This window comes from Protopterus annectens, chromosome 2.part1 (genome assembly GCF_019279795.1).
Source record: "Protopterus annectens isolate FY-2018-M chromosome 2.part1, PAN1.0, whole genome shotgun sequence".
NCBI lineage: Eukaryota > Metazoa > Chordata > Ceratodontiformes > Protopteridae > Protopterus > Protopterus annectens.
The window spans coordinates 333975285-334047373 of record NC_056729.1 but is presented as its reverse complement, the minus strand read 5'-3'; positions in this window follow the sequence as shown (position 1 = coordinate 334047373).

The window sequence follows — 72089 nt, the reverse complement described above, 5'->3', positions numbered from 1 at the left end:
AGGTTTCAGGACTTCTTCAAGGATTATTATTAACATTTTATGACAGTTCTTTAATTTACTTTGTAGAGAGCTGATATAAAAAGCTCAGTTTTCAACCACTGGCTTTTTCCTCTTGACAGTTGCCATCTGGCTGTTGTTATTTAGTCATTTATTCAAATCTAACTTTTTGTGACCTCAAGGACTTTAATACACCAGGCCTATCTGTCATCAAGTACTACTTTAAGCTCTTGCAGAGTCATATTCATTACTGCAGTGATATTGTTGTTCCATTTTAATCTGTTCCACTCATCTTCTTTTGCCTTTGACATTTCCCACCATCAGTGTCTTCCCCAATGACTCTTGTTTTCACATTATATGCTCAAAATACCTGTGTTTTAGTTTTATTATCAGACATTCCACTGAAGAGTTTGGTCCATGGTTTGCAATATCTAGGCTAAACTCACCTATGCCAAAGGTCATTTCACAATTGTCAGCAGTTCATCCAGGCATTCTACTAGTGTCATACAAAACAAGAAGGTCTGCTGGGTCTAAGTGTATAACACCAGCTATAACTCCCCCACCCTCCATGATCATCAGCCTTTCTCTAGAGTACCTGCAGGCCCCTTAACTTACTTTGACTTAAAATATGCTGCCCGGTAATGAACTAGAAGATCATACTGAATGTCTAACTAAAGAGACAAGCTACCTCCTGACATTTTAAAAAGTATAAGAAATCTTCAGAATGGAGAGCTGTACAGTGTAACATCAAAATCACTGAAACTGAAAACTGTTCCTGAAAAATTATATTGTGCTTACTGGATCCAAAGTCTTCTTAAGATACACAGTCTGGCTGTGCTGTTTACTGCTGAATCAGAGACACGTAGCTCTGCATGACTCCATCTGTAGTCTGTTTAAAGCACCAAGCCTTTCAAATTGCACACTGATAAAGAAATATATTTTGCAGCTATAAGCACAGTTACAGATAACTTATTTTATAACAAACCACATGTAGTCTGTCAGATTTGTAGCATATATTTACAAAGTTTTCCTTCATTACAGATATGAATGATGACTTCTACAAAATACCTCTCTCTGTCCTTCTCTCACATAATTGAATTACTACAATAGCTATATACAGAGCTAGTCATGCACACAAGAGATTGTCATTTCCTCTTGGTATATTTTTCTGGCCTTCTATGGGAAGTCACATAATGTCTGTTTTTAGACTTTTCTATTGTCCTTTTGTGATTTAAGCACTTTTGCTGATGTGAGGATGCCATTCTGAAAGGAAACATCTGTGTAAGCTGTTCCTACTGGAAAAACATCACGTATTGCTGAATTTATAAAAAAGATATCTGTTAATTGATATTTGTTCTACAAACATGAGAAAATCATGTAATGCTTGTTTTCCAGTATTGCTTTCTTAGGCATTTTCTGATGCTGTGAAGAGAAGCCTGTCTGTTATTTTATTTTATTTTATTTTATTTTACATTTGTTGACCGGGCTAGTCTGGCTGGATACATGTCCATTTTCAGCAGAGGCCCGAGGAGAAAAGCTCCACTATATACTGGTACATTACATAAAATCAATTACTATAAGATACAGCTTATAAGGATCTAAGAACTAATTGAATGCAGGATATTAACAATACAGAAGCATTTTTACAGAAGTGTGCAGTTCATAAATTACATAATTTTTACAGAAAATGTATAATACTTAAAATACTAAATACTGTGTAGAATTCCTAATCCCATATTGTTACGAAAAGCAGGAGTAGTAATTTAGAAAGGACAGAAAAGGTAGCACATACAAAGGTCTATAACAGAGAGGATAGTGGGAGGAGAGGGAAAAGGAAGAAAGTAGTAGATATGGGGATAGAAGGAGTCCAAGGGCAGAGGCTAGTCTAGGTAGGAGCTGAAGAGATAGGTTAAAAATCAGAGTAGATGAGATGATAGGGTAGAGTGAAGAAATAAATATAGTATGAATGCACATTGTAAACTCTATACATATATTCAAGCAAACTTTTTCTTTCAGCATATTTACAACAGAATTAATTTCAGCCTTATATTCATAATATCTAACAATTCCCTCTGTTTTTAAACATACTCAAAACATTCTATATAAAAAAAAACACATTATTTTTATATAAAACCTTTAGTCTTTTTTGATACAAGTCAAAATGCAATTTTACATAGTTAATACAATGAAAACATGTATTACTACCAAACCTGAATGTATTTAACAACTTTTTCTTTTGCAGACCATTCTGTGAAAATATTTTATCGGTTATGAGCTGTGTCTGTTTTAATTTTACTTGATTAATTTATTCTTTTGCAATCACAGAATTTAATTTATGACTTAGAACTGTTTCATTAACTCTTTGCAACTGTTGAATTAACTATAAGAGACAATAACTATGTGCTACTGCAAGCATTTATGCACTGCTGAAAATATACAGTTTTAATGTCATTTTAACCATAAGATTGTGGTCATGTCTCTGAACTGCTCATTAACATCTTGGTAAAATCCTGAACTGGGTTTAAAGAATGCTATGTACATATTAGTCCATTAGCTGTGTATGAGTACAATATTTTAATATAATTTTCTTCTAACTGGGGTAAAACCAGTGATATTACAACTTGACAAATTAGTTTTGAACTTATTACAATGTATCCTGTACAGTATGTATTTACACAGACTGTTTGCTATTTATACATTTCAATCTAGTACGTACCCTGGACCCATTTTTTCTTTAAATATGTTTTTTTCACACATATTCATTACTAGACATTAATCTCATTTGTACTGAATTCTTCTGCATTTGTACATACAAAGATTATCATTTGTACTGAATTCTTCTGCATTTGTACATACAATGACTATAAAGTACATTTAGTCTAATCTTACAAATTTAATAACATTAATATTGAGCAAAATCTTGGAAATTTTTTGTCTCTTTAGAAATATCTAGTGGAACTGATACTGATATGTCCTGTTATTTTAAACTACATACTCAGCAATTAAAAATATTCATGCTTTTTTATACCAACATTGTTTTGCCAAAAACATATTAAAATAGTGACCAATCTTGTTCAGTTTTTTACATGTCTTTACTTTCTCTTGTATAGCTGTAATCAATTTTAAGCCATCTCTTGTTTTTTAAACCATTTCTTGTATAGCTTTACAATTTAACAGGTTGTAAATACAATTTAATTCTAAACAATACAATAATAACCATTATGATAGCTATTAACAACTTGTATATCTTATCCTGTCAGGTTTAATCCAGTTTACCAGTATTTCTAATACACTAATACCTGTTTTTCCCCCCATAAAAGAGTATTGTCAAGAAGGAATTAGATATTTTTCCTGTAGCTTTATTTTAGACCCTTGTTGTTTATTTTTTCTGTAGCTTTATTTCAGACCCTTGTTGTTTATTTTTGGCTGTAGCTTTATTTCAGACCCTTGTTGTTTATTTTTTCTGTAGCTTTATTTCAGACCCTTGTTGTTTATTTTTTCTGTAGCTTTATTTCAGACCCTTGTTGTTTATTTTTTCTGTAGCTTTATTTCAGACCCTTGTTGTTTATTTTTTCTGTAGCTTTATTTCAGGCCCTTGTGCAGTACTGCTTATACAGTCAGTGTAAAACTGAGAAAGTACCCCTCCCCCTGTAGTACTATTTACCTGCTTTATGCTGTGAGAATAGAATGTATGTCAGCCCAACACTTTGGTTATAAATTAATTTTATTAGGTTACTAAATAAAGCTTTCACTGTATATTACCTCTAGTAGGTATTTACAACCTCCTGCACAATTGATTTGAACTGTATATATACTATAGCCCATTTGCTAGCTGTACTTGATGCAACTGAGGTTTTTTTTTTGTCCTTTTAACATTTACTTGCAAACAGATTATAAGTGACATCTATGCACAATTGTGACATTTTATTACAATTACCAAATAGTGTTGCCTGTAAACATTTTAACAATTATGTTTTAATAACAATGATGCTTTAGAAAAACTCAAGCTACTTGTCTGGCAATCAGTCTTGTTGTTTATCTGATCTTTCCAACATTTCCTGTAACTATTCATTCAGTCTAGGAAGGTCTGACCTCACATTTTATACTCTATAAACTATAATTAATTCTTTTGGCATTTTTCCTTTAATTTGATTCTGATTTGCATGACTATGCATTTATACTACATAAACAGACATTATTTTACAATTAGCTTAAATGGATTTCAGTATTTTTTTATTTATTTAACTGTTTAACTGTCCTGCCATTAATTTTACAAAAACCGTTTGACTAATACCATCTGTGATTTTATTTCTTTTTAAAATTTAGAACTTTAACTGTTTGGTGTTACTATATATACAATTATATAAAAATTGTAAAAAACAAATAGATATTAGCTTAACTAACATATGTTTATTTATATTTGCTGTCTGCCTTTTGCTTTTGTGCATTGTAAACAAATGTACTCTAGATGAAAAGAACACATATGCATGTCTGTCTTGTATATGTATATCTTTATACAAGCATGTCATGTCCCTACCATCCTAGCATGCATGCTTAACCATTTTCAAAACATAAACATATTATAAAATATATTTATTTTGCACAGATTAACTGTGTATGCAGGAAATTCCCAGTTTTTGTCAGTTGAGCTAATTTATTTCCTTTATCCTGCAACTGCTGCTGAATTTCCTGTGATGTTGCATGGTCTTTCTGACATTCTTTAGTAAGCTGTTCTGCTGAATTTGAAACTCCTATGCACTTTTGAAAAGATGTGTGTATAACTTGTCTAAGCTTCCTGAACTCATTGTGTCTGTCTTTTAGAAGTTTATTACATTTCTTTGTAAAAAAATGTACTAGAGTTTCTATCAGTAACTGATTTGACTGTTGTTGCAACTCTGAAATAAACCTTTTACATCTGGTGACAGAACATAACTGTCTAATATTTGAATATAATGTCAACATATTAACTTTTCTTGGTTCTTTACCTTTACAATTTTTGTCTGTACAGTCTAACCTTTGGATAATGTCATGCACTGTATTTTATGACATTGTACACACAATAAACATTTTTATACCACACATGATTTTATTTCAGATACCAGTCAAATATTATAATCCATTTGCATAATGCCTTACTATCAAATTGCAATCCATTTGCATAATGCCTTACTATTAATGTGCCCTAATAAGGTTTTACATTTGCTAATATGCTGTATATACATTTATTCTGTTATTATTATTACCTCTATGGCATTCATACTGTATGTAACACAGAATAATTTTCTTACCAGTCAACAGGCAGATGGCCAAGCTGCTTTACTGTAGATGGTTGAAAAGTTTCTGTAGTCACTTGTGAAGTTGGTACAGCAAAACTGGCAGATTCAGTCTTACAACTTCGTCTTGTACCTTTTCTGTAGAATTTATGGAACTGCTCCATATTCCTGCAATGCAGTCCCACCGGATTTAGACGTCTATTAAACTGTATTGCTACAAACTGTTGAAAACTGTAGAAATCTGAAGTACTTCACATAAACATTACTGTACTTTTACAGGAGTGACATTACCCATTCACTCCCCCTGTTTTTAGATACAGGCTAGGAACATTGTCAAAGGATCACCATTGAAAAATTATATTGAGCTCTTACTGGAGCTTACTTGCTTCTTGCTTGCTGTGGGATTTGAGGTCTTCTTAAGACACACAGTCTGGCTGTGCTGTTTACTGCTGAATCAGAGACACGTAGCTCTGCATGACTCCATCTGTAGTCTGTTTAAAGCATCAAGCCTTTCAAATTGCACACTGATAAAGAAATATATTTTGCAGCTATAAGCACAGTTACAGATAACTTATTTTATAACAAACCACACGTAGTCTGTCAGATTTGTAGCATATATTTACAAAGTTTTCCTTCATTACAGATATGAATGATGACTTCTACAAAATACCTCTCTCTGTCCTTCTCTCTCATAACTGAATTACTACAATAGCTATATACAGAGCTAGTCACGCACACAAGAGATTGTCATTTCCTCTTGGTATATTTTTCTGGCCTTCTATGGGAAGTCACATAATGTCTGTTTTTAGACTTTTCTATTGTCCTTTTGTGATTTAAGCACTTTTGCTGATGTGAGGATGCCATTCTGAAAGGAAACATCTGTATAAGCTGTTCCTACTGGAAAAACATCACGTATTGCTGAATTTATAAAAAAGGATGTCTGTTAATTGATATTTGTTCTACAAACATGAGAAAATCATGTAATACTTGTTTTCCAGTATTGCTTTCTTAGGCATTTTCTGATGCTGTGAAGAGAAGCCTGTCTGTTATACATATAGTATGAATGCACATTGTAAACTCTATACATATATTCAAGCAAACTTTTTCTTTCAGCATGTTTACAACAGAATTAATTTCAGCCTTATATTCATAATATCTAACAATTCCCATTAACAAAAACTTCCCCCATAAACAATAGTCCTTCTGTACTACATAAAAAGTAGAGGAAGACCATGCCTCCTGTAAAATTGTACTTTTGTCCAGGTAATGAAACAATCATCAAATAATCCCCCATTTTGAAGTTAGTAATGGTTGTAAGAAGCAGTAGAAAGGGTGGGGTCTCTCAGATTAGGGTGAGAACCCAGCTCTGTGGCATAGGGAGATGAAGCCATGACCACAGCTCAGTTCACTGGAGAATGATTATGGGTTCGAGACCTGGAGGAGCTGGGGGGGGGGAGTGGCTGATGTTGGCTTACCCATTATGTGGAGTGTAATGCAATCCAGCTCGTTATAGTGCCAGCATCTGTTGTAGAAATGGTTCATGGCATATATTATGTAAGTTGTGGAGGTGTGTTTGACTCTGCCAAGCCATGCTCCCATGGTAACTTTCAAGGGGAGTGTATGAACATTCAAGCCCACAGAAGAAGGCATAGGAGGCCTTACATATGTGACTACTCATGTTAGCCACACATATGGATTAACATCATGGAGAAATAACCTGATTGTTGCCTTAAAGACAGCTTGCTATGATCATCTCTCAGTCCACTGGGGAATAAAAGTTGATTGACTGCAGATGTGTTGGTCAGCAGGTAATAGTGGGGGATGTAAATAACACTTGGGTCGCAGATATTTTTTTAACAATCTCTTTATTGATATTTATTAAATAACATTTCCATTGAGTTCAATACCAAGAACAAACATATCCGACCAGAAAACAAAAACAGTTAGATAACAGTGTTAAGTACAATAAAATGTAACAGAGTGACAGGATGGTGTTATCACGTATGTTTAGCAAAAAAGTTGAGAAAAATATTAAATCATTCAATAAACTATATGCATATGTACTGCTTGCCAGTAAAACACAACCAATATGATAACATTGTAGGTGTACTTGGTATATAATTATTTCTATTGTGGAAGAATAAAATTAGGCTGGATTATAACAAGTATCCCAAAAGTGTATTGATTATAAGTACATGATGGAGGGGAGAGGTGTTGCAGACAGAGTGTATAGAAAAATACAGTTTTATTCCTCAATAACTGAACATCGGTAGGAGTCAGTGGGTGTTATATCAGTATATGATCTATTAGCGAGTTCCAAAATTCATCAAAATGTTTATTTCATTTTTGGGTATGCATTAAAAATGTGTGTGCTGTTATGTATGTAAATTCATTCGAAGACACCTGAGTTCTGTCTTTCCAGTTAACTGTGAATAGTGTAATTAGTATTCTTTCTTGTTTGGGTTGCAGATATTTTTAACACATTTGGTAATCACCTCACTAAGAATAATGCCATATTCTGCCAATCAGTCTTCTCAAGTGCTCGGAAAATGTGTATGCTGTAACTGCACTAGTCTTTAAACTTTTGCAGAAATGAGTTGCTGTGATTCACGACAGTCCAAATGATGTTCCAGTTTATTTACTTGGCCTTGTAGCCCTGTCAGTGATGTTTCTGGCAAGTTATCTGGCCTACAAATTAGCTAACAGCATGTTTTAAAGTAAAATATTCTCCGAGGAGACAGTTGCTACTTGCAGTTCCGTCCCTGCACTTACCAAAGCCTGTGAATCAGTCAGTGCTACTTCTTTTGGTGCAAGTTCCCCATGGACTTCCCATATGGGATTACTTGTGCTAGCCAGTGACCTACACTGTTCAGCTATTTTGTGTCTCTTACTGTGAGGCAGTTTCACAAATAATTTAATATTATGAAAAGTGACCCATTGTGAGCACTCGGTGAACAACATAGGGAATTACAATTTCAGTGTTGGAGACTGGAGAAACCACTAACTATGTTTGGGGAAGGGGGATGGGCTGACATAAACTGCAAACACCTTTCTGTTAGCTTGTGCTCCTGCATCCCTAAGTGTTAATGCCAGTTTGACATCCCTTTCTGTCTTTGTTTTTTCCAAGCATTCAGATGTGGGCGCAGCAACATCTAAGGTTGCAGTTTAGTGGGCTACATGGTTGACAAGATGATCATTGACCTGCAGCCCTGGATCTGTACAAAGATAGCAACTGCCAATTTGGGGAAAACAAAGTTTGGGTTGGAATTATGTGAGGACAACACAGCTATCCTTAAAGAAGAACATATACAGTGTCCAACACGGACACTTTCTACACACACTCACACATACAGACACACGTGCAAGCACCCGCATGCATGCACACAATCTGTCTCACACACACATATAGAAGCATACACACATGCATGCACTTGTTCACGCACAAACACACACACACAACAAACACATACAAAATTTTCCTCTGATATTATTGATTTCAATTGTCATCTGATGGAATATGAGTACTTGCTTTCACCAATCAGGTTTCAAATTTTGCAACAAAGTTTCTCTTTTATACCACTGTGAATTACAACACTTGTTTGAAAAACCATGTTTGTGTTAGTGGGCCAGTAACCAGTGAAACCTTGGATTATAGCTTTTTAAAATTTTGAATATGATTAGGGTTGCCAAACCTTCATTCTACACTAAGTCGTAGCAGGAATACAGCATCTGTGAGTAAATTTCCATTGGATGTAGGCATTGTGAATAACATGAATGCCAGCCATAAGGGTTGAATATAGCTGAGTGGATAGAAAAACTGCCATAGAGGATATAGCACACTTCACAGATTCTCTTCTAAACCAGGCATTTTAAGTGCAAAGCAAATGTTACAATGGTTAGCAAATATGTGAAAAATGTGTATATGTTGCACTTAAAGATACTGGACTCACTACACATAATAACCTTTTGAAATATGTTCCCAAAGCGCAACTACAGTCTTAGAAGGACCTGCAATAATTACAGGAAGTACATAGTCTAGGAGAGTCTCAAGGAGAATACACTTATCTAATGTAAAAATCACCCATTGTTAAAAATTTCAAGCTCTGCTTCAAACCTCTTGTGCATACCTAAAAACAGAGACACTTGAATGCCAAAACAGATACAGAAGTTAGTGTGGTAATCAGGGTAATAATAATTACAGTGTGAAATGGACTTGTAATAATAATTATAGCATGAAATGGACTGTGCTGCTGACAGATGATAATTAGGTATTGGTAGTAATTAAAAGTAGGAGCTCATCCAGTAGTAAGATTAGGGAGTGGGAATATAATCACAGCACTATAGCTTTATATGAGTGGCCTTGTATTTCACAGTGATGAAGAACATCCAGGGTTTCATAAACATGAAAGGAAAACACATCAAACTACGTCCTCTGAAAAGCTTTTTTTACAAACCCTCTGTGATAGCAGCAGTTTGTAGCAGTACCCAAAATGGAGATACAGCAAATGTGAATAAAAGATAAGATTCTACATTTAATGACTGTGGTGTATGCATAATTCTCTACATACTCAGGGAGCAGCTGAGCCTCTGGCAGATTGAAGAGCTGAATTAGGCCAGTTAAAGCTGCAGTTCATCTATGTGTTACACTTTGCTAAATTCCTGCTCCCTTAAGGTTGGAGCCTTATATTACACAGTTACAATATTCTGTTCTTAATGGATATATACATGTAGCTTCAGACTGTAGCTGACCACATTATTCCCGGCTGAGAATACAATTCTAGAATTTTTAGCTAAGTTACAGGTGTCCATTATAGCAGTGTTCAGAAAGCTGTTCATGAGACTTCAAAGCATTACCATCACATACTCATGCTCTTGGCTCATTGGCAATGTCCACAGCCTTAGGCACATCCACGAGTACATACAAAACTCATCTGGTGCTGTTAATATTAGGTCTCACATTGGAGTGTGCTTACCTTAGTTGTTTTTTTTTTTTTCTCTATATTGGAGCGTAGTCATTATATAGTTATGAACCTACCTTACAGCAAAACAAAGTGACTTCCTCTTTTTTTATTTAATTATTTATTGGGTTCGTAGGTGAATACTAGGCTTACTGCCCTGAAGAAACATTTTAAATCTAGCCAGTAACCAGAAGTCCGAATCAAACATTGTACAGCGTGTCTATGAAGTAAAGACCTTAACCATTACGCTAAACCCATCCTTATAATAATAACACTCATTTGCTACCAGGTAAACAGAGCAGTCCCTTTTCAGAGACAAATATGAGAGCTGAGGGAATCAAACTCTGTACCACAGGAAATACTGCTCACAGTTTTAAATCTGTCTGCCAACTGCCAGTACATTAACATTTGTTTACTGGGATTGTCCTTTGGCCATAAGTTGTTCCTTTTCATTTGAAGCCTGGGGAGAAACAGCTGAATGTACAAAAGGTAGATACGAAACATGACAGTTACTCTAGAACGATGCAGTAAAAACACAGAGTCTTACAAAAGGCAACAGCTCATATGAACAGATACAAATGTTTGTAGGTCATGAATAAATCCTAATGAAATAATACAGTGATGGTTCAAAACAAAGAAAGTGGAAGTATAGGCAACTGGAAATTATTTGTGAGAGCTTGCTTTTAAAAAGTGAAGTGTGAGGAAAACAGTTGAAGTGATAGTTAAACAGCAGTGTACTAGAGGATGAAGGTAGACACATGCGAGAGAACAATTGGACAGATCATGCAGTGTGTGTGTGTGTGTGTGTGTGTGTGTAAGGCATTGATACAGATGTAAGCATAGAAACTGGACAGATCATGCACTGGGTGTGCAAGGTGTTGAAACAGATGTAAGCATAGAAACTGGACAGATCATGCACTGGGTGTGCAAGGCATTGATACAGATGTAAGCATAGAAACTGGACAGATCATGCACTGGGTGTGCAATGAGTTGAAACAGATGTAAGCATAGAAACTGGACAGATCATGCACTGGGTGTGCAAGGAGTTGAAACAGATGTAAGCATAGAAACTGGACAGATCATGCACTGGGTGTGCAAGGAGTTGAAACAGATGTAAGCATAGAAACTGGACAGATCATGCACTGGGTGTGCAAGGCATTGAAACAGATGTAAGCATAGAAACTGGACAGATCATGCACTGGGTGTGCAAGACGTTGTCTAAAAACACCTTGGAATGCCTGTTATTTTCAGATTTTTTTCTTGCATATGTCAAGGTTGTAGACATAAAACAGATATGTTTTACAGATTTATCTTGTGTTTTATCTGCAGCATCACAATATGTAGATGCATTATATGAAAATAACAGTGGTCTGTTGCCTTCATAATGTCCAAATCGCCTAAAGATTAGGACATTTGTTTGGAGATTTAGGCAGCTCTGTCTCGATTTGCTACCAGTTCACATCCTTATGTAGCAGCATACGTAATGAGGCTGATGCAGATGGCAGTCTTGACAGAAATGTTATAATACTTTAATAGTTCCACCAATGGCTGTTAGTTCTGTCACATTCTGTTTTGGTGCTTGACGAATAGCCTGTTCTTTGACCAAGAGTAAGCCTGTGGAATCTTCGTTAAGAACAACATATGTATTGTAGTTCTTTTAAATCATAAGCCAACATTTTTTATCACATTATAACAATACACAATCTAGAGAAATGCTCTGTTTTCTGTTCTTTCAGTTACCAAGCAGGTAGAAGTCACCATATATATATATATATATATATATATATATATATATATATATATATATATATGCATATCTATATCTATACGTATATATAAGTAAGTGAAACATTTTGAATATTTATGACCTTCAGCTAATGCAATATGTTGGTATGCATGGCTCATGTCCTGCACTGAAAACTGCTTATCACCCTCTAACACAGAAGGATAACTCTTCAATCTTGCTGATGTGATACTCTTCAAAGCATGATAGTTTGTTCGGTGTTAGCTTGCAGTGTCCACATATTCTGCTTCTGTGTCTGTATCCAAAAGATATGGGACTAACATTGGTTTGAAAAAATGTTGGGACCATATTGCTGTTCTGATTACATCTTTCTTATAGTTCTTTTCAATATATTAAGCTAATCTTAAACCCTTTTTTTTTTTTTTTTTTTTTTTGCAAATCATCACTTAATCTTTGTATAGTTTTACAGTGATTTACAGAATTACAGTCTCTATACAATATATCAAGAAATCTGGACAAAGCCAAAAATAATGGGGGGGGGGCAAAGGCAAAAAATTTAGGGACGGATTTTAAATATTGTTTGTATCATCTTAAACAATTGCTTTAATAAAATGTTTTGTTTTACCATGAATTTTCTGACAGATATGAAGTCTGAAACTTAAAATGTCTGTTATTATTAAATTAATTCAGTCCTCACTGATTTGCCAGAAAACCACAGGTTTTATGAGGAACAGACCAAAAATATGAGGTAAAAATCTGTACATTCTGTGAACATTTGGATGGTTGATAGCTGTGCTCCAATAAATTTGGATAATATATAACAGCAATGCTCAAAAGTACTTTTTTTTTAATTTGTCTTTGAATGTAGTTATAACCTGGGCAGGTGCTGGAACAGATCTATGTCAAATGATCGAGTTTTCAGAAACTCGAAATTCATACTGAAGAGACCATATGATCGAGTTTCTGAAAACTCGAACATCAAAAAACAAAAAACCCATAAAAATCTATTTTTTTTATGTTTATGCAGGGAGACAAGCCCTCTGCACCCCCACACCCCCTTCAAATTATATATACCAACTCATAGATCTCACTATAGTGAAGAAAACGGAAAATTTCCAGATCCATTAAAAAGTTTTTAGTTTTCAAAAACTTTATCATATGATCTCGACCATATGAATTTGACTTTCTGAAAACTCGATCAGCTGATAGTCATCCACTATATGTGCCAATGATTTCTACTATGGCTGGGATACAGAAAGCAAATTGCCATCAATGCTATACGTGCACTGTGGCAGTAGTCACTAGCACAACAGCAATTTAATATGATTCAGAGGCATAAGGAAGCCACATAAAGCATTGCCTTATTTGTGGTTCATTATCCTATTTATTTATTCAGTTTAATTACTGGGGTAGTGCACTGATCACAACAGACCATTTGCAGGCACAGCCCAAGTGAAGAAATTCACAAAAAAATAAAACAGAATAATCACAGAAGGTAATCTCATAGACAATTGATTCAGTATGTAAATATTAACAGAGTAAAAAACTGAATGTGAATTCATTTTAGTAGTAAATATGACAGGGAAGCAGGAGGTGAGAACAGAGGGTCAAAGTAGGAGTGATGCGAGAGAGGAGGAACTTAAGTTATTTTGTCCAGTGGAGAAGCACTTGCAGTCAGATTTTTGATGGCGGTGTCTTTTGAGTAGAACTCCAAATGTGGGGAAGAGAAGATTTGTTTTAGGCAAGGGGGGAGGGTTTGCCAGAGTTTGGGTACAAGAATGGAGAAAGAATAGTTGGTACAATGCAGTTTGGTTTGGGGTGTGTGGAGTGATGGAGTTATTGGGAGAGGTTGCAGAGGTTGTAAGGGGAGGTTTTTGTTATGGAGTTTGGCTGCAAGAGGTGAAAGGTACTTGGCTGAAGTAGTTTGAAAAGCAGAGACCCTAGGAGTAGCTCAACTCTGTAGGAGACTGGTAGCCATTTGGTCTTGGACAGAGTGATACAGTGGAGTTCCTGAGGGGGGGGGGGGATTGAAAATGAATCAGCAGATTTTGTTTTGAATGGACTATACAGTGGATATATTTTTTTAGAGGTTGTGGCTATGCTGGGGAGCCCGTATTCAAGTAAAGAAAGGAAGACTCCTTTGCCTATTGCAACTCTAGCTGGTTTGGAGAGAAAAGGAGATATCTTCCAAGGCCAGAATAGAAGACAACTGGTCTTTTCCTGCTGTTTTCAATGTGGCTTTGGAAGTTAAGTGACTTGACCTATCTATAAACATAAGTACTTAAAAGACATGGTTGTTTTTATTGGGGAAACACTGAGATCTGCAATGCTGAGATTTTTTTCAGATTTTGTGAAATCTCAAATATCATACTTTTTGATTTGGAGGGGATTAGGAGTACCCTATTGTTGTTTAGCCAAGAATAAAGGAAGTGTAGGTCAGACTGAAGCTGGGTTTGACTAGCTGAATTTGAGTGACTGGATCAAAGAATAACCATGCCATCTGCATAATGATTGATAGGAAGGCTAGGGAGATCAGGGGGTAGTTTGTTGATAAAGTTTGAAAACAACAGTGGGGTGAGTATAGATCCCTACAATATTCCTCTAGTAAGGGATGCTAGAGGTGATAGGGATAAGCCTGTTTTGAATCTGAAATAAGAAATATTGGATCCAGGTAACAATATTGGACCTAACCCTGATTTCTTGGAGAGAGTGAAAGATCAGGAAGTTGTCAATAAGTTCAAAAGCTTTGTTAAGATAAATGAAGAGAGCTTCCAAAAAGTTTCCTTTATCCATGTTGAGAATGATCTCATCTGTAAGTGACCATAGTGCTGTCATTGTGCTTTGGCCAATCCAGAATTCATACTGTTTAAGAGTAAGGAAGTGGTACTGTTGGATGTAAGTGGACAGTGTAGGAAGGCTAGAGATAGGGAGGAAGTGGGATGTACTTTCTGGCTGAGGCTATTTGGAAAGGGGTTTAACAGGGGCAGTTTTCCATATGTCTGACATTGTATTTTGAGTTAAGCAGAAGTTATAAATATGGAGAACAGGTGTGGTAAGAAAGTCTTTGCAGAGTGATATAAACCAAGGGGGTAGGTTGTCTGCACCATGGGATGCATCAAGGGGTATGTTTTCCAGTACAGGGTCAAGACCTTTGTGTGTAATTTTCTTAAAATAGAAGCACAGGATAAAAGGAGGGGAGCTGGGTGAATCTGGAGGAGAGGTAGAGGCTGGGGTATTAGATAGTTGACTGAATTCCTTGAAAATGTTAGAGGTTTAGTGTTGGCATTGAGAAGTCTGTGAATATCTGTGAATCAAACACTGTACAGTTACAGGTAACCACTCTAGTGTTTCGTCTTACAATCCACACATAGCAGTTGCACACACACCTACAAACACAAGCATGTACACACATACATGTACCCACACGGACACATACCAGCCCGTACATATATCATCATGCATGCATCCATATGCTACATAATACTATCACCCCTCCCACATTCACAACCAATCTTTGACAATTTTACTCACTTAAGCCCCAAACACAACCATGAAATAGGCGCACCACAACCCCCAGCTTATACAACAACTCATAAAACTACCTTTTTAGAAACAAATACTAGTGGTTAAACACCACACACCATAAGATGTGATCATATGAACTATAAACCTTAGAAGCATGTGTAATAAAATACCAGAATTTCATGCCTGGTTAACATTTCATTCTCCAGATATAATAACTGTTGAAAAATTTATATGGTGCTGCTTACTGTGATGGATTTGAAGTCTTCTTAAGACACTCAGTCTTGCTGGCTGGTACACTGATGAGAAAATATACTTTGCAGCACCTGTCTTTAAGAGCAGTAACCAATAACTTTTATAATAAACCGAACGGACTAATGTTGCAGCTTAAAGTACTGTTCCACTTTACTTCTCATATAGTACAGATGATGTGAGAGATATAATATTTACCTCGAGACAAATGTGTCTTTACCAATACCCCTAACACAACTGGATTGATACAGATCTTTATATACAATTTTAGTCATGCACATACATATACATTTCCTCTTGGTATTCTATTTTGGAGAATTGCTCATCCTGTAGAAACAATACTGATTGTTGCAGATGCTGACGCAAACTGCTGACTTAATAATATTATTTTTCAGCTTTTCTGACAGTGTGAACATCCTGTTTTTTGTCTTTTGTATAAGAACATCTGTTCTTGTGCCAAGGAAACAGATTGTTCATTATTTTATATGCATAAACATTTCCTGTTGTTTAAGGAAACATTGTATCCATTATTTTTTATGCAGAAAAACATGTTTTTAAGGAAACAGATTGTCACAGTGTTCTTTAAAAGCAGATTTTGCATTTTTGCTCTTGCACACATCCTGTTTATAAGGAAATAATGTCCATTCAGCAGATTCCTTATTTTCCAAGCCACGGTCATTTAGTATGGATGCTGATCACATATTACTAAACTCTGTTTCTGCATTTAAGCAAGCTTTATTTTATACCTTATTTATGTTACATATTTGTAACAAAATTACTTTCAACCTTAAAACCCTGTTGAGCATAATCGTACAACTGTAATTAAGATATGGGTAGAACAATACATCAAAGATGAGGAAATCACACCCCCAGGATACAACATCCTCAGATCAGATAGGAAAAAGAATAAACCAGGTCGTATAGTAATAGTGTTCAAAGTTAACCTAACAGTTCATTCATTCACTCATTTTTCCAATGTGACAGGATTAGTTCCGCAAGGCTAGTAGCCTCTTTCAGGGGTGATCTGAGGTTTCCTTCCTTACCCCCCCCCTCCAAATTAACAGTGCTGAACTTCTGATCTACTTTCTTAAGCTCAATAATCACAGATCGGTATGTGTTATTGCAACTTATATCCCTCCTGGCAGCAGTGTCAGTACTGCTGAAGCATTCTTCTGTTGGGTATCTGTGAATATCACTCAAGAATCAGTAATACTTGGTGACCTTAATATCAACCGACTTTCTTTAAAATATGACTGTTGTCCCACAAAAAAATAAACATATTTGGCCTCGCGTGACTGATCTATATACCTACTCACCATAACAAAACCAGTACTAGGCAATCTGTTATTGACTGCATCCTTACCACCTCTTACAACAATATAATTTCCTCAAGCATGCAATCAGATTCACTTAGAAATTATTTCCCTACATTCACTATAAGAAACTATAGTAACTTATGCAAACAACACCACTACAGCTAGGTTAGAAATCTTAAATCCTTCCAAAAAGTCACATTTAATACTGCAGTGAAGCCATGTGAGTGGGATCTGTTAAAAGCACCCCTATGATGAAGCATTATTTTAATTCCACACAGCATTTTAACTACTACAAGTGAACATGCATATCTCAGAACAAAATAGTCAAACCTAATCCAGCACCATGACTGACCAAGAAACAAAACAACTCATGAACCAAAGAGACAAAATGGAAAAATGTTTTACAAAATAAAGCCCAGGCTAATCTTCGGTACTATAGGCACCTCAGAAGTAAAGTAAACACTGATAAAGTCTGGATCACTATGAATGAAAGTACTCAGTTTTTTTGTTTTATTTTTATTGTTTAAATAGTTTATGGTTATTTTTATCAGAGGAGACATTTTTTTATTCAACTGTTATTTAGTTTGGAAGTTTGTTTCCCTAAAGGTTTTTCTTCCATTTGGCTTGCAGAAGCTACAGCAAGTTTCTGCTTGTGTGGTTACATATTTTTGGTGGCCTGGCTGGATTCCTGATCAGTTACTAGTGTTCTGACCTTTTGCATCATTGGTGGTCTGGGTTATCAGAAGTAGACACGATCCATGGCTGTGATGAAATGCCATTCCCATGGAAATCCTGTGACAATTCCTATCCTTTCCTTCATATTTATGTTTCATTATCTGAATAGCTTATTTTCAGGGGAAAGGAAACATGGAGGATGCACTGGTGAGGATTCTTTTGTTAAGACAGAAATGAGAGACGGGATAAAAGGAGAATATCAAATAGAGTAATCATTTTGGTGTTACCATTGGATAGGGCTGGGCAGATCTTTAACATGGTGATATCCAAAGGTAGGGAAGAAGAAGCCTCATACGGTATTACATATAGGTAGAAATTGTAGTCTAGGGGAATGTAGAGGACTATAATTGTATGGGATAAATTCTACAAGGACTTGATTAGTACAGAGGTTTTCTCTATGGTTCTATCAGCGCTAAAGCAAGGAGGCAAAAATATTTAACACAGAGACCTATAATTTTTGGCTTGTGAAAGAGGGCATTAAATTAGAGAAAGACAGACAAAAACCCTGGATAATGATGCTTTATATGGTGTGGTCAGGCTTTACTTTAGTAAAAAGAAAAAGAAAATGCTCAAAAAGCAGTTGGACGTACATGAGGGGACAGTACCTTTAGAGTGAAGTAGAAAGAGGGAAGTGGAGATGGAAGTGATACAATTGGTTGGTAGATTGGTGACATTTGGTGAATATAGGGCAGACAGAAGAGAAATACAATGGACTGGATTGTTATAAAGGATAAGTTGACAGTAAAGGGGAAGGGTTTGCAGGGGATGACCATGAGCAATGTGGGGAAAATGAGGAAATCACACACTGCTGTGGAACCGGAAGGACCTGCTATTGTAAGGGTAATAACCCTGAGTGAATGATACGTTGGTAAGGTTTGGTGTAGCAGTGTATGCAATGGAGTGTGCTATGTGAAAAGCAGTGGGTAATAAGGTTGAGGCTGGTGGTAGAAGGGATTGTTACAGATAATATTAGCTTTCTGGAAGTTAAGAATGTTGGTGAATTATTGAGGTCTATAAATTTTCCAATACTAAGGTATCAGTAGATGTGATGGTTAAAAAGACAGATTAAAAAGTGGAAAAACACAAAGACATGTGTGATTTTAGTCTTCCAAAAATGGATAGGTACATAGCTTTGTGGAGGATGGATAACAATAATGCAATAGCAAAAGAGTGAAACTGAGAGAGAGAGAGAGAGAGAGAGAGAGAGAGAGAGAGTTTGCCTTACTGATGAGGTCTGTACTAAAAATGCAGAATATTAGATATGGTTCAGTATAGAATGAAAGAGGAAAGTGATATGAAGGTATGGTGAACTTTCATGTTACACACTAAAGAAAAACCTCCGTGTGGGATTATAGGGATAGATTACACAAAAATAAGAACATTTAGTGAGGAGAGGTCAAGACACTGTTTGAATGAACTTTGGGCAACTATTAGAAAGGCAATGTACAAGGGTATGGAAACAGTTTTTGATAATAAGTATAAGGAAAGGAGAAAAATTAGACAGCTATGGCAAAAGGAAGTAGCCAATGAGGTGTTAGAAGAGAAAGAAAGGACTAATTTGGAATAGAAAATGAAAGAACAATGCACAAAGGGCTATGAGCATTCAAGAAAAAGGTACGTACATACAGAAGTTATATATGCAAACAGAAAGATTAAATGGAAGCTTGTAGAGGGGATTAGGAAAACAAATACACTTCTATTCAAATGGAAAGAAAGGAGAAAAGGATATGTAGAAATAAGAGAATTCAGTAAGGAAGAGATTGGGTATGATGGGCCTAGGGAACAGGTAAAAAAAATAGTTTTTTTGCATTATTTCCCATGCTGGCATCATTCAAATGCTAAAAGCTTTAAAAATTGACCCAAATGTTAAAGAAGCCAAATGACAGAAGTTGCAGGTGAATCATCAGAAAGTTCAAAAGTGAAGAGTGGTGTCCCTCAGAGTTCTATGTTGTAACCTCCTCCTTTTGGTATTTATTTCTCTCATCTCGAAGCAGGCATATATTACTCTAGACAACAAAGGCTGAAGACAGCTGTATACTGAGCATTGTTGTAAGTCAACTTATGACACCCAAACCCTCCAGAACAAACTCTCCTGGTGTACAAAAAGCTCCTTTATTGTTCACTGTATATATTCTTCATCTAAGGATTTTCTTGAAAGGAGAGGGGTACAGTGCCAGTGTTATGGTTATGATATTAAAATCCACCCTTCTCTTAAGACTCTATGTTACACTTCAGTGTTTTGGAGGTTTTGTCAGCTCATGAAGTCTTCAAATGTGAAAGGCATAAAGATGTTTCTAAAACTGCAGTGGGCTGGTGATTTAATCTTCCATATTTTATAATACAGTTTACATATACAGGTGGTGGGGGGTTAACCAAAGAAGAGCTAAAGAAACTGACAATTTCAGAAAAGCCTTAAACACTGCATCCTCAAGCTGTATAAAAAATAATTGTAAAATCAGTGTGAACGGAGTTGAGACACATGGATCTCATTTTAGTTTTAGAAGGTTTCAAATGAGATCATAAGAAAGACAGAGCAGAAGTATAAATGCTTCCACCAGATGAAGAAACATGCACTAAATATGATATCCAGGTAAGACATAGTATCTTTCTAAGTTTATTCCAAATACTTCAGAAATAAGTGTGCCACTAGGAGAATTATTGCATCCAGATAAGGAATTGCACTGAAGTTCAGAGTAAGAACAGATCTATCCTACTTTCTGTCCAAGATACCCTTAAATATCTAGAATATCCCTGGATGAGAGAAACTAAGGCTTGTAATTGACACAACTCTGAATTTTATGCAGCCGATTTCAGCTAGATTTTTGAAAACCATAACTTGCATCTCAGGTGCTATTAGCACTTCACACAACATTGGGAAGGTCTCATCACAGCTACAGAGTGCTTATATGGTCAAGCAAGTGCAGAGTATTGTGCCATGGTCAGTGACTGAGGTAAGGTACATGAGATATACAGGCAGATTAAAACAGCAGAAGGTATTCATTTATGGGCTACAGAAGGTTGAAGTCTGACATCATTCTGGTATAGAAATCATGCAAGTACTTAAATGCATTTTTAGGGCTAGAAATTATAGATAGGAAATATAATACCAGAGTCAGGGGATGCTGCTATGACTCCCTAATTAAGAACATCAAGAAGGTAAAAGTGGCAGGTCTATATTAGAACACAGAAGTTTCAAAACTTTGAATGTTCTATAATCAAACCCTATTCAGTGAATGCTTACAACATCGAACATGCAGAACAGTGATTTTTTTCCTAGGGAAAAAATTCACTGTTTGAAAACACATACACACAACACAAGCACACCAAACAAACAGCAATCCACACACATACACCTAAAATTTTACATCTAACCCTACACTAAACTGTACATACACCACTAACTATCCACTTACCTTAACCCAAACCCTAACCCTATGGTCCGTCACTATCGCACACTCACCACACCCGTGCCCTAACCCTCATGTCCACACAATCGTACACTTACCTGACCCACGCCCTAACCCTAACTCACCTAACCCGTGCCCAGTCGCACACTTACCTGAACCCGACCCGTAACTTTCCACCACAGTGCTGAAAATAGTGACGCGCCAGAAACAGACAACCAAATTCTTTCCCTAGGAAAAAATGTGGTTTTCTGTAGCTTTGCTATTTTCATAGTTTGCTGAATAGGGTTCGATATTAGAACATTCGAAGTTTTGAAACTTCGATGTTCTAATATAGACCCAAAAGTGGCGTATCAGCAGTGCTCGGATGACAGAAAGTAAGTGACTGAACTTGCTTAAGAAAAATTACTGATATATGATGGCTAAGAAGTGCTATGATTCATGAAATTAGCTCAGGCTTGAGAATCATGTAATGTAACATAGTGTTGTATTATGCTGTGTTATACAAGAGTGAGTATTTCTCGGTTTTTATTTTTTTCTTTGTTTACTTTGCACTTTCACTGCTAACTACTGGGGATGAATGTGAGCTCATTAATGATTCATTTACCTATTCTTGCTCTGTATAATTTAAGTGATTTATATCATACATTATCCTGCACACAAGCAGCAGCATACATCATCCTCTCAATTTCCTGCATGTTGTATACATGTTAACACGTTGATGTCAGACGTTAGTGTCGCGTCCTCTTGCATTATTTCAAGTACAGTTTCCTCAAGCTGTCTCATCATGAAATACTAGATGCATTAGTTTCCTTCCCTCTTCCAGAGAAAATTATAATCCCTTTCCTCCTGATCCTGAATATTGTACTGTGGGATACTCAGTAAACATACCTTTAAAAAACAATGTAGTGCTACTTTCCCTCATATAAATGTCACATATTTTCAATTGTTCCTGCCCTGACTTTCCTTAAGTTTAAATGACATCTCACAATTGCTATTTTTTCCACATTTGAAAGCAGCATACAGCTACATAACGCTCACCCAATGTTTCAAAATTACATTCTGCTGCATTTTAAGACTATATTCCTAATTTAGCAGACTGTTCACTGTTTTGATTTTGCTTGTGTCTCCTTCACAGCTAGTATTTCTCCTTTCCTCTCTCCTTGTATCAAAAAATTAAATAAAGCCTCTCATTTTAGGTGAGGAGGGGGTGCATTAAGAATCCAAGACCTGAGTTCCTGTGAGTTGTGCATTCACTTCAAAGAGCAGCCTTCTGTAAAATCTTAGCCTTGCTCTTATAATAGCCAGGAATCATTCTCCTTTTCTCAGATGAAGAATAAATGTCAGTCAGCAAGGCTGATAAGGATACTGGATGTAGGCTGTGTATTCAAAATGACTTGCCATATATCTGAAATGCCACCATGTAGTCAGGGAATGCCATTATTTTGAGTTACTTAGCAATGTTTACACATTAGAAGTCTTGTAAGCAATAAAAAATGATATTTGACCCTAAACAGAAAAAAGACACGTACAATTTAGTAACATAGAAACAATATAATAAATATTATAACTGCCCAGTCTGTAATAACGTCAAGATAAAAAAAGAATTAGAATCAACAGTGCCAGAAAGTTAAGACATTTCAGTGTCAAGTGCTGGAAGTCTTGCAAGGATAAAGTGTCCCAAACAGATATTTGAGGCCTTCTAAAAGTGGAATCAGTGTCATAGGATGCACAGTCTAGAAGGAAGTGAATCCCCCATCAGACTGAAGGTGGCAAACCATAGAATAGGAAGCCAGCAGCTCTTTCCATTGGAGAATGCCCTGATCATACACAGCTCTGTAAGTCCTAAGATCTCTCCAACACAGGAATGATGTAGTTATAATGTGATGTACTAGTAAGTGCCACTGTGGCAGAGGTTTCCACCAGCTGCAGACAGAGAATGTCAGATTCCCTTAATAGAAAACTCTGCAGTAATGAAGCTATGAGGGCATATGCATACTTATCACTGTTTCCAGGTCAGGATATACTATACAATTAGATGCTTAACTTTGGGTATATTCTTCAGAAGGAAAAAAAGATAATTTAATAATGGCCAGCAACTAGTCCTTTGGTGTTAGCTTTTTATCCAGTAACACTCCAAGGCTATGCATCTCAGCCATAAATTTCTGTCTACTGCCTTAAGAGAAAATTAAAGGAGGCAAATAGGGTGCTTGATGTCTCACTTTTCACTAGGTTTAGGTTTAATTTATCCAATTTTACCAGTTCAAAACTGAATCCAAATGCAAGTTTTATGAAATCTAGATACTCCCATAGGCCAATTAAAAGTTTACAGCTTGGGGTTTTCTTCATCAGTTAGCCTATACTGTACCAAATACAGAAACATACTTTATTCCACGCAAAGCTTATTTGGTTTTAGGAGGAGGATAATGTTCGCATCGTAGTTTTATTAGGATGTTGAAGGTCAGTGTATATATGAATTTTATAAGATTTCGTAACATTGACCATGCTGCGTGCAATTCATGCATTTTGTAGATCCAGTCTAATTCTTAAACATGTTTCATCCCTCTGTTCTGCAAAGCTCTTTCTTGAGTCTATTATTAATTAATCCTACTCGATTCAACTCCTTAAATCTTCTGGAACAACTTTTTCTGGACTGTGTAAACTGGTAGCAGAGCATGATGGATCTGAATAGAATGAGTTTCTGGAAAACGGCCTACACTAGTAAGTAAGTAAGTAAGTGTTTATACTCATGAAGCAGATGATGTCACGACATTCAGTCCGGATTCTGCATGATAATATCTTGAACCATTCCATCTCTATGTCAATCAAGCAATCCATCTTCAGTATTTTCTATTGCCCTTAACTAGCAATAGTTAACTAGTTGCCCACCTTTGACTAACAGCTCTCTTTTGGGAGTATATCTTTATCTGAATATACTGCATACTCACTAATAACTCTGGACAGAGGGTCTTTACAAATCTAATAATATTCATAGGTTATGACCACAAATCACTTATTTGTCATTCCAGTTCTTGGGTTGTACTTTCATGTAATGCCTTTCATCTCTGTGTCTTTTTGTCATTATGTCTGCTGCTCATCAGCTTTACTTTGACATTCTGTTGAACAACCTTTTCCCATCACCTCTGAGTTGCTTATACCTCACATCACCCCATAGGGAGTCCCCTGTCATCATTAAAGGCCTTCTTATAGATGTCTCACTCTAAGGCAACTCATAGTTTAGGGATAAGAGCCCAGTGGGGAGGATGCCACTATCCAGGCAGCCACAAAGGGATATTGTTTTTTTCTTTGGTCTGTGTCCTGGTTCCCATGGCAACCTGACATCCACAGATTCCAGCAATGTTACCCTGTGGTATGCACACACGTCCTTATGCCTGTCTAATGTGACTAATGTACAGTGCACAGCATGAGTTGGTGGGCATCTCAACCCTTCTGCTGCCTGCTGTGTCTTCTATTTCAACTAGGAGTCAGTCATGCAAAGGATTAGGCTGACACCTTCCCTTCCTCCCACAGGATGGGTGACCAATCATTGACAACCCTGTTTGATATTTTCTCACTATCTCTTCCATGTGTTGGTTGCTAAGCAAACATCACAGTCCTGGCCTTATCCCTCATGACTATCTAGCCAGCCATTTTATGTAATGCCTTTCACTTCACAGCCTCCTTTCCTAAAACATTTAAAAGGGTTGTAAGAACAAGGCCTCTGTGTAAGACACACTACCAAAAATGCATTTATGTAGCTAGGAGAATTATTGTGTGTGCTTTTAATAGCCACAGTCATGTTCTACATGTCATGAAGGTGCTACTGTTAAGCAAATGCCATAAAATGTTCTTGGAGCTTATCAACTAAGTAACTTAGTCAGAAGAGAAAGAGAGTAACAATGAAAAAGGTAAAGAAAATTGTAACAGAAGAATACGACCTCTAATTGTGCATAATCACTAGCCAGAAGTATGAAATTATTTTCTCTTAAATGTGGAATTAAATGGGAGATAACCCATTTACTCAATTTGTTTTTTTTGTTTTTTTTTGGGGGGGGGGGGTAGATTTGTGAATTTCTTAAATATGCATCCTGTGAAACGCATTCATAACTGTGGAAGAGGTACTAGGGCTTGATGTAGATCTATGATTGCCTATCATCTGCTTTGGGTGACTGTTTTGAAGTCAATATACATAGCATAGTTTGACATGCAGTTAACATGACAGCCACAAGCTTTGGTGAATCTGTTGTGGATTGTTTACTGTTAGGTGGATCAGAGTGCTGTTTTCTGACTAATTTATTGGCTGAAGAGCAGTTTCCTCTATAATCAGCTACACATAGAACATCATATATGATGGTTTTAAAGCTAGTAGTTTATGTGGAATTAAAAGCATTTTAAACAGGTACAAACATGAAGAGACATCCTTGCCTAATTGCTAGGCCTCTATAACTGCTCTCATGAAGTCTGCCTTTCATATTGGAATCCGTCAGGTACTGTATATGTACAGATTTCTCTTGGTGCACACAATACTTCTCCCAATACTCTGGATGGAAGAGTACCTAACACAAACTTCTTTTTATAAAAATGACTTTTTTGCATTGTGGCAATGCTCAGATATCCACTGCTATGACCTCTATAGAGTGGCCATGCCATGCACTTAGTCTGTCAGTGTCTTTCTGCAGGAAAAACAACTGCAAGTAAAAAATCTATAAAAATGGTATGCATGTTACTATATTTAAAAAATTGTGGATTTTTGCACACTCACTCCACATTCCTAAAATATTCAAAGATATTATAAGCTTCATAGTTTCTTCATTGTCAAGCGCTCAGTATCTTAGAAGATGAACAGCTGCTCAACCTGAATATAGGAAACTGCCTGCTAGAATGCCCTGTATTACCCCGAGACTCACTTCAGGGTCAGCAGCATACACACCCTCATGCATACTTAGTACGGGCAGCAGCAAGGGGTACTTATTCAGCAGATGGATCCGGTGGTTTCACTCTTACTAGGGCAGTCTGGGGCTGACCCAGTGGTTTCATTCTTATTGTGACAGTCCCAGACTCAAGCATAATGCACCTGTGTGGCATTTGTGATTTTGCTGTCATTCAATGGGCATTTCATCTACGGGTAATTGTTTGCCATATAGGAGCAAAACGTTCACCATATTTATGTGCCCTGGTCACATGAATCATATTGCCAACATTGCTTAAGTCTCAAAAAGTCATTTCATAAAATAATTTTAAAAAGTTTGGCACGTTTTTATGTTTTTGCACAATTTATTAAAAAATAAAGAGAAGAAGCTTTGTCAAGAATATTATATCTAATTACAAGAGTTACTGGAATGGGGATATGGATGAATTATGTATAATATCATTTACAACAGCTCATAGAAATACAATTCATCGGCTGGGAAAATGGTTAAAAAATTCCCAGGAAATGGATAGCTAGAAATTTCAAAAAGACTGATTGTATATAAAAGAGATGAACGTGTTTTAGTAATATTAAATTGATATGCTTATTTAATCAGTTGCAAAAAATGGTTTTATATACATTGATATGGATTTTTTTCTTATATTGGGAGTTAATGATATGATATTTTTAAATTAAGATCGCCGTATAACCGTATGTAGCAAGCAGGTGGTTGAAATACTAATTAACTAACAAAATAACCACTGAAATTATAAAAATACACTTTAATACAGAATTATGCAATGCCAGTACTGTGCATTTCTGATAAGCATAGGACGTGTGAAGGCATTAGTAAACCTTAGGTCTGACTTATCAAGAATTGCCAAAGGTATGGGCTTGCCTTTGCTAAGGTGAGTGTGCCATTTTAACCTTGACATTCTGGAATGCCATTCCCTGTAACTCACAGTGTGGTCATTTCTGTATACCACATCCTAGAAGCATTATCCTTCAATTCTCTGATTGAGGCAAAATGCTCATTTTTATTCCAAAAGATGCACTTGAAGTGTAACAGTAGAATTATACTTCAGGATGAGAATATATATGGTTAATGAGACAGGGCCCAGAAAGAAAGTACAGAAAATTCTATCTCAGAAGAATTGATGACTGTCACATTCATGGCTCAGCATTTATTCTGTGGGAGGACATAACTTCAGAAATGTTCAATATTTTGTCCTACGCCTTATTATATTGGGCAAAGAAGTATTGTGACTCATTAAATGCAATTAGAAATTATTTAGCATCATGTAAATATTATGCTTTCCCATAGCAAACCTTATCTTCGCATTTCTGGGTGGACGTGTTTAAATACAGAGCACATATTCACTATATACATAGACATAGATAGACAATTAATATAGACATGCTAAAAATTTCTGACAAACTGTTTGAAATTTGATGGCTCAGTTTGCAGAAAAACTTATAAATCTGGCAAATTTCAGTGTTAAAATCTGGTGATTATACCATAATTAAATAATGCCTGACATCTTATTACTAGCTGAATAAAGGTTAAAGAGATTTCATACAAGCACCAATAATGATTGAGATTTCCTAGGCATGGATCTGTTTGTAGCACTAAAGGAACCATCTCACAAGGCCATCTCATTATATAGCATCACAAGACTATTGTGGCAATTTAGCCAAACAGTACTGTAAATAATCAAAGCTGCAAAACTACATTTTCTTTGAGAATTGTAGGTTCCCAGTTTTCATTCTTGCTATTAGGTTCATAGGTTCATAGATTAGTACTAGGCTAACTGACCTTGTGGGCTATTTTAAGCCTAGCAAATTACCACATGTGAGAATCAAACCCTGCACCTCCTCATACTCCACATAACTTCTAATATTTTGACTCATTAATTTCTTTAGCTACCTTAACTACAGCATACACTGAACACTAATAAATGCTTCTTTCCAGTAGCCATTTCATCTTTTGTGTGTGCTTGTTACTGCCAACTGACAAAGGATATTCAAAAGTATGAAAACACTTAACATATAAACTACAGCTGAGAGCATGGTAAATATTCCAATAATGTTGAGTGATTTCATCATTAACAAAAGCAGTTTTAAAAAAGAGCCAGATCAGCACATCACTTATAAAATCACTTCTTGATGATAAAAGCTCTCTTAATAGCATAACATTAGTGTTTTATTTTAAAAGAAAACCTTTGTCAACTGTAAGATTCATTTCTACAACATACTCTTCTAGAGGCTTTTGGAATGTATGACTCTGAAATCTATTATTTTAATTCCAAGGCACTCATGATGCTCCTTAAATAATTCACTGGAATGTACCGCTGATGTTTATTTTTCTGTACAATTACTAGTTTTTTCTTTTCATTTTATTTATTGATTGTATACTCCCATACACCCATTATATAAGTTGTTATTTCATTAAGATATATTTATAGATACATTTATAGATATATTTGTGTGTATGTGTGTATATATATATATATATATATATATATATATATATATATAAGTCCCCTAGCTTTCGCCACCTAAGAAAGGTATTTTCCTGTGCCCCTATTGAGCAGAGCCGCAGAAGTGATCCCCGGGGTGAATTTCCTAATTCCCATCCATTCATCAAGATTTTTATTGAAGAGTGCTAATGAGGAACTCTGCTTGACATAGATAGGTAGCGTGTTCCAGAGTATGGGAAGTCTCTGGGACAGGAATCTATCCCTCCAGCATGTTCTATTTATTGTGGTGACAAGGTTTAGGTCCCTAGAGCGTGTATCCTGGAGGGATTGGGATTTCTTTAGGTGTAGTATGTCCAACAGCTCTGGGTCTGACATAGCTTTGTATGTTAGGCAGAGATCAACTCAGAGTAGGCGATATTTTATGGAGTAAACTGGGAGTTTTTTGAGATGGTCAGCATAGGACATCTGTTTGAGGCCTGTAATCCTCTTTGTGAGGTACTTCTGTGGCCTTTCCAGCTGTTGCAGATGTCTTGTGAGGTACATTCCAAAAGGGTCGTTGTACTCAATAATGGGTCTAATGAGAACCGAGTAGAGGGAACAATGACCTCTTTTTTTCCTAGACGAGAACCCTTTTGTGATGAAGTGTGTGACGTAGAAGGATTTCCTGATAACTGTGGTGATGTGCTTATCAAAGGAGAGACTACTGTCCACCTGTGTCCCAAGGTCTCTTATCATACCTTCGGCATTAAGTGGACTGCCGCCTATGTGGTAGTTCATGGGAACAGAGTTTTTACCAAAGGAGATGACAATGCACTTTTTGGCATTTAGCATGAGGCCATGGCTCTGACACCAGGTATTTGTCTCAGTGAGGCCCTTCTGTAGAATGTCCACGTTGTTTGGGGACTCAACTATGGCACCTAGTTTGCAGTCATCTGCGAACTTCATCAGCAAGAGGCCCTCTGTGGTAGCCATTACTTCAGAGAAGTAGATAGCAAACAGGAGGGGACCTAGGACTAAACCCTGTGGTACTCCACTTGTCACTGGTTTGAAGTCAGATTTGGAGTCTGCAACTTTTACAGTGTGGGTTCTGTCAGTGAGCCAATTGGCAACCCATCTTGTGATGTATGGATTTATACACAGTTTAATAAGTTTATCTATAATTCCAGAATGGGGGATGGTGTCGAAAGCCTTGGAGAGGTCAAGATAGGCTGTGTGAACTGCCTTACCCTCTTCTATGGCTGTGGTGACTATTTCAAAGAAGTCAATCTGGTTCAGGAGGCATGATCTGCCTTTCAGAAACCCAAACTGGGTGGGGTCCAGAGTTTGGAGGTTATCAGTGTCTTTGTTTATGAGCTCCATGATGATAAGTTCCATGGCCTTGCAGACCAGGCTCGTCAGGCTAATAGGGCGATAGTTCCCAGGGTCCGTGGTGGCACCCCATTTGTGGAGTGGTATAACTGTTGCTGTGCACCATTCAGTGAGTACAAAGCCTGATGGGAGGCTATGATTGAACATGGTGCTTAGGTGGAGGGCCAGTTCATTCTGAAGTTCATGTAGAACACAGCCAGGGATGTTGTCCGGTCCCATGAAAGCTGTGTTCTTGGCTTTGGAGAGTGCATTTTTTACCTGCGCCATTGTGATTGCAGGGGATCTGCATTCTTCTGGTATAGATATGGGCCCTTTATGGGGTGAGCTGGGGGTAAAGATAGCATTGAACCTATCAGCCAGGATGTTGGCGATATCAGTTGGTTCTGTAATTTTCATGCCATTGTGCTGTAACTCAGAGCAGGCCTGGGTGTTGCCATTGAGATTCTTGACATAGCTATAGAATGCTTTGTGGTTGTCCTTAGAATCAGTGGCAATCTTGTTTTCATAGCTAGATTTAAAGGATTTTATGAGGGATCTCAATTTCTTACAGAGGCTAACCAGGGAGCTCCTCCACTCATGGCATTTTACTGTCTTCTGCACAGTTTCTTCCTTCTGTTGTAGTGTTTGTTTATAGCAGGGGCCTACCAGATTGGCTTCCTTTTTTTGGAGGATAATGTCTTGGTTCTGTTAGGGATAGCACGATCCATGCACTCATGTAAGTTCTTATAGAGTGCATTTGTGTAGGATTCTGCAGTCATAACTGTATTGCCCATCTGTATGGCTGTTGTGAAGTTTTCCACTTCTGTCTTAAGAAGCATGAAATTGGCTTTGGAGAAATTTTTTACAGTGGTTTCCTTAATGGGGGGTGGGGGTGGCATGTGGATATCTATGGTGATTAGCTTATGGTTGGATATGACCAACGAGGAGTTGACTTCAGGTGTGGAACACCAGTCACTTATGCTGGTAATGACTAGGTCTAAGATATTATTGCCCCTGTTGGGGGTGTGGATAATTGATCCAGGGCATTTGAGTTTATGAATTCTAGAAAGCATTGTGCAAAGGAGTTGGTACATGAGTAGTTTTCCCAGTTAATGGTGGGATAGTTAAAATCGCCCATTATTAGGGTGTTTGTTTGAACCCTGATATTTTCCAGTATATCAAGAAAAGAGGAGTGGGAGTCCTGGGGCATGGTGGGGGATATGTAGCAACAATTTGGATTGCAGTTTTGCCCAGAGTTAGTTGCACTTGGATAATTTCAAATGCATTATGTTGGGCCACTAGCCTGGAGGTGTGGATACCCTTAATGAATATGGACACACCTCCGCCTTTGGTGTTCTGGTCCAGGTTAGATGGCCGAATGGTATGGTATGAGTTATAGCCTGGTAATGCAGGGGTGGTCTCTGGAGCCTTGAACCAGGTTTCAGTTACAGCACAGACATCGATGTTCTCCATTTTAAGGAGTGCCTCAAGTGAGTACATTCTGAGGTTTAGACTTCTAGCACTGAGTAGCATTACCTTCAGTTTTTGTTTGCCTGTACCTTTTATGGTGGTGGGTTTGTCATTTGAACCTTGCCTAAAAAAGGCACTATAGGGGAAGCAAGAGCCTTATTCAGCATCCAGAATCCCAGGGGCGACAGTTGCAGGCCATCCCTGGCAAAGCATCGTGGCCTGTCGAGCATGTCTTCCCAGACAGACAGATGCTGGATCCCCTTAGAATGACACCAGAAGCTTAGCCAATTGTTAAAGTCAATCATTTTGTCCTTGTATTGTGGTATCATTTTGTGTGAAGGTAGGATGCTACTCAGGGTTAGGGTCATACCTGCCTGGATTACAAGATAGGAGAGTTCTTCCATGTATCTTTTCATGTAGTCCAGGGAGGTACATCTCAGAGGGTCATTCAGACCAAGATGGACAATGACTGAGTCATATTTGTACATGTTGTGGAGTGTCCTGAGTGTGTGGGTTATGTGGCGGATCCTGGCACCCAATAGGCAGCTAACAGTAACCTTCTCCTTGTCTAGTCTGGTGAGTGGAACATTAGTGTGCCTGACAATAGAGTCACCTACAACTAATGTGTTGGGTACGTTGTTTTGCCTTATGGGCTGTAGTTGAGTGGCACACTGAGACTGTGGGTTATGTATCTTTTGGGTTGTGTTGAGGGGTAGATGTTGCTTACATTTCTGCTTTCGAGGTCTCTGTTGCTTGGCCAGATTATTATTGAGATCCTCCATGAATGTTTTTGTGTATCTATGTATAGGTTTTGGTGGTGTAGGTTTAGTGAGACTATGTGATGAGTGTGGTGTGGTGCAAGTGTTTACCTTCTCCTCTTAACTGACAAGTTCAGTCTTGTTTTCAGAGAGCTTTGCCTCCAGTTTGGCTAGATAAATGCATCTCTCACAGGTTGTAGTGTTGGGTGGTAGGAGGAGAGGGATGTCAGTGCACATGAGGCAATTGCTGCATTGCCCCAAGATGCCCAGATTCATCAGGTAGACAGGAGAGAGCACTGGGGGCTGTCCCTTGGACATGCTTGGGTATCACTATTTTCCTCTAGACAAGAGAGGAAAGTAAGTACTAGAGTTATTTTCCTCTAAGCAACTGAGGAAGATAAGTACAAAAAAATGTTATCCACTAGGTAATGAGGAAGGTTGAGTGCTGTAGTAATTTATAGCTTATTTAGTGCTTACAACAGTTCTGAACCAGTGCTGAGCTCAAGCAGATTCAAGTGCTAAAACTAAGAATCTGGCTAGTTCTAAGGGAAAAACTGAAGAGCAGACTTTATGGCACCAAGAATAGTTTAACCCTAGCTAAGCAGTGCTGCGCGATGCGCAAACTCGTGCAAACCTGCATATGTATGTATATATATATATATATATATATATAGTTATGTATAGAAGCACTACAGAATCCTAAAAGCCCAAAATCTTAAATCTCGAAAGTTCAAAATACTGAAAACTCAAAATACTGAAAACACACAGGATACCAACACTTACTGTATTCCAGCACAAGTACATACAGAAACATATTACCCTTCAACTATATGCAGGGGGGAAGTCCCCCTGAAACCCCCATGTGGGGTGCTGGGCCTCCCACACCCCTGCTACTTAAATATATTAACTCTGAGATTGCGCTTCACTACACTAAGTGTAACTTTGCTTCTGTATGTACTTGTGCTGGAATATAGTAAGGTTTGGTATCCTGTGTGTTTTCAGTATTTTGAACTTTCAAGATTTTGGTCTCAGGATCTTGGGCTTTCAGGATTCTGTAGAACTCCTATATATATATATATATATATATATATATATATATATATATATATATATATATATATATATATATATATATATATATATATATATACATAATATATTTTTATATATGAGTTTATAATGAGTAATTGCCAGTGAATTTGATCAAAGCACAAAACATCGAACAAACTTATCAGTGGTTACTATTAATCATAACTAGAATCAATGAAAAAAAAAAAAAACCTAATCACAAATGTAAACCAATAGGTTACATTTGTGATTACAAAAAAAGAAAAGCAAAAAATAACTTTTACATGGTGGGTTCACCCCTCATATCCCTGACGATGGGGGCTCTGCCCCCATACCCCTGCAGATTAAATGTACTGACTTCAGAATCATGCAAACATGAAGAAAAGGGAAAAGCCCATGAATTATGTAACAGTCAATAAGATGAACTTTGACCATTACATAATTCAACCAACCATACCACCGATGAAAAATACCATCTTTTCAGCTCGCAATAAAATGCGCGCAGTGATAACTCATACAGCTCTCATGTATACACTGTCAATTATAAAGCATAACAGAAATATATGCCACCATTCTTTGACACACATACCATTTGATTTTAATGCCAGATACATTGTCAGACAAAGAAGATATAGAAGCATGTTTCACTAGATTAAGGTAGACAATAATGTGCAATGAAGTTAATGACAGTTAGTGTTACTATGTCAAATTCTGCATTTGGTTGTTGCCCTTAGCAAGGCAGATTAATATGCAATGCTACAAATCCAAACAATGCAGAAAATGCTTTGCATATCAGCCTGATTAGGGTAAGAGGAACATCACAGAAATAAGAAAATAGAATGTAGTAGAATTAACTAATGCTAATTTACAATTCAAGTTAAATATATGCAAGACAATTTTGTTAGAGAAGAAGAGAACTTTTGCTATTATTATCATTATTATTAATATTATGATTGGTGAAATTAGGATCATAGGAGATTACTAGGCTATTGACCCAGAGATGCAGATAATATATAATGCAACAAACAGCTAAAAAAAACAGTTTAAGCTTGTTCAAAGTAAGCAAGAGAATGTATTCTAGGTAAAAAACAGCAAAGCATACTTAAATCAGGAAAGTAGTCTCTTTTCTCAGTTCTCTGCTGCTAGGACCACTCTGCAGGACCACGAGGAGCTGTTTCTGAGTAGCATAGCCAGAAAAAAACGCTCAGAGGTGGATTTTAAACAGGGAACTTCAAAAGAGCTAGAAATGGTCCAAAACAACCAATTACTACAAGCTCTTGTGCTGAGGTCACTCCTTCAGGGACAGATAGGCTGCTCAAGGCTCCCCACTCCCACTGGTGAGCAAAGAAACTTCCTTCTATCCAAGTAAGGAAATGGACAACACAGGAACTACACCACAGCCCAGAATACAGCAAAGCCTGTATACTGGTCTAAACTAGTCGAGGAGAGGCGGGAAAACAAGGATATTTTTTTGTTTTTTTGTTTTTGAGATAGAAAGCACACATAAATGCAGGAAACAGTAATAAATCAGTTACACAGGCTAGCACACTTTAGTGGGCAAACTCAACAGTTAAATTTAACAAACAAACAAACAAACTTTTGACCAATTTTCGACGAAATGTAACTTTAAGTGCAGATAATATATAATGCAACAAACAGCTAAACAAACAGTTTAAGCTTGTTCAGAGTAAGCAAGAGAAGGTATTCTAGGTAAAAAAACAGAAAAAATACTTAAATCAGGAAAGTAGTCGCTTTTCTCAGTTCTCTGATACTAGGACCACTCTGCAGGACCACGGGGAGCTGTTTCTGAGTAGTATAGCCAGAAAAAAATGCTCAGAGGCGGATTTTAAACAGGGAACTTCAAAAGAGCTAGAAATGGTCCAAAACAACCAATTACTACAAGCTCTTGTGCTGAGGTCACTCCTTCAGGGACAGATAGGCTGCTCAAGGCTCCCCACTCCCACTGGTGAGCAAAGAAACTTCCTTCTATCCAAGTAAGGCAATGGACAACACAGGAACTACACCACAGCCCAGAATACAGCAAAGCCTGTATACTGGTCTAAACTAGTCGAGTGAGGTGGGAAAAGAAGGATTTTTTTGTTTTTTTTTTGTTTTTGAGATAGAAAGCACACAGAAATGCAGGAAACAGTAATAAATCAGTTACACAGGCTAGCTCACTTTAGTGGGCAGCCTCAACAGTTAAATTTAACAAACAAGCAAAGAAACGTTCGACCAATTTTCGACCAAATGTAACTTTAAGTGCAGATAATATATAATGCAACAAACAGCTAAAAAAACAGTTTAAGCTTATTCAAAGTAAGCAAGAGAAGGTATTCTAGGTAAAAAACAGCAAAAAATACTTAAGTCAGGAAAGTAGTCACTTTTCTCAGTTCTCTGATGCTAGGACCACTCTGCAGGACCACGAGGAGCTGTTTCTGAGTAGTATAGCCAGAACAAAACGCTCAGAGACGGATTTTAAACAGGGAACTTCAAAAGAGCTAGAAATGGTCCAAAAAAAACAATTACTACAAGCTCTTGTGCTGAGGTCACTCCTTCAGGGACAGATAGGCTGCTCATGGCTCCCCACTCCCACTGGTGAGCAAAGAAACTTCCTTCTATCCAAGTAAGGCAATGGACAACACAGGAACTTCACCACAGCCCAGAATACAGCAAAGCCTGTATACTGGTCTAAACTAGTCGAGGAGAGGTGGGAAAACAAGGATTTTTTTTTTTTTTTTGTTTTTGAGATAGAATGCACACATAAATGCAGGAAACAGTAATAAATCAGTTACACAGGCTAGCACACTTTAGTGGGCAGCCTCAACAGTTAAATTTAACAAACAAGTAAAAAAACTTTCTACCAATTTTCGACCAAATGTAACTTTAAGTGCAGATAATATATAATGCAACAAACAGCTAACAAACAGTTTAAGCTTTTTCAAAGTAAGCAAGAGAAGGTATTCTAGGTAATAAACAGCAAAAAATACTTAAATCAGGAAAGTAGTCACTTTTCTCAGTTCTCTGCTGCTAGGACCACTCTGCAGGACCACGAGGAGCTGTTTCTGAGTAGTATAGCCAGGAAAAAATGCTCAGAGGCGGATTTTAAACAGGGAACTTCAAGAGAGCTAGAAATAGTCCAAAACAACCAATTACTACAAGCTCTTGTGCTGACTGTTGAGGCTGCCCACTAAAGTGAGCTAGCCTGTGTAACTGATTTATTACTGTTTCCTGCATTTCTGTGTGCTTTCTATCTCAAGGTATTCTAGGTAAAAAACAGCAAAAAATACTTAAATCAGGAAAGTAGTCGCTTTTCTCAGTTCTCTGCTGCTAGGACCACTCTGCAGGACCACGAGGAGCTGTTTCTGAGTAGTATAGCCAGGAAAAAATGCTCAGACGCGGATTTTAAACAGGGAACTTCAAGAGAGCTAGAAATAGTCCAAAACAACCAATTACTACAAGCTCTTGTGCTGAAGTCACTCCTTCAGGGACAGATAGGCTGCTCAAGGCTCCCCACTCCCACTGGTGAGCAAAGAAACTTCCTTCTAAGTAAGGCAATGGACAACACAGGAACTACACCATTGCCCAGAATACAGCAAAGCCTGTATACTGGTCTAAACTAGTCGAGGAGAGGCGGGAAACAAGGATTTTTTTTGTTTTTTTGTTTTTGAGATAGAAAGCACACAGAAATGCAGGAAACAGTAATAAATCAGTTGCACAGGCTAGCACACTTTAGTGGGCAGCCTCAACAGTTAAATTTAACAAACAAACTTTCGACCAATTTTCGACCAAATGTAACTTTAAGTGCAGATAATATATAATGCAACAAACAGCTAAAAAAACAGTTTAAGCTTGTTCAAAGTAAGCAAGAGAAGGCATTCTAGGTAAAAAACAGCAAAAAATACTTACATCAGGAAAGTAGTTACTTTTCTCAGTTCTCTGCTGCTAGGACCACTCTGAGTAGTATAGCCAGGAAAAAATGCTCAGACGCGGATTTTAAACAGGGAACTTCAAGAGAGCTAGAAATAGTCCAAAACAACCAATTACTACAAGCTCTTGTGCTGAAGTCACTCCTTCAGGGACAGATAGACTGCTCAAGGCTCCCCACTCCCACTGGTGAGCAAAGAAACTTCCTTCTAAGTAAGGCAATGGACAACACAGGAACTACACCATTGCCCAGAATACAGCAAAGCCTGTATACTGGTCTAAACTAGTCGAGGAGAGGCGGGAAACAAGGATTTTTTTTGTTTTTGAGATAGAAAGCACACAGAAATGCAGGAAACAGTAATAAATCAGTTGCACAGGCTAGCACACTTTAGTAGGCAGCCTCAACAGTTAAATTTAACAAACAAACAAACAAACTTTCGACCAATTTTCGACCAAATGTAACTTTAAGTGCAAATAATATATAATGCAACAAACAGCTAAAAAAACAGTTTAAGCTTGTTCAAAGTAAGCAAGAGAAGGCATTCTAGGTAAAAAACAGCAAAAAATACTTACATCAGGAAAGTAGTTACTTTTCTCAGTTCTCTGCTGCTAGGACCACTCTGCAGGACCACGAGGAGCTGTTTCTGAGTAGTATAGCCAGAAAAAAATGCTCAGAGGTGGATTTTAAACAGGGAACTTCAAAAGAGCTAGAAATGGTCTAAAACAACCAATTACTACAAGCTCTTGTGCTGAGGTCACTCCTTCAGGGACAGATAGACTGCTCAAGGCTCACCACTCCCACTGGTGAGCAAAGAAACTTCCTTCTATCCAAGTAAGGCAATGGACAACACAGGAACTACACCACTGCCCAGAATACAGCAAAGCCTGTATATTGGTCTAAACTAGTCGAGGAGAGGCGGGAAAACAAGGATTTTTTTTGGGTTTTTTTGTTTTTGAGATAGAAAGCACACAGAAATGCAGGAAACAGTAATAAATCAGTTACACAGGCTATCATACTTTAGTGGGCAACCTCAACAGTTAACTTTAACAAACAAACAAACTTTCGACCAATTTTCAACCAAATGTAACTTTAAGTGCAGATAATATATAATGCAACAAACAGCTAAAAAACAGTTTAAGCTTGTTCAAAGTAAGCAAGAGAAGGTATTCTAGGTAAAAAACAGCAAAAAATACTTAAATCAGGAAAGTAGTTGCTTTTTTCAGTTCTCTGCTGCTAGGACCACGAGGAGCTGTTACTGAGTAGTATAGCCAGAAAAAAATGCTCAGAGGCGGATTTTAAACAGGGAACTTCAAAAGAGCTAGAAATGGTCCAAAACAACCAATTACTACAAGCTCTTGTGCTGAGGTCACCCCTTCAGGGACAGATAGGCTGCTCAAGGCTCCCCACTCCCACTGGTGAGCAAAGAAACTTCCTTCTATCCAAATAAGGCAATGGAAAACACAGGAACTACTCCACAGCCCAGAATACAGCAAAGCCTGTATACTGGTCTAAACTAGTTGAGGAGAGGCGGAAAAACAAGAATATTTTTTTTGTTTTTGTTTTTGAGATAGAAAGCACACAGAAATGCAGGAAACAGTAATAAATCAGTTACACATGCTAGCACACTTTAGTGGGCAGCCTCAACAGTTAAATTTAACAAACAAACAAACAAACTTTCGACCAATTTTCGACCAAATGTAACTTTAAGTGCAGATAATATATAATGCAACAAACAGCTAAAAAAACAGTTTAAGCTTGTTCAAAGTAAGCAAGAGAAGGTATTCTAGGTATAAAACAGCAAAAAATACTTAAATCAGGAAAGTAGTCGCTTTTCTCAGTTCTCTGCTGCTAGGACCACTCTGCAGGACCAAGAGGAGCTGTTTCTGAGTAGTATAGTATAGTTATGTAAGAAGTATGGGTTACCTACGTCATATGTGGGACCTATAGTTTGCAAGGATGTGGAATGGGACTTTGCCTGTTGTAAAATTGTCCTACAGTTTGATGAGTCTTGAGTTGTGTTTGCTTTTGGTTATGCTGAGAAACCTCCACCTCTGAGTTATTTGTAGTGAAAATGATATTCTAATTATTTGCTTCCATATGGTTGCATTTTTCCGAGGGTAAATGTACGGTATGCTAATTCTGGATTTAAATAGGTAGTATGGTCTATTTTTTCTGTCATTTTTTTTCTGTTTATGTTTCCTCTTTTTCCTCTTATTTTTTATCCCCCTTTCTTGTTTGTAATGGAATTTTTGCATTTTATATTACATTTTATTTATTAAAGAAAATATGATGATCCAGGTAAATTTAAATATATCTATTTATCATTATAAATTTATAAAAAGAGTTGTAAAACACTAATTCAGTCTTATAACAGAAAACTTTTTAAAGGATAAAAAGTTGTATTAGCTTAAACAGTGGTGTGTTAAAATGGGGTCTATGTTCAGTTATCAAAGTGAAAAATTGCCAATTGGCATTACATCGAAAATGGCATTCAGCACACTCATCATGTGGGGGCCTATACTGCACACCCCCCCTGCCAATTATATATATCAACCCCAACACTGCACTACAGTGGGGAAAGGGCAAATTTCCTGATCCCTACCATAATGCAATGTTACTTGAATGATTCGATGAACAGCAGGTTTGATGAAACATGCCGATCGATACTTTTTCCATTCAATGACTGAACACAGACACATTAAAGTTTAGTAATTTAGTACTATTTATCTGCTACTGCACATGGATGCCTTGCCTGAAAGCAATAGTTTAAAGTTCATCACAACTCATGCAGCTTTTGAGCAGCAAATAACTACCCTCTAAACTAGAATAATTAGAGGAATCATATTGAAATATGTAACATAAGAAGTTATGGTGTTCCAGAGGGATTTGGGAGTGGAGGTTAACTGCCTGAAGTATGCTGAACTCATCCCTGATGAAATAATAAGTGAGACCTAGCTTATACTCCATGGCATTGAGTTTACAGCTGTCTAACTCATCATTCCAGCAGCCCTGTTATAAGGCCTTACTGCAGATTTACTCTATCTGAACTATGATAAAAACATGAGATTCTGTAAAAATCTTGGTCTGTTGGGAAAATGAAACTAGATGACTATATGTCTTTCACTTCAGTCAAAATTAACACCAAGTACAGCACCACTTTGAACAGAGGATTTAGTAACATCTTCAGACTTGACCACTGTCAAGAAGGTTGTATTTTAAGTTATTTTTGCTATCAGTTTCAAAATGGTTGCATATTTAGATTGCCTTGACTTACTTTCATGTAATGTTCAGAGAATTATATCACATTTTATTTATTAAAGATAATTTGATGATCCAGGTAAATTTAAATATAAAATTCATTTTCCCAACAGACCAAGATTTTTACAGAATCTCATGTTTTTAATATAGTTCAGATAGAGTAAATCTGCAGTAAGCTTATTAGCCCATACAAAAACCTAACAACCCTACGATCTGCCAATAGAATACTAGTATCTACCTTAAAAGCCAACAACAAGTCTGGGGACTGACTGCCTGTTCACTAACTCTGTTGGTAACATTTGGAACAAGCGTCCAACTGAACTAACATCCCTTTCATCCACTCCACTGTTTAAAAAGCAACTAAGAATCCTTCTAAACTCACAATGGTTATGCCTTTGCACTAATCCTGACTGACTGTATTCACCTCATCCATGACCACCTCTGATGGCTATTATACCTCTCGCTGTTGCTTTGTTTTTTTCTCTCTGTTAATCTACTAAAGAAATACACTTCCTATGGTACCAGTAGGCTGACATGTGTCAGGAATTTGATATAGAGGAACTTGAGCAGGAAGGACTGAAAAAAAAAAAAAAAAAAACACCCTAAACAGTTTTTTTTTTTTTTGTATATGTTTTGTATAACTAGTTATGGCTTGTATATTGCTTAGCATGTAATCACTTTGTAATTTTTTAGTAATGTCTTGGAGCTTTTCTCCTCGGGGCTCCGCTCAAAATGGACATATATCCAGTCGGACTATCCCGGTCAACAAATGTAAAATAAAATAAAAATAAAATTATACTAGAGCACTGCCCTGTGAAATATCTTTTGCTGTGTTGGTTAATTCAAGGACATTACAGCAGTTGATTTTTGAATGCTAATTAAATATTTCAATGTCATTATTATGACACAATATTTAAAAAGATTGACAGTTTAAATTTTACACAAAAAAAAGCCTTTTCGCACTTGATATTATGACAGTATATATGTACATTTTTATTAGCTTCAAATGTTCAACCTAATGAGAACTGATAGTTATACATTTTCTTTAAACTGAATGTTTTGGCACTGATGCAATTTTTCATTTTGTTTGTGACTATACTAACTGACATAAAATTTGTAAAATTTTACACAGATAACTTCAAATGCTAGTTTAATGTGGAAGAATTTGTAAACTACCAGTATATTGAAAATCATTGTATTTATTTTCCAAAAATGAGTTTTTTTATAAATAAAAGTGGGTGTATGATTCTTCCACTGGATGTTGGGATAGGCTTCTCTCTGAAAAGTTAACTTTTTTGTATATGTGAGTTTGCAGTAAAGGTCTTTTCAATACTGCACCTCATTGTCAGTATTCAAATGACTGAGGTTTGTAAAACCAATATATATCTATATCTATTTGGCCTTAACTACAAAGGACTATATCTCTATATAATGCTTTCAAATTTCCTCTTTTGTAACCACATTATAGGAAACCTCCACCTTATAACTAAAAACATGCATTTTTTACTATATCTTTGTTTTTGAGGTATTTTAACACCTCAAAATCACTCTGAGTGTTTCTTATAGAATTTTAATGTTTTCCACAAAATGTCTGCCAATGGGGCTTGACATATCAATGTGATCTTGTTTTTCTTCAAGCCTTTCTCTTTCCCATAATCCATTTCAAGTCTGCTTTATATAAGTCATGGTAGACATAAGGAAATAGTGGTGTATTACTGTGCCATTGACATATAATGGGATTAGTGTCAGTCACTGTCATCTTATATACCTTCTGTAACAGGACTGGTTCTTTTATTTCTTGAATGAAACCTCATTTGTGTGTGTCTCAGAGCTTAGTTTACAGTATACCGAGTTATATAGATGCAACCAAAAAAAGAATAAATTGCAGGCCTTTGTTCAAAGTATCTTTTTGAAGTCCAAAATGAATTGACAGTCCCTTCCTTTTCCACTTTTCATAAGGTGTGAAAACTATCACTGCACTGAGGGATCTTTGCAGTTTCATGTATAAGTGATAGCTGCTATTGTAAAGGAAAAGAAAGGATTTGAAAACAGTTCTGTTCCCCTGTGCCAGCAGTGGAAAATTTTTTATTTACTTATATATATTTAAATTTGTTTTCTAAATAAAGTTGTATACTTTTTCCCCCCTTACTAATAATGTCTATAACAATGCATGACCAACTTTCTATTCTTTAACTTTGGGTAACTACTTTTTTCAAGATACAAATGTCTTGTGGCATTATAATTTCTATATTTTCTTGTTATTCTGCTCATACAGTGATTTTTTTAAAGTAAAGGAAAATCACTCCTCTACAAACCTGACTCCTTGATAATAACACATTATTCTATTACCCAGTCTGAAGATGTTTTTTTTGAGGGTGGGGGGTTGAATATTGTAGGAAATTCTTTACCAGTAGCATTTGGTTTATAACTAATGATCTGATATTATTAATCCTCGTCCATTCCATATGTATGAGTATCGGGTCTGAGCTCGGAACCAAGCCGGCCATTTTCCAAGCTCGCTTCAGCTTCAAACTCTCGAGCTAAACTCTTATCCACAATTCCCCTCTCCCTGTTATCTCAGATTTCATTTGCTGCGTTGCCATCCGGTCATGTCAAGCTACTTCTCTTCAGCTAAGTACAGTCAATTGTTGTTTAATTGCTTTACAAATTACTTTTCTGTCAGAAAAGTTGATATTTTATTGTCTCTTGCCCTATCGCATCTAGCGTTCATAATTTCCTCAGGTTTTTTTTCTGTCCTTTACTTACCCTTTTTACCACGAGGTAATTTCTCCTTACCATCGTTGGTAATCCCTTTCCCTTTCTCTTTCATACCTTCGGGTACTCTCTTGTACCAATGTTGGTATTTTTCTTTTTGTTAATATGGCAGATAAAAAGGGTAGTCCGGGGTTTAAGCAGTGTTCTGATTGTGGGCACAAACTGCCTACTTCTGATGCACACTCTTTATGTGTTTATTGTTTGGGAGCTTCCCATTTATCTGTTGAACCACCTTGTACTATATGTGAAAACTTTTCTAATAGAACTTTGTTAGAAAGGAAAAAATATGTTGATACTAAAGGACTTCTAAAATCTCCCTTTTCAGAGGCTATTTCTGGGTCAGAGGTCTCAACCCCACCTAAAGCCCATAAGAAAATGGATGTTTCTACTAAGGCTAAATCCTTGCCTTCATCCCCGACTGGGGACTCTCACCAACCAAAATCTAAAAAGGCTAAACTTTCGGCTCCGGAGCTCTCTCAGTCAGCCCCAGTGCTTTTGGTGCCCAGACCTTTGGCAACGAGGCCTTCGACTCCATTAGTGATTTCGGCTCCGTCCTCTCCTGCAGCCTTCTACATATCAGCATCAAGGGGCTCCTCAGTTCAGACCTTTAACACTTTATCGGCACCGACTGTTCATTCGGCGCAGATCTTGACTACGTCGGCTCCGAGATCTTCCTTGGAACCGAGGCCTTTATTACTGACTCTAGTTTTGTCGGTTCCAGTTTCGCCACCTACAACCACTTCGGTACCAATCCCTGTGTCGGTGCAGGCAATGATATCGGCACTGATTTCTTCAGTGCAGACTACAGTAGTTCAGTCTTTCTCTGCACCATTGTCCTCAGTGCGGTCAGATGAGATGGGCACCGAGTCTGCCTCCCGTGTGGACAGGCCTGTTTCTCCCTCAGTTTCTGTGAGGTCCACTAGAAGTCTATGATGCTTTGCATCTTGTGAGCCAGGCATTCTTGACCAGAGGTATTCCACCCCCCAGGAACTATCCTTCCTTGGGAGGTGATCACCCATCTCCAAAGACACCTTCTTATTCTCCTCCTCCTTCATTGCCTTTGAAGTCTATGGATATAGTACAGCCTTCCCCTTCTGTGGTTCCCTTTATGGATCTCACTAAGGAATTGCAGTTGCCTTCATGGCAGGATAGTTTTGCTACAACCCAAGATGTCAGCTGTGACACGCATAGCTTGCTGCTTCACAGCCATCCAGGGACTCTGAGATGGCAGGCTGAGCCACTTAGGGGAGGAATGCCCCCTGTCCTTGACATACACTCCTCTCTGGGTGGACCAGCCTTCCAACTGATGGAGAAGGCTTTTGCTGCTGCTGGTGATACTGGACTGTCTATACCTCTGCCCTCCTCTGGTACACTGGTTTCACAACTCGCACTTAGCGGACAGACTCAGCAGGTGCATTCTGCAACCTCACGAGTGGTCCCTGAATCCCTTGATAGCAGTGGAGATCTTCCACCACTGGGGCCATCCTTGCTGCGACCTCTTTGCATCCCCGGCCAACTACAAATGCAGCAACTACTTTGCCCTGATTCCCCCTCTGGGACAGTCACCCAGGGATGCTCTAGTCCACGACTGGCCCGCGGGTCTTCTCTGCGCATTTCCACCCTTTCCTCTCATTCCCCAGTTTCTGAAGAAAGCCCGGCATTTGAAGAGCAAGGTAATCCTCATAGCACCATATTGGCCGCGACAGATTTGGTTCCACTTCTTTGGCCTCACCTACTAGATCGACCATGGATTCTCCATCCAACCCCGGAGTTGATCTCACATCCACAGAACCTGATTCATCCCAACTTGAACAGCCTGAAGCTCACGGCTTGGCTACTCCAGTTCCCTTGATTGCCAGGCAGAATGATCTTTTTTTACCAGAACATGATATTCTCATTGCTTCTCATAAGTCTTCGACTAGAATTACTTATCTGAACAAGTGGAAAAGATTTACCTGTTGGCTGAAAGATAAACAAGTAGACCCTTTTTCAGCACCAGTGTCGATAATACTAGACTATCTGGCCGACCTGTTTCAATCGGGTCTATTGGCCTCTACCATTAGAGTTCATTTGGCTGCAATTTCTAATTTTGATGAGGGTGTCCAAGATTCCTTTCTTATGTCCCATAAATTGTTCAAGACCTTCATAAAAGGTGTGAATCATCTGAAGCCACCTTTTAGAGAACCTATTCAACCATGGGATTTATCATTAGTTCTACAAGCTCTGACAATGGCACCTTTTGAACCAGTCTCTTCTTACGACCTCAAGTATTTGTCAAGGAAAACCTTGTTTTTGGTTGCTATTACTTCTGCCGGATGTATTTCTGAACTTCAAGCTTTATGTATCAAGAGTCCATACTTGATTTATCATAGAGATAGAGTGTCTCTGAGAACGAATCTGTCATTTCTGCCTAAAGTGATCTCTGAAATGTCCATTAATCAAGCCATTGAATTGCCAGTTTTCTTCCCCAACCATTCAAACAGAGGAGAGTATTGCCTACATACCCTTGATATACACAGGCAAATCTGTTTTTACCTTAACAGGACTAAACCCTTTCGTAAATCTGACCAGTTATTTTTGGCCTTTTCTGGATCTAGATTAGGATCAACTGTTGCTAAGGTCACATTAGCTAGATGGTTGAAGGACTGTGTGACCTTTATTTACACACAATGTAATATCTCGTTGCTTACTACCATGAAAGCTCATTCAACAAGGTTGGTGGCAACTTCTGCTGCCTTCCATGCCAGGGCTTCTTTATATGGCATCTGTGCAGCTGCAACTTGGGCTACTCCTCATACCTTCATCAATCATTACAAATTGGATTTGGCCTCCAGGGGAAGAGCATCTTTTGGTTCTATGGTGCTCAGGAATGTCCTTCCATGAGAGCCTCTCAGGAATAGAGGTAGCTGGGGACTCTGTCCCATATGTAAGGAATGAACGAGGATTAACAATATCAGATAAAGAAGTTATGTCTTACCATAACGTTCCATCTGTGTTGTTGATCCTCGTTCAGTCATTACAACCCTCCCTCCTTCCCCCTCTTGTGGTTTCTAGTGGATCTCACCATCCAGTTCTCTTAGGTTATGTGACCAGAGGTAGCCTTTACCTTCTTTAACTTGCAAACTCAATATGAGGTAACAGGGAGAGGGGAACTGTGGGTAAGAGTTTAGCTCGAGAGTTTGAAGCTGATGCAAGCTTGGAAAATGGCCGGCTCAGTTCCGAGCTCGGAACCGATACCTATATGTAATGACTGAACGAGGATCAACAATAAAGATGGAACGTTATGGTAAGACTTAACTTCGTTTTCTGTTCTCCTTACTATGGTGTTCTGTAATTCAACAGCCAAATGCTGCCAACTTTACATTCTTTACCTTGGATTGCAGCACAGATGCCTTCTAGCATTATGTTCTTCTCTTTTAATGCTATTCTTCTCATTAACTGATTTGTTAGTGTATAACACAGTCATTCGTCAACAAAACTGACTCCTTGATAATGACGCAAGTACTACTTATGCACTGGGCTCTGTAAGGCATAGAAATTACTCTGTGTACTTTAGCAGGAAACTGCCCTTTTGATGGTTACAATCATCAGTGAATTAAGGCATTCAACACCCCATTCCTGTTCCACTAACTGAACTTGGGGTGTCTTGGAGTAAGTGCAGAGGACTACATTTTGCTTTATGTGCTAAGAGTACATGGCTTGAATCTTTCCATCTTCATTTTCCTACTGTGTGACCTTCAGCAAGTCACTTAATCAGGCAGTGCTTTGGGGCTATTGGGAATTTGGGCTAGACCCCCAATGGTTTCCTGGACTGTATGCGTAGAAACTTTGCATAAATCTATGCCCCTATCCTTTTATTCCTCTTTTTGGTACACATCACAACTATCATGGTACTGTTTGTATGTTATACTTCAGTCTGGTATTAGATATAGTGGCTGTGGGTTTCAATAAGTGTCCAAAGAAATTCATAGCTTTTCACTCATTTAAATCTTTTCAGTAATATTTTCCCAGTCATACCTGCAGTGGTGATTTGTTTACTGTACCAACCATTTCTTTTTTGCAATATCTTTTCCTGCTCCAGTCCATTTTCAGCCCACTTCCAACAATTGACGCTACCAAATTACATTATCTACTATGTTCTCTTGCTTAAGTATTCGTTTACATTTGTTTGTCAACTGTATATGTTTGCCCTTTGCATGGTTTCCCCAGTTTACTGTCTGCCAAGCAGTTCTGTAATCATCACATATATAATGATGTGCATAGCGATTTTAGTAACACTTACTGCTACTAATGACGGCACTGACTAGCCACTAATCTGTGTACCAATCCTTCTCTGGAAGGATGTCACACAAAAGCATAAAATACCTTCTTATAAAAAGTATCAATGCACCTAGTTGATAGGGTTGCCACCTGTCTCACGTCCTGCACAGAAGTCCTTATTTGAACAGTTCTATCCTACTGGGGGTGGGGGGCATGACAATGGTAAATGTGTTAATACTTTACAAGAATTACAGAAAAATATTTTCTGACTTTTCTCTGAATGTCACAGATATCTTTGATACTACATTTAAGTTATCATAATATATAAAGTAGCACACTCAACCAACATTTAAAGTTTAAAGCTTAGCATTTCAATACTGTGATGCTGCTTATGTAAATGTATCAGAAAAGGTGAAAACTGCCATTGAACTATTGACTGATCTAACTGCTCTGTTTTGCTATGAAAGACATGGCTACATTGGAAGCAGCTGTGAATCAGTGTAAGTTTGCTTCCTTTCTGCAATAAAGACAGTGGAAAACAGATTCACACCTCTCTGGCATTTTATAGCAGCTGATGAGCTCCTGACATCAGCAAGACTAATTACTCATCGAAGATTGTCAGCAGTACCTGACAGGATAAACTATAGACTTCTCTGTCTGTCTGTGGTATGTCATGCACTTTGTATTTTCTAGTACCTGTGTATTTTATAGCATAGGCTAGATTCAGATTTGCTGAATCTAGACTGCTTGGCATTATCTGAGCACTAAAACCAGGCATCTTACATTCAGAGGGCCCCCTGGACCCTTGTGACAGAAGAGTGTAAAAAAGGACCCATCTGAGTTGGAGATTGTTGGAATAAGGCTCAGTATTGAGCATTTCCTTTGGCCAGCTTGCTTGAAAATTGCTTAACTTGTTTTAAAAAAGGGTTTTCACAGTTGCTACTTAAGCCCCGCATGTGCGTGGGTTTGCACCTGTTTTAACACAGCTCCACAGAGTCTGGCGACCAGCCACTGCTCTACTATCTTCATCTGAGCAATCCGAGGCCTCTTTGCACATAGCGCACCTTTGAGCAGCACTGCGCAGTGGAGGTAACCATTGGCGGTTATAGATGCAAAAGCTAAAGTAGATTTATTTTCCCTTAGAAGCTGCCCATGCCCCAACTGCGGAGTCCCTTAAATTGTGCTTAGCTGCTTGAAGAGCACCTCTTTTCAGCTTTCTATAGCATTTGCCACTTAACTGAAATCTCCTAATTGCTAATAGTCTTGTACACCTTGTGAACCCCATTAGTATAGACCCAGCATTAAGCCCCCAATTAAACCACATCCTTTATCATTAAAGTAAGCAAATTTACAACTAGTATTATGGATGGTCAGTTTTCCTCCATTTATCCTGCCAGCCTGATTGACATGGGTATCCTGAGGCAGTGTAGCAATTGCCTCATGTACACCGACAACCCACTACTCCTAAACCACTCAAGCTCAGTTTGTGAGAGATGCATATACAGTAAGAATTTAGAATCCTTGCTCTCTCGTTCACAGAACAGTGACACTGAACAGGTTGTCAGCCCACACACTATGCCTCCTGCACAAACCATGGTCTCAACACACAAACCATCATACGCAGAGGTACTGACCAGACATTTACCTAAACATGACACCTCCAAAACACAAACATGCTACTCCTAATACAGTATCTACAACACTCAATACACATAAAACCAGAAACACAAGTGTTTCACCAAACAAGCTCCTAAGGCAAAGCACATCTAAATCAAATTTGCTGGTCACGGGTGACTCCATAGTGAGACACACAGATGTCCCACTCACCAGACTGGACAAGGAGAAGGTTATGGCCAGCTGTCTGTTGAGTGCCAGGATCCACCAGAAAACACACGCACTCAAGTCTGTCCACAACAAATACCATTATGATTCAGTCATAGTTCATGTTGGTGTGAAAGACTTCAGATTTACCTCTCTGGACTATATGAAGAGAGACATGATTGAGCTCTCTGAATATATGTCTCAGGCAGGTATTTCCCTAGCCTTGAGCAGCACTACTTTCACCTAAGATGATACCACAATACAGTATAAACAGAAAATAATTGACTTCAACCATTGGATTAGTTTCTGGTGTCATTCTAAGGGGATCCATTACCTGTCATCCCAGATGACATGGTAGACAGACCATGCTGCTTTGCCAGAGATGGTCTTCATCTGTCACCTCTGCACTTTTGGTTACTGGCTATGGCTCTTGCTTTCCCCATAGTGCTTCTTTTAGGCAATGCCACAACAACAAAATTTCTGATGTGAAAATATCTTCAAAAAGCAACCTCAAGGTTAAGCTGCTACATGCTAGGAGTCTAAACCAAAAACTGCCCTCACTGGAAGCAGCTCTCATCTCAGAAGATGCTGACATCTGTGCAGTCACTGAAACTTGGTTTAAGGCCACGGAAAGCACCCCGACCATACGGGGTTATAATGCCATCCACACATTCAGACCACAAACTGAAACTGCAAGAACTAAAGAAGGTGGAGTATCAATATTCATCAAAGATAAATACACCTCTAGATTGATTAAACAAAATATCCAAAAGTCAAGCTTCACTTGAGTAACCCGCATGTGTGGCCTCAACCTGGTCTGTGATATCAGTAGTACTTGTTGGCAGGACAGATTTGTGTCCAGAGACTCCCTCATCTATGGAAGAGACTCCCTCTCCACATCAAGCAGAGAACCTCTTTACCCCTCTTTAAGCATAACCTTTGATAACTGCATGGAAAACAGAAAATATACCTCTGGGATTCCACCCATGTCCCTGCTGGACAGGGGCATTGTGTGCTGATTTGTCTAAACATGGGCTAAACTCTTGGCTATGCTTATAAGGGCCTCAGGGCCAATAGCCTAGTAACCTCCTATGATCCTATGAAACAATTCCCTTGATCTAATCCAGGTCCATTTGACTGTAGGTAAGACCCCTCTCCAAGTTATTGCCATTTTTAAGACCCCCCTCCATGAAGCAGGATATCCACACTGCATACTTAGATCTACTTCAATCGCTCAAGAAACAAGAAAACACCCTGATTTTAGGTGACTTCAACTACCTATCCATAGATTCGGTAAATTATACATGAACTAACACACTTGCCCAAAGGTTCTTGAAGTTCATGAATCGCAATGCCCTGGATCAGTTGGGTGACACCCCATAAGGGGCCTAAACATTCTGGATCTGGTGCTCACTAACATGGGTGATTGTTGTACCATCCTATGCGTGTGGCCCTCCCTAGTAAGCTCTGATCATAAATCAGTCTCATTTGAAGTAACAATAACATCTGACCCCCCATTAGCAGCAACTAAACTAAAAAATCTTCTCCAAAGCCAATTGCAACCTAATACATGATGGCATTAATAGCTCCGGATCCCCTGCCTTCACTGATAACATGGACAGCTATACTGGGATTTACACCAAATCCTTTTATAAGCATTTCTATAAATGCATTGGCATAGTTGGACCTGATAGGACCAAAACAAGATCCTCAAGAAAGAACAAACCTGCCTGGTGGACATCCCCCATTAAAAGGTCATATAATAAGTGAAAGAAATTGCTGTCCAAGAGCAGACAGGAATGGTCTCTGAATTGGAAGCATTCCCTCCTTGACTTAAACAAGCAAATAAGACACTCTGTAAGGGATTCTAAAGCAACTATGAATTTAAATTAGCCTCCTTCACTAAGGATAAACATAAGGTCTTCCTTAGCTATGTCAGAAACTTAAAGGAAAACCCCAGATCTGGTCATAACTGCTTGGTAATGGCACCACATATACTGAACCCACAGAAATAGCCAACCTGCTAGCTGAGAGGTTCAGTAAAAATTTCTCCCCCTGTCCCTGCCACATTTCCCCCAGAGCATCCCTAGCACCTGCCCACCACCCAGTATTTCATAGGTTCATAGGTGTGTACTAGGCTAATGGCCCTGGAACCTTTACAAGCCTAGCCCATAGGATTACCCTGGCGTAGTGCCATCCAATCTTAATTCCCAGTGCCTCTGTTGAGTAGTGCCACTGGAGTGATCCCCGGGGTGAATTTTCTATTTCCCATTGAGTTATCAAGATTTTTCTTGAAGAGGGCCAGTGAGGTGCTATGTTTGACATGTACGGGAAGTCTATTCCATAGCATGGGCAGTCTCTGGGTTATGAACCTGTCCCTCCAGCATGTTCTGTTAATTGTAGTAATGAGGTTGAGTTCTCTGGAGCATGTGGTGCGGAGGGACTGGAATTTCTTTAGATGTAGCATGTCTAACAGAGCTGGGTCAGACATGGCTTTGTAAGTCAAGCAGAGATATCCTCTAAGTAGGCAATATGAGACAGACAATAGTTTTAGTTTTTTGAGTCTGTCCATATAGGACAAGTGTTTAAGGCCTAGGATCTTCTTTATGGGGTACTTTTGCGGCCTCTCCAGTTGTTGCAAGTGTTTAGTGAGGAACATGCCAAATGGGGCATTGTACTCAATGATTGGCCTAATGAGGGAAGAGTAGAGGGAGACAATGACCTCTTTCTTCCTAGATGCAAAACCCTTGGTAATGAGATGTGCCACATAGAAGGCCTTTTTGACCACAGTGGTAATGTGATGGTCAAAAGAGAGATTGCTGTCAACCTGTGTTCTCAGATCTCTTATAACGCCTTCTGTGTTCAGTGGACTACCATCGATGTGGTAATTCATGGGAACTGGGTTTTTCCCAAAGGGGATGACAACACATTTTTTGGCATTGAGCTTAAGGCCATGGTTCTGACACCAGTGGTTGGTCTTAGTGGGGCCTTTCTGTAGGATGTGAACATCACTTGGGGAGTTAATAATGGCTCCCAACTTGCAATTGTCTGTGAACTTTGTCAGACAGAGTCCCTTCATATTGGCCTGGACTTCTGAGAAGTAGATACCAAACAGGAGAGGACCCATCAGGACTGATCTCTGTGGGACTCCACTTGTGACTGGTCAGCAGTCTGACTTGGAGTCAGCTACTTTCATACTGTGGGTTCTATCTGTTAGCCAGTTTGCAACCTACCTAGTGATATAGGGGTTGATGCCTAGCTTAGTGAGTTTTTCTATGATTCCTGAGTGAGGAATGGTATCAAAGGCGTTGGCCATCTCAAGGTATGAACCACCTTGCCTTCATCCACAGCTCTGGTGACTGACTCAAAGAAGCTGACCAAGTTGAGCAGGCATGATCTACCCTTCACAAGACCAAACTGTGTGGGATCCAAAGTTTGGAGATTCCCTAGATCCTTGTTTATTAGGTCCATGATGATGTGTTCCATAGCTTTGCATATCAGACTTGTTAGGCTAATGGGGCGATAGTTCCCAGGGTCTGTAGTTGCTCCTCCTTTGTGGAGAGGGATGACTATAGCAGTGCACCATTCGGTAGGGACAAAGCTTGAGGTGAGGCTGTGATTCAACAGGGCACACAGGTGAGGTGCCAGTTCACTCTGTAGTTCATGTAGAACACAGCCAGGGATATTGTCAGGTCCCATAGAAGCTGTATTCTTGGCCTTGGACCGTGCTCCAAGCAGCAGGTTGTAAATGCTCTCTCCAAAGCCAAAAACACAGCCTCTGTGGAGCCTGATAATATCCCAGGCTGCATTCTAAATAGATTAAAACAGAAACTAGCTGCACCACTGGGTACTCATTTTAACCACAGTTTAAGCACTGGTTTTGTATTTGCAGAATGGAAAACAACAACTGACATCCTATTACATAAAGGAGGTGCCTCCACTGTCCCTGGGAACTATAGACCCATAAGCCTGACCAGCCTAATCTGTAAGGTTATGGAAGGAATAATCATGGACCTTATCAACAAAGATATAGGAGACTTCCAAATGCTCGACCCAACCCAGTTTCACTTCATTAAAGGGATATCCTGCCTCCTGAACTTGGTGAACTTCTTTGAGACAGTCATCAAAGCCCTGAATGAAGGAAAATCCATGCATACAGCCTACCTGAACCTGGCCAAGGCCTTTGACATTATTCACTCAGGCATCATTGATAAACTCACCCAGCTGGAGATCAACCTGTATATTGTCAGGTGGGTTGCAAACTGGCTCACCAATAGACCACACACAGTCAAAATAGGTAACTCTACCTCCACCAGCAGACCCATAACCAGTGGTGTTCCAGAGGGATCAGTGCTGGGGCCTCTATTGTTTAGAATCTACTTCTCTGATGTGCAGACTAAAACAAAAGGCCTATGGCTGACAAAGTTTGCTGATGATTGCAAACTGGGTGCAGTCATTGAGTCCCCAAATGATGTCAACACCCTACAAGAGGGACTTACACAGACAAATGAGTGGGGACAATGTCATGGGCTAAAACTCAATGCAAAAAATTAAGTATCATCCCCTTTGGCAAGGACAACATTCCTGCAGATTACCACTTCAGTAACAACACCCTAAGTGTGCAATCAGTGCTGAGAGATTTGGGCACACAGGTTGACAGCAACCTTTCCTTTGACTACCAGGTCTCCATACTGGTAAGAAAAGTTTTCTACATTGCTCACCTCATATGTAAGGGCATTGCATCCAGAACAGAAGAGGTTATATCCCCCTGTACTCCTCACTCATCAGGCCAATAACAGAGTACAATGCAACCTTTGGTATGTTCTTTACCAGGCATCTGCACTGACAGACTGAAATCACTGCCACTATAGTCTGTGTCTTACAGATTACTCAGAGCTAACCTCCACCTTGCATATAAAGCAATCTCAGATCCTGCTCTAATGGAAATGCTGCATATTCATAAATCAAATGGTATAAGATGCATTTGCTCTAGGGACCTCAACCTAGTATGTGACATCAACAGGATAAGCTGGAGCGACAGATATGTCTCACAGAGGTTAACTCTCCTCTGTAACAAACTTCCAGTTCAGGTGAAACAAAGTCCCTTGCTGTAATTTGTATCATTGGATGGGAAACCTCAAATTCACCTGGGAGTTTCACCTGTGTCCCTCTTAGACAGGGGTAGTAATTGTTGACTTAGTTCTGCTTAATACCGTGATATTCTTGGGAACAGGGGTTGTACTTGGCTAGGCTTGTAAGGGCTTTAGGGCCATTAGCCTAGTAACCTCCTATGATCCTATGTGAATACACATTCCTCTGCAAGATATGTGAGAAGTTAAGCTTAAAAAAAAAAAAAGGTGAGAGGGCCTTGCCTTCCTTTGATTCCAATGCAAGGAAATGAAAGTTTTATAAAGTACAAGCACATTTCTGGTACCTACAAAATAATGGAAGCATATTGTGGGGAGAAAAGAAACCTAATGGTTGAGTTAAACTGCAGGAGAAGGTAAAGTTTTCCTTTAAAGAAGTCTTTATTATTCAAAAGTTTTTCCTCTTTAGCACTAACCTGCTGCTTAGAATTCTTCATTGTCGAGTCTTTCTATTTTATCTTGACATAAAGTTTAGAATTCTGCTCAGGTTGTAAATTTTCCATATTTCCTAGCATCATTTCTTTGGAATTCACCCTTTAGGTAAGTGAGTCCTTATGTTCAGTTCTACTAGTTGCTCCTACTCCCAGCTCTGCAACACTTTCAGGTTAGAATGATATTACTACCCCCCTGCTTTGTAATAAATTCACGCTGCAATATTTTACTATGTAACTCCCTCCTACTAGCTCTGTTTCTGTTGGGTGCTCTGCAATCAGTATATAACAAATCTCTTGAAGTGGTGCAGACCCTTTTTCTCTCTGTAACCTTAGCCAAGCTATAGTACATTTGTGGATTTCTAAGACTAGTTTTTGATCTTTCTTGACTCCTATAGGCTTCTTGGTGTGTGTCTGGTGGCTGCTTCTCCTTTTTTTAGGTTATGTACAGGTAAATCTGCAGGCTTAGTCACTTGGTGGTCCCCCTAGCCACAATGCTACTGTGGTACATTAAAATGGTTACCTTCTTCCCGTTACCTTTATAAATTTTAAATTGGGGAAAATCTTTCTTTGTCTTCACGTCATGTGATAAATTGAGAACTACATCAAAAGAATGAAGTACATTTCAAATGACAGACTGTATTTCTATTTGAGTAGCTGGACACTGCCTCCTATCTCCATGAATGTAGACCACTTTAAGTATTTTTATTATCTTCTTTTTACAAACATACTCCAAGTTTATAAGCAACACCACATGAGACCAATAGTCACTGCAGCTTCCTGCCACCTATTAAGAAACTGCATTTAACTTTGTAGCAACACAATAGCAAAAGCAAGACTCTGCTATTCTTGCAGAAAATGTATCGCACCCCATAGGCTCAATATCATTAGTAGTATGCTGGTCAGTACTTAAAGGTTTCAGGGGGTATAACAGTGTTACATTTACTAGTACAAATCTATCTATATTACCCCTTTTCCTCATGTAAGATGTAGTGGGCGAGTTCAGAAACTGTGCTTAATAAAGCAAAACTTCATAGGTTCATAGGTAGGTACTAGGCTATCGGCCCTGGGGCCTATATAAGTATATCCAAAAAGGTACCCTGGCTTTTGCCACCCAAGAAAATTATTTTCCTGTGCCCCTGTTGAGCAGAGCCACAGAAGTGATGCCCGGGGTGAATTTCCTATCACCCATCCAATCATCAAGATTTTTCTTGAAGAGTGCTAATGAGGAACTTTGTTTGATATAGATAGGTAGTTTGTTCCAGAGTATGGGAAGTCTCTGGGACAGGAATCTATCCCTCCAGCATGTTCTGTTTATTGTGGTGACAAGGTTTAGGTCCCAAGAGCATGTAGCTTGGAGGGATTGGGATTTCTTTACGTGGAGCATGTCCAACAGCTCTCGGTTTGACATAGATTTGTATGTTAGGCAGAGATCGCCTCTGAGAAAGGGATATGCAACAGAGTAAACTGGAGTTTTTTGAGACAGTCTACGTAGGGCATCTGTTTGAGGCTGGTAATCCTCTTTGTGAAGTATTTCTGTGGCCTTTCCAGTTGTTGTAGATGTCTTGTGAGGTACATACCAAAAGGGGTGCTGTATTCTATAATGGGTCTAATGAGTGTTGAGTAGAGAGGAACAATGACCTCTTTTTTCCTGGATGAGAAAGATTTTGTGATGAGGTGTGCTACGTAGAAGGATTTCCTGACTACTGTGGCAATGTGATTATCAAAGGAGAGACTACTGTCCCCCTGTGTCTCAAGGTCTCTTATCACACTTTCGGTATTAAGTAGACTACCGCCTATGTGGTAGTTCATGGGTACAGAGTTTTTACCAAAAGGAATGACAATGCACTTTTTGGCACTGAGCTTGAGGCCATGGCTTTGACACCAGGCATCTGTCTCAGTGAGGCCCTTTTGTAGGATGTCCACATCATTAGGAGTTTTGATTATGGCTCCTAGTTTGCAGTCATCTGTGAACTTCATTAGCCAAAGACCTTCTGTCTTAGACTGTACTTCAGAGAAGTAGACACCAAACAGGAGAGGACCCAGGACTGAACCCTGTGGTACTCCAGTTGTCACTGGTCTGAAGTCGGAATTAGAGTCTGCTATTTTCACAGTGTGGGTTCTGAAAGTGAGCCAGTTGGCAACTCATCTTGTGACATAGGGATTTATACCTAGTTTAGTGAGTTTATCTATAATTCCAGAGTGGGGTATGGTGTTGACAGCCTTGGCGAGATCTAGATAGGCTGTGTGAACCACCTTACCCTCATCTACAGCTTTGGTGACCACTTCAAAGAAGTCTATCAGGTTTAGGAGACATGATCTGCCTTTTACAAACCCGAACTGGGTGGAGTCCAGAGGTTGGAGATTACCAATGTCATTGTTTATAAGTTCCATAATGATACATTCCATAGCCTTGCAGACCAGGCTCATCAGGCTAAGGCGGTGGTAGTTCCTGGGGTCCGTGGTGGCTCCCCCTTTGTGGAGTGAGATAACCGTCACTGTGTGTCATTCAATGGGCACAAAGCCTGAGGTTAGGCTATGATTGAACATGGTACTTAGGTGGGGTGCCAGTTCATTCTGTAGTTCATGTAGAAGCAACCTGGGAAGTTGTCAGGTCCCATGGATGCTGTGTTCTTGGCTTTGGAGAGTGTGTTTTTTACCTGTGCAGCCGTGATTACAGAAACTTTGCATTCTTCTGGTATAGAGATGGGCCCTTTAGGGGGCGAGAGGGGGGTAAAGTTAGCACTGAACCTATCTGCCAGGATGTTGGCAATATCAGTTGATTTTATATATTTAGTGCCATTGTGCTGTAACTCAGAGCATATTTGTGTGTTGCCAATGAGATTCTTGACATAGCTATAGAATGCTTTGTGGTTGTCTTTAGAATCAGTGGCAATTTTGTTTTCGTAACTAGCTTTGGAGGATATTATGAGGGATCTTAGTTTCTTACTGAGGATGACCAGGGAGTTCCTCCAATCATGGGATTTTACTCTTTTTTTGCAACAGTTTCTTTCTTCTGTTGTAGAGTTTGTTTATGGCAGGGGACCACCAGATCGGCTTCCATTTTTTGGGGGATAGCATCTTGGATCTGTTATGGAATGCACGATCCATGCACTCGTGTAAGTACTTATAAAGTACATTTGTGTAGGATTCAGCAGTCATACCTCTATTGTCCATCTGCATGGGTGTCGTGAAGTTTACCACTTCTGTCTTAAGACGCGTGAAGTTGGCTTTGGAGAAATTTTTTTACTGTGGTTTCCCTAATGGGGTGGGGGGGTGGGGGCGGGATGTGGATGTCTAGGGTGATTAGCTTGTGGTCGGATCTTACTAACAAGGAATTGACGTCTGGTCTGGAACACCAGTTGCCCATGCTGGTAATGACCAGGTCTAGGATATTGCTGCCCCTGGTGGGGGTTTGGATATGTTGATCCAAGGCATTGGAATTTATGAATTGCAGAAAACGTTGAGCAAAAGAGTTGGTACATGAGTAGTTTTCCAAGTTAATGGTGGGGTAGTTGAAATCACCCATTATTAGGGTGTTAGGTTGTACCCTAATATTTTCCAGTCTATCAAGAAATAAGGAGTGGGAATCCTGGGGCATGGTGGGGATGGTGGGGGATCTGTAGCAAGCTACAATTTGGATTGCAGTCTTGCCCAGAGTTAGTTGCACTTGGATAATCTCGGATGCATTATGCTGAGCAACTAGCCTGGAGGTGTATATATTCTTAATGAATATGGACACACCTCCACCTTTAGTGTTTCGGTCCAGATTAGGTGGTCAAAAGGTGTGGTATGAATTATAGCCTGGTAATGCAGGGGTGCTCTCTGGAGCCTTGAACCAGGTTTCTGTCACTGCACAGATGTTGATGTTCTCCATTTTAAAGAGTGCCTCGAGTGAGTGCATTTTGAGGTTTAGACTTCTAGCATTGAGTAGCATTACCCCCAGATTTTGCTTGATTGTACCTGTTATGATGGTGAATTTGTCATTTGAACCTTGCCTAAAAAAGGCACTATAGGGATGGCAAGAGCCTTAGCCAGTATCCGGAATCTTTACTACTTTCATGGAATGGTGTTAATATGTCTGGAAATGTGCCTAAAATATTTTTTGTGGTATCTTTCCCCACTGTCTAATGATCATTAGCCTCCTTACAACTAATAAGCTGATTTGTTCTCTCATTATTGTATGGCAAGGGTTAGAGGAGTGACTATCAATAAGGCAGCAATCAGAGGTGGTTTGAGTTTTGCATACTGGGTCTGTAACCTCTCTATATATGCCCCATACTGCTCCAGAGCACAGCATGCAATGAGCATGCTGATGAGGACATGTCACTCATTTCCTTGGTGACATATCCCTACACACTGACATCTCAATTCCAGTACTCCTTTGTGATCTCCAATCTCCATTTGGGATTTTGCTGCCAGAATGAGTGCCTAGACATATGCCACCTCCCATTAAGAGAGGTAAGTCAACAATGCCACATCCCTAGTCCTTTCCTACATATCAGCTCGAACATCCACCTGACCTGCTATTCAGACTTGGTGACCTGGATCATAATGAGGACTTTATCCATCTATGCCGTTAGAGCTGGCTAAACTAAATGCTTTGTCTCTCTCTCTCTCTCTCTCTCTCTCTCTCACACACACACACACACACACACACACACACACACACACACACACACACACACACACACACACAAACACATGTATATATATATCTGTCTCTGTGTATATATGTATATATGGGTCCCCTCCAAAAGATCAAAATTTCAGAACATTGAATCGCTGGTCTACAGAGATCAGATGACGGAAGTTTTGAAATATTGAGCATTGTGAATAGAAATCGCCATACAGTGCGGAACAGGAACTGTACCGTCCTCTTCACTGTAGTGTGATTTCTGAGTTGGTATACTGGCTCAGAGGGCATTGTCCCCTGCAAAAATGTGAAATAAGAAGTTTTCATGTTGTAGATTTTTTTTTTTGTAAGGTTTGATATTTCAGAACTTCAGTCCTCTGGTCTTCGATGATCAGAGGTTCAATGTTCTGAAATTTCAATCCTTTGAAGTAGATCCTGTATATATATATATATATATATATATATATATATATATATATATACATATATATATATATATATATATTTATATATATATATATGTATCTATGGGTCTACTTCAAAACATTGAATTGTCAAAACATTGAAACTCAAAACACTGAGACCATAACATCGAAAACCCAAAACTATGAAAACACAAAACAATGAAAACTCAGAACACTGAAACTTTGCATCATAAGACTGAAAACGACAATGCTCATGTAAATAACAACCCATCCACCTATAACAACACCAAACTAACAAACACACTTTTTACTACGTTTCTGCAGGGGGGCAAGCCACATAGGTGTCTCAAGGGGGCTTGCCCCTCCAAAAATGTGAAATAAGAAGTTTTCATGTTGTAGATTCTTTTTGTAGATTCTGTTTGCAAGGTTTGATATTTCAGAACTTCAATCCTCTGGTCTTTGATGATCAGAGGTTAGATGCTCTGAAATTTTGATCCTTTGAAGTAGACCTATATATATATATATATATATATATATATATATATATATATATATATATATATATATGGGTCTACTTCAAAACATTGAATTGTCATAACATTGAAACTCAAAACACTGAGACCATAACATCAAAAACCCAAAACAATGAATACTCAGAACATTGAAACTTTGCATCATAAGACTGAAAACTACAGTGCACATGTAAATAACAACCCCTCCACCTATAACAATACCAAACTAACAAACACACTTTTTACTACGTTCCTGCAGGGGGGGAAGCCCCCCTGCACCCCCCATGTGGGGGGCTCTGCCCCCACACCCCCTGTAAATTAAGTGTACCAACTTCAAGATCGCACTACAGTGGAAAAAATTTAAATTCCTAACCTCATGGTATCGCAATCACCATACAAAATGTAAACATAATGTCTAAATCACTTACCTGTATGGCCTAAAAACACATACAAATTGGCAAAATAAACATTTTTCCCCTGCTCACTTCTCCCAGTACTTCTCGGAACACTAACTTAACTTCCATGAAAGCAACACATCCATATGTTTACATTTTGTATGGTGATCATGTTACAGTGGGGTTAAGATATTAACTTTTTTCCACTGTAGTGCGATCTATGAGTTCTTATATTTAAATTACAGAGGGTGTGGGGGGCAAAAATGTAGTAAAATGTGTATTTCTTAATCTGTTGTTATTATAGGTGGATGGGGATGTTATTTACCTGTGCGTTGTAGTTTTCTATTTTATGATACATACTTTCAGTGTTCTGAGTTTTTGTTGTTTTGGGTTTTCAGTGTTTTGAGTTTTCAATGTTATGGTCTCAGTGTTTCACTGTTATGACAATTCAATCTTTTGAAGTAGACCCATATATATATATATATATATATATATATATATATATATATATATATATATATATATATAGAGATAGAGAGAGAGAGATAGATATATATTGTATGTGTATAAAGTTATCTAGACACTTTTTATGAAGCTAGGAAAATATAAAAAAACACCTGATCATGTGTTAAATAGCACTTCTCCAAGTGCTGTCCATTTCTGAATAGCCTTCAGTATGGATTCATTTTATGCTTTCTGTTTGGTATCAAAATCTGACACATGTTTTACCATAGATTTAGGCTGCTCAGTTTTAAACATAACATCATTGCACAACAATCTGTCTACTAGTACAACAATATTTTCAGCATTCTTAGAGCCACTTTGAAACAACCACTTTCTTAAAGTAGCAAATACACACCTCTTAAATGTATCAGTGGCTGAGATTTCTGCCACTGAAGTTTTTATTATTTACCTTAAGATCTAACTGTCATTTAAATTCATGTTTTACTCATAACTGAAGTGTTATTGTTTTGTTAGGACAAAATGTACAGCTATGAAACCGTTGAGCTTCTCTATCATAGGCATACTACTAGCTTGGTGCCTTGTTTTTCACTTTTCTTATATTCCTGATAGGATTCAAGCCAAGACACTATGGTTTCATCCCTTGTGGTTTGCATAAAGCTAAACTGTTACCAGATATATCTCAAGGTCTTCCTCCCTGGTTAATTGTTTCACTGGTGAAACATTTTTTTTTTTTGCAGAGCCATGGCTTTGCTGACCCATTCCATAGTGGTTTGTAGCAGTTGTTCAGTAAATATGAAAATAGAGGTGCACCCCACACAGAAGCTCTCACCAGATCACAAGACTGTCATTCCCTGTAAAAAGGGCCAGTTTGTTCAGACAGTTCTGGACACAGCACATACCGCGTGAATGCTATCTCTTCAGCTGAGAAACATGCTCAAACAAATGCACTTTTTGCAGACAATGAAAGGTACACATTCCGGGCATTTAGCATAAAAACGTGTGCCAGAAATATACTTGCTGCACATAACCAATGACCTGATGAACTACGAAATTAAAATCTCATCATACTAGACCTATAACAATTTGACTTTGTTATGGTTAGATCCTGTCTAATGAATCTGGTTAACTTCTTTGAAATTATAATATAGGATGTCAACAGTGGTCATTCTGTGCACACAGTGTACCTTACCCTGGCCAAGGCATTTGATACCATCCCCCATGCTAGCATAATTAGTAAGTGTAATGCATTACACATAGATCTCTATGCAGTAAGATGGATAGCAAATTAGCTAAAAGACAGAGACCACACCACATGGGTACCTGGTGCCTTGTTGAAAAGTGTGAAGGTGACCAGTGATGTCCTCGGGGTCTTTTTGCTTGGCATTTACTTTTGTGATCTCCAGACCATGAATCAAGATGTTTAGCTAAACAAGTTTGCAGATGAATATAAAGTGATAGTCTCTGTCAAGTCTCTTCTGATGCCAAAGCCCTTCAGCAAGAATTTACACTTGTACATACTTGTGTATTAAAATAGACTCAGATTAAATGCTATAAAGTGCAGTATTATCACATTTTGTAAACAACCCCTTCTCCCATAATATAAACAACACCTCACTCCAAATGAGAATGTTGTTAAAGACCTTAGAACTTTGGTTGATAAGTCCCTCTCCTTTGATCATCATGTAACAACTGTAGTCAGAAAGTCCTTCTACATGGCACAGCTGATTGTCAAAGGGATATCATCCAGGTCTAAATAGGTCATCGTCCCTTTATATCAGCACTGGTTGGGCCAATTATTGAGTACAACACCCATTTTGGGATGTACCTCACTAGATATATCAAACAACTATAAAGACCCCAGAGGTTCCTAACTAAGAAGATCGCTTAAAATCCCCAAATTACCAGAAAAGACTGGAAGCATGGACTTTTATTCAGTACCTTATATACTTCTGAGAATTATAGGATCATAGAATGTTATTAGGCTATTAACCTGAAGGTTATTTAAAGCCTAGCCATTTCATCCCAATGTAATATCATAAATACTCTAGTCAATACCCATGATTGTATGTGGTAATGACTGCCCATGTCCAGGAGGGTTGTGAGCACTATCCCTGGTAAGAATTTACAGTGCTGCCCCATCCACTCAGCCAGGTTCCTTTTGAGCAGTGTCATAGAAGTGCTCTGTTTCAAATGAATAGGCAGCCTATTCCAAAGATGGAGCAGTCAATGGGAGACAAATCTGGTCTCTGGAATGAGTAACTCTAGTGCCGTTTGATTTACAGATGTGAAGCAAATTCATTAGGTTAAGGTCGGAGATTGTTCTGTAAGCCAGGCATAAGTCTCCCCTTAGAAGTCTATATAATACTGAGTAAAGTGACAGAGACTTTAGTCTCTCTGTGTAAGGCACTTGCTGAAGTCCCTTGATCTTCTTAGTTAGAAACCTCTGAAGTCTGTCCAATTGCTGCAGGTGCTTTGTACGGTACATGCAGAAAGGGGCATTATACTTAATTATGGGCCTGATTAGTGATGAGTATAGAGGGGTTATAACCTCTTTTGCTCTAGGGGTGATGCCTTTGCTAATCAAGTGCACTGCATAGAAAGCCTTCCTTACAACAGTAGACACATGGTAGTCAAAGTTAAGGTGACAGTCTACTTGTTATCCCAGATCTCTTCTTACCACTTTGTGGGTACATAAGGTTGTTCTTCTTTAGGCTTTTCCCAGTTAGGGGTCGCCACAGCGGAACTCTGGTCCGCTAATTATTGGCAGTAGATTTTTACGGTGCTGAGGCGGTGCCAACTTGACGCCCAACCTTCAATGAAGGCATGCCCTACGCATGTCTTTTGAACACCACTCAACCATGGGGAGGACATGCAGACTCCACACAGAAGGTTCTCCAGCCGAGAACTGAATGGGAGATCCTCTTGCTGTGAGGCAACAATGCTACCGCTGCACCACCGTGGCTTTGTGGGTACATAGGGTATTGTTGTTAATTTGATAGTGTGAAGGGACATTGTTTTTCCAAAGAAATAATGATGCATTTCTTTGCATTCAGTTTGAGACCATGACTCAGACACCAGTTGTTGGACTGTGTAAGACCCTCTTGAAGTATACAGACATCCATTTGGGGAATCAATAATTGCACCCAGTTTGCAGTCGTCTGCATACTTGGTCAGCCACAGCCCAGTAGTTTTGGCCTGAACTTCTGAGAAGTATATACCAAACAGTAGTGGGCTCAGCACTGAGCCTTGTGGCACCCCGCTGGTGTCAGGTCTGCTAGTTGATGTGGAGCCACCCACTTTGATAGTGTATGACCAGTTTGTGAGCTAGTTGGCAACCCATATAACAACAAAGGGGGTTACATTCAGTTTGCTAAGTTTGTCAGTAATGCCTGAGTGTGGGATTGTGTTGAAAGCCTTTGCCAAGTCGAGGTATGCCGTGTGCACAGATTACCCTTGTCAATGTTCCCAGTCACATTTCCAAAGAAATCCACCAGGGTTAACAGACAGGATCTGTCCTTGACAAAGCCGAACTGGATCAGATCCAGGGTTTGGAGGTCGCCTATGTCTTTATTTATAAGGTCCATGATGATACATACATTCCATGGCCTTACATATGAGGCTGGTCAGACTTGTGGGTCTATAATTCCCTGGCTCTGTTGCTAAGCCACCTTTATGAAGGGGAATAAATGTTGCAGTTCTCCATTCCGCAGGAACAAAGCCTATGGTTAGGCTATGATTGAATAGGGTACTTATTGGTGATGCTAGTTCATGTTTCAGTTTGTTTAAGACAGCCTGGAATGCCGTCTGGTCCCATAGCGGCTGTGTTTTTCGCCTTAGACAAGGCTTTAATGACTTGCTGTTGATATCTAAGGTGGGGGGGGATGTTGGGGACAAGGTTTGTGATAAGTTTAGAGGAAATAAGGGAGTAAAAATTTCGCAAAATCTGTCTGCTAGCAGGTTTGCTTTCACTGCTGGATCAGTGTGTGTGTGTGTGTGTGTGTGTATGTGTGTGTGTGTGTGTGTGTGTGTGTGTGTGTGTGTGTGTGTGTGTGTGTGTGTGTGTGTGTGTGTGTGTGTATGTGTGTGTGTGTGTGTGTGTGTGTGGTACCAATAGTCACTAGTTTGGCACATGCTTGGGTCCTACCTTTTAGGCTACATACATAGCTGTAAATCAATCAGACATTTATTACCACTTTGAATGCATCATAACTACTCAAAGCCTGTTAGTAATCAGGTAAATTTAACCTAATTCATACTTAGAAAAAAAAATAGTGCTCCACACACAAAAATATATACTCAAACATAAAAAAAAAATCATCCACATAAATCAAGTCCCCTAAATCCAATAAATTAAAATTAAAACAAAATTAGAATATATCAGAACAAAAAGCTAAACCAAGACAAACAGCAGAAAAAAATAAAATAGAGTTTTAAAAATATAATAATTTCTCAGCTGCAAGTAGTAAGTCAGAAAATGGCATTACTAGCAAGATGGGCTTGATTACAAATTTCCATACTTAATAAGACTAAAGTAGCTAAAGGGCATAACTAAATTATAAAGGTAGAGAAACAAGAAAAGTGTTCAAAATTATTAAAAAACAAACTAAAAGTGCTCAGTCAGAACACAAAAATGGTCATAAGGACACCACGATCACAAACTGTATGTGAAGTGCTTTCATTCATTTCATAATACGAACTTCATCAGACCAAGACAGAAAAGTAAAACGACAATATAAAAGCTTTCATCATGATCATGTGTAAAAATCCACCAATCATGGTACATGAATAATTATGTGACATCAATGAATAATTTGAATAAGTGCACACTTAGAGGTATATGAGCATAATCAGACAAAAATAATAATATAACCAGATATAATATTTTATACTTTTCAAAAACATTTTATACTAATATTTTCATTTAAGCCTGGAATTTTTTATTTATTTATTTTTTGCTGGGAGCAAGGGGGATACCCCTAAAAATATATATATAAAAATTCCATGGTTTCACCCTCTTAAAGAAAGGTGAAATCTCCCAAAACAAAGGAATCACTGCTGGTTTAAAGTTAGAAATCGCACAGGCAGTGTTTTCCTATGGCGAACTGTGACTGATGTGTTTCTTGCTGTTTTGTGCTTTAGGCAGTTGATCCTCAGGGAACTTGATGTCAGCTACCTATAGCTATAGCAAGTAGTAGTTGAAGGAAAAACAGAAGGTCTGGCCCTACACTATTTAGTTGCCAGTACATGCTAGAGGATGTTTGTGGAAAAAAATGTCTACCGGTGGAATTTTTAAGTCAAATGGTTCCACCAAATGGCATGACAAACTTCTGAATACTATGTTATTTTCATGTGCAGCCTGACAAACAGTTTCAGCATAATAATCAGATGATATGAAATATGACACTGGGAAAGGTGCTTGTATTCAGTCAAGAATATGACAACATGCACTGGCACAAGGCTACCTACACCACAAACCATGTGATCAACAGAAGGAAATGCCTGTCCTGAATGGCATCACCAGGGCTTTAGAAATACTTACTTTAGGAAAGGACAATAATCCAGCTTCTCTTTGCTGATTGTCAAATCCAGTGAACCCAAGAAGGGTGCAGGTGTCAAACAAAAAGGAGAATCGCTAGTTGCAAATGTTAGCTTTTCACTTGAAATTTCAGGAACGCCCTGTGAAATAGAAGTGTTGCAGGTGCCATCTGGCATTCATCAGATTCAGTTTTCTTGAACTTCCTTTAAAGAAGGAGGAGGAAATGAAGCCTGAAATGTCACTGGGCCGAATAGTCACAACGTGGTATATTTGGTGGGAGTGAAGAGATCCAGGATTGGGTTACCTAGACTGCTTGTCGCTGGCATAAGAAAGACTCTGCAATAGCTTGTTGCTGTGTAAAGACTTTTGTCTTTACTATTTCTTAGAAGAAAATACTTTCCTGTACCACTTCTTAGAACCCCCTCAGACCCCTTCCAGCCCACAAAGTGGAAGAAAAACCTTTGCTTTTCCTGAAGAATTTGTAACAGCTTGCTTCTGACACCAGAACCTGTTTGAGGGTTGGAGGTAGAAGGAAGGATTTAGGTGACTCCCTTTTAAGGGAAGAGGAGAGTATAATGTGTCATCTGTTAGTATTAGCTCTGTCCAAAGCCGAGGAACCAGCATCAAATAGGTTCATAGGTATTTACAAGGCTAACAACCACAAGGGCCTTTTTAAGCCTAGCCATGCATCCCAAATCTCTGACAAGTTCTGATACCCTTGATAAGTGTAAGCAGGGGCTTGGGAGGTGAAACATTTACAAGAAGAGGCCTGGGCGATAAACCATTTGTGACCATGACAGACATAGGTGCCAAGTCAGGGATACATTTCCTGTTCCCCATCTAATTGTCCAAGGTACACTTGAATTGGGTTAGGGAAGAACTCTACTTCACATGGATGGGGAGTCTGTTGCAGAGAAGGGGTCGTTTTTGGAATACATACCTGTCTCTCCAACAGGTCCTATTTATATCCCAGGCAAGGTTTAATTTTTTAGAATGGGTAATTCTGGTACTGTTTTTTTTTTTTGCAGATATGCAGGAGCTCCATCAGAGTGGGGTCTGACAATGCCTTGTATGCCAGACGTAGATCTCCCCTCAACAGCCTGTAGGAGATAGAAAACATGGATACGGCCTTGAGGCAGGCTACATAGGACATGTTACTTATACCCTGTATTCTTTTAGTGAGGAACCTCTCTGGACATTCCAGTTGTTGAATATACCTGGTTAGGTACACACCAAAGCAGGCACTGTACTAAATGGTAGGTCTGATGAATGCCAAATACAGTGAAACAATGACTTCCTATGCCCTGGTGTATAGAGCATTGTCAGATCTGATGGACCTCCTGCATATCCACAAAATGAACAGTACCAGAATTACCTGTTCTAAAGACTTACTCTTTGCCTGTGATATAAATAGGACCTGCTGGAGAGATAGGTATGTACCCCAGGGACTACCCCTTCTATGGAACAAGCTCCCCAGCCATGTGAAGCAGAGTTCCTCCCTAATCCAATTCAAGTCCAACTTGGACAATTGGATGTGAAACTGGAAATTCATCCCTGGTTTGGCACCTATGTCTCTGATGCAAACAGGTAACCTGCAAATAGTTCATCTCCCAGGCCCATGCTTATACTTTTCAAGGGTATCAGAACTCATCAGAGATTTGGGATGCATGGCTAGGCTTAAAAAGCCCCTTGTGGTCGTTAGCCTAGTAAACACCTATGAACCTCAGACCTAGATGCTATATCTTTGTTTATATGTTGTACAACGTAGAACGATTTCTTCACTACTGTAGACACATGATGGTCAAAGGCTATATTACTGTGTACGTGTGCCCCTAAGTCCCTGAATACTGGGTCATGTCTTAGGTGTGTTTTGTCAATATGATAGTTACCAGGGGTGGATGACTTCCCGAAGGATACTATTGTGCATTTCTTGGCATTTAGTGTTAGTCTATGGCTCTGGCACCAGTTGTTTGTCTGTGTCACCCCTTCCTGGAGAACATTTGTGTTGGTGTGTGATTCAATGGCATCTCCTAATTTACAGTGATCTGAAAATGTAGTCAGTCAGAGGTCATTGGCATTGGCATTGACTTCAGAGAACCACTAGCTCTGAGAATCACTCTTCTTGCAGAGATACAACTCTTCTAGCTATCTTGCTTCAGAAGGAATGACCTTTAAAGGAAGAAATCCTACCAGACAGCCACCTGTTAAAACAAGGAAAGCATTCTGCCATGAGTCCTTGAGGTACCAGTTTTGAAGACTCATGGAATAATGAAAGCCTTATTCTTCAAACTCTGCTTATACCAAGGGACTTGCATCTTCTCCAAATAAACCCCAAAATGGTAAAAATATTTTAAAGTTTTGTAGTCCTAGTTCCATTTCTTCAAACTATTAATAGAAATAACAAGTTAAACTCTCTCTCTCTCTCTCTCTCCAGATTATGGCTTGAAAATCTAATTTAATCTTTCCTCCTCAGTCTTTTTGGCAGGTACAGATGCCAAATAGTATGTCACCTGGGGAGTAGAAGTCACTGCTTTGAAAGGTCTGAATGTAGTTGGTAGGTCCTGGGAGCCTTTATATGCAGATACTATAAATGCAAAGACAAAAATGAAGAAAACTGTATATTTTATTATTAGTGGCTCCAAAGACATGCCCCAAACTGTGTACTATCTAACCTCCTTAATTAAAATAGTATTCCCCTTCTGTTCACCGTTAGTTACATTTTGCTCCCCCAAGGGCATATTATGCAGTGATACTAGCAGCTTACTAAGATCTGAGTGATTATTTATCCTTACAAAAGTCCAGCCTTTGGTTTACACTGTTTCCTGCAGGATGCCGAGGATGCACTCTGAAATCCTGAATCATTCTGACCTCAGCCACAAAATGGAACAAAAAGTCCTGAACTTTCAAAACCCTGAATGCTGCTGTCCTAAAAGGCAGTATACTGTGAGTCTCTAATCAGTTTATTTAAATGAAGAATACATTCAGGTATATATTCTTATAGATTGGCGAGATCCTGTACTCCACAAGAACACAAGGAGCAGTTTGTGGATCATGTCTCTACTGTAGATAAATTCAAATTCTCAGGCTGCACAAAATGGAGAACAAGCAAATCTTCTAGCGAAATCAAGTTTTCCACGTTCTCTGTCATTGTTCATTGCTAGAGCTAGATTTATAGTAATAATGGGCAGTACAGTAATAAGCCATTTTTTCAAGATTTTATGCCTCAGGAGATTCTGCTTCATTGTTATACGATTAAAGATTTCTAAATGCATAGCAAAAATAAAAGATTTCACAATCTTGTTCTGTTATAGAGATACTAGCATATATGCATGACTGGATTCCTTGCCCTAGAAATGTGCAACTTGGATTTAGACTATATATTGGGGGGGGCGGGGGCGGGTGAGGGACACAGTTTGTGCATGGGAAAAAAATACTTACTATTTATTTTCATTTGGTTAAATTTATTTATTTTATTTATTTATTGCATTTGTTTACCGGGATAAGTCCACTGGGTCTAAAAGAGCCCATTTTCACTGGAGGCCTGGGGAGAAAATCTCCAACGAGATACAGAAAAAATATAAACGTTAATTAGTACAGAAGCAGAAACAGTGTTACAGATAGTAAATATAGTAACATATACAGAATATGTACATAAATTGATTACAGCAATATATACAGAAAATATACATTAAAGCAGAATTCAATGAATTCAATCAGATTGGTATAAATAGAGATCAGTATTATTGTACCAGAATCAACAAGTGAAGATAAAAATAAATATGGAGAAAATATCATCAGTCACTAGTAGCAAAAGACAGAGGAGTTTAGTAATCATATTAGGAGAGTGAAGAGGTTAGGTATAGAGCAGGAACATAGCCAGGAAGAGTTGAGATGATTTTTCAGCATTAGTTTGAAGGTGGTGGTGCTGCCTGTGTTTCTTATAGAAGGCGTAAGTGAGTTTCATAGTTTGGCGACGGTGAAGGCATAGAGGAGTTGACCAGCAGGTAACGTGGGCTTATCTACTTTTAGAAATAGATAATTTTCAGATCTTAGATGCCTGCTGGAATAGTATTTGGCAAGTAGAGTTGAGAGAGCAGGACAGTCTGTGGGTCTGTAGATTCTTTTGTGCAGAGTAGTTAGTTGGGTGAATGAGAGATGGTGGGGGAGTTCCAACCACCCTAATTGTTTCAGTGACTTACAGTGGTGGGATGAGAATGTGGCCTTGGTGGCAAATTTTGCTATTCTGTTGTAGCACATAGCAAGTTTGGATTTTGCAGAATTTCGGATATTAGTGAGGAGAGGGGCACCATAAAGGAGAGAGGGTAATAAAATGTAGTTGCAAGGGTTTGTCTAGTAGAGAGGCTAAGAAAGTGTTGGTGCCTGTGGAGCATACCAAGCTTTTGGTGTGTTTTTTTGATGTTATTGTTTATGTGTAGGTCAAAGTTAAGGTTTTCATCTATAATAATGCCTAGTAATTTAGTGTGTAGGACAACTTCTATAGTTGTATTGTCTTGGGCTTGTATAGTGAAGAGTTTTTTATCAAATGGAGTGGTTTTCCTAGAAGTAAAAATTACTAGTTTTGTTTTTTTTGGATTTAGGGCAAGATGATTGTTAAGCATCCAAGATTCAGTAGATGTGAGGGCATTCTGGGTAATTTGCTGGAGTTCAGAGCTGGAATTTGCAGTGCATATTATTGTAGAGTCATCAGCATACTGGATTACTGAGCATTGTGGGAGAGTGGTGTGAAAGTTGTTAATAAAGATGCTAAATAAGAGTGGACCAAGCATGGAGCCTTGGGGTACCCCTGTGGATGTACTGAGGAAGGGAGAGTAAGACTGTTGCCATTTGGTGGATTGCTGCCTATTGGAGAGATAGCTGTTGTACCATTCATTGTAGGGTAGGGTGAGAAATGTGGAGGGTGGATAGTTTAGAGAGTAGGATAGTGTGGGAAATGGTATCAAAAGCTTTAGAGAGGTCAAGGAAAAGTGAAGCCATTATTTTACCAGAATCCCATGCCCGGTTAACTGTATCAAGGAAGGATAGGAGGGCGGTAGTGGTGCTGTGTCCTTGTCTGAAACCATGCTGAGTGGGTGATAAAATTTGATTTTCATGCAGGTGGTTGACGGGTTGGGCATGGATGCATTTTTCCAGTATTTTAGAGAGGGGTGAGAGAATTGCTATGGGTCAAACGTTTGTGGTTTCTGTGTTGGTGCCACCTGTGTGTAAGGGGAGAATTAATGCTTTTTTCCAGATGTCTGGGACAAGGGATC